Source organism: Odocoileus virginianus, chromosome 31 (genome assembly GCF_023699985.2).
Source record: "Odocoileus virginianus isolate 20LAN1187 ecotype Illinois chromosome 31, Ovbor_1.2, whole genome shotgun sequence".
In the NCBI taxonomy this organism is placed as follows: Eukaryota; Metazoa; Chordata; class Mammalia; order Artiodactyla; family Cervidae; genus Odocoileus; species Odocoileus virginianus.
In genome coordinates, this window is record NC_069704.1 from 25,654,072 (window position 1) to 25,715,019 (window position 60,948).

The window sequence follows — 60,948 nt, forward strand, 5'->3', positions numbered from 1 at the left end:
AAATGCCAAGACAATCAAACCCCAGAATGAATCAAATAATGGATTTATGACAAGAATTTTAAAGCAGGCATTATAAAAATACTTTAAGCAGCAAGTACAAAGTCTTTGAAACAAATGAAAAAATAGAAAATCTGAACAATGAGAAAAGTTGTTTTTAAAAAGCAAATGAAGTGCCTCCTTGTTCCTAAAGTCTTCTCACATCTCTGGCTGACTATCATCCCTGGTGCTGTGGGATACCACGGATCTACCAACCTAGACAGCATATTAAAAAGCAGAGACATTACTTTGCCAACAAATGTCCATCTGGTCAAAGCTATGGTCTTTCCGGTAGTCATGCATGGATGTGAGAGTTGGACTATAAAGAAAGCTGAGCAGCAAGGAATTGATGCTTTTGAACTGTGGTGTTGGAGAACACTCTTGAGAGTCCCCTGGACAGCAAAGATATCAAACCAGTCAATCCTAAAGGAAATCAGTCTTGAATATTTATTGGAAGGTCTGATGGTGAAGCTAAAGTTCTAATACTTTGGCGACCTGACGCGAAGAACTGGCTCACTGGAAAAGATCCGGATGCTGGGAAAGACTGAAGGCCAGAGGAGAAGGGAACAACAGAGGATGAGATGGTTGGATGGCATCACCAACTCAATGGACGAGTTTGAGCAAGTTCTGGGAGTTGGTGATGGACAGGGAGGCCTGGCGTGCTGCAGTCCATGGGGTCGCAAGGAGTTGGACAGGACTGAGCGACTGAACTGAACTGACCATCTCTGGTGTTTCCAAATCCCAAAGCATTGTAAGAGCCTTCTCTTCTGGAACTTTGGACTCTTGGAAGGTTGGTGCCTTTTCTCTCACTAGGATGATGAAGGCACTCCAGGGCCAGAAGCATTTAACTTCTGTGCCTTTGGTGCCAGCACAAGGCCTGGCCTGTGGGTGCTCAGGATGCTATTTGATAGCATAACCACGAGATGGCAGCATGGCTCTATTTCCTGGAGGTCACATCCCACTAGATCTGTCCTATCTAATATTAGGGTCCTTGAACTGTGGTTAGTCCTAATTAAGATTATTGTATATGTAAAATATACATGGGAGTTTGAAGACTTAGTATGAAAAAAGAACAACTTATTAATATATGTTTCTATATTGGTTACATGTTGAAACAATATTTTAGGTGCATGCTAAGTTGCTTCAGTCATGTCCAACTGACTCTGCAACTCCATGGACCGTAGCCCACCAAGCTCCTCTGACCATGGGATTCTTCAGGCAAGAATAGCAGAGTGGGTTGCCATTTCCTCCTCCAGGGCATCTTCCCAACTCAGGGATCGAATCTGTGTCTCTTAAGTCTCCTGTATACTAATTTAAACAAATACCTTAAAATTTTCCTATTTTTCATTCTTTTTAATGTGACTACTAGAAAATTTAAACTTACACATGATTTATATTTCTACTGGACAGTACTGTGCTAGACCCTCTGTAAAACCTCCCAACAGAACTGGCACAGAATCAAGATCCTAGTGCCTCTGCCTGTGCCCTAAGATGGAGAGACACATGGCATGTGGATATCACAGAACTGCTTTACCATCACAGAAGACTCGGTCCCAAAGGTCCAGGCCACAGTAAGGCCTTGAGAGCAACAAAGAGCTTCTATGACCATCCTGACTGCTCTCCCCTCCACTGGATCTTATAAGGAATCCATGTGGGAGAAGGCAACCCTCATCCAGCATTAGCAGTACTAAACAATACTCAGCCCTTCACCTGTATTCTCTCACTGACCCCTCATGTTAAACCAATTTCAATGAAGAAACAGGATCAGAGAAGTGGAGGGACCTGCTTGAATCCTGCAGCCGGTGACTCTTCAGAGTTGTAATCAGATGCAACAAGATGCAGACTCCTCTGAAGAAAAAAATGTCAACCCACTCCAGTATTCTTGCCTGGGAAATCTCATGAACAGAGGAGCCTGGCTTGCTACAGTTCATGGTGTCACAAAGAGTTGGAAACAACTGAGCAACTAACACTACACCACTACTATTAGATGCAGACTCTGTCTTTCTCTGCATCACACTGCCATGCTCATGATAGCACATTGAGGCCTCAAAGAAAAACGAACTACATGCTCACTACTGTACTGGAAATCTGGACTGCCAGTCATCTCTGTTCTGTTCATGGATTGCCGTAGTTTTTGTTATACATTGATATGAATTAGCCATGGATTTACATGTACTCCCCATCCCAGTCCCCCCTCCCACCTCCCTCTCCACCCGATCCCTCTGGGTCTTCCCAGTGCACCAGGCCCGAGCACTTGTCTCATGTACCCAACCTGAGCTGGTTATCCGTTTCACCCTAGATAATATACATGTTTCAATGCTGTTCTCCTGAAACATCCCACCCTCGCCTTCTCCCAGAGTCCACAAGTCTGTTCCATACATCTGAGTCTCTTTTTCTGTTTTGCATATAGGGTTATCGTTACCATCTTTCTAAAGTCCATATATATGTGTTAGTATACTGTAATGGTCTTTATCTTTCTGGCTTACTTCGCTCTGTATAATGGGCTCCAGTTTCATCCATCTCATTAGAACTGATTCAAATGAATTCTTTTTAATGGCTGAGTAATATTCCATGGTGTATATGTACCACAGCTTCCTCATCCATTCGTCTGCTGATGGGCATCTGGGTTGCTTCCATGTCCTGGCTATTATAAACAGTGCTGTGATGAATATTGGGGTGCATGTGTCTCTTTCAGATCTGGTTTCCTTGGTGTGTATGCCCAGAAGTGGGATTGCTGGGTCATATGGCAGTTCTATTTCCAGCTTTTTAAGAAATCTCCACACTGTTTTCCATAGTGGCTGTACTAATTTGCATTCCCACCAACATTGTAAGAGGGTTCCCTTTTCTCCACACCCTCTCCAGCATTTATTGCTTGTAGACTTTTGGATAGCAGCCATCCTGACTGGCGTATAATGGTACCTCATTGTGGTTTTGATTTGCATTTCTCTGATAATGAGTGATGTTGAGCATCTTTTCATGTGTTTTTTTGCAAACGAAGCAACAGACAAAGGATTAATCTCAAAAATATACAAGCAACTCCTCCAGCTCAACTCCAGAAAAATAAATGACCCAATCAAAAAATGGGCCAAAGAACTCAACAGACATTTCTCCAAGGAAGACATACAGATGCCTGTGTGTTCTTGAAGGCAAACATTGAGTGCCCTACCCCTCAGGTGATGCCCACACACTGGGCAAGTGAAAGACAGCTGGCTTGTGTCCTCAGACATACTATCTGTGAATGGTTAGTGCTAGAGGGAAGACTGTCCCAAGGGAAGACCAGGAAATAAGACTTTGTTGGGGGCTGCCTTCATGCCAGACCTTGTGCTATGATTATCTCACTTATTCCACATAATCCCCCTCCAATGTATGCGTGCCTGCTAAGTTGCTTCAGTCATGCCCAACTCTTTGTGACCCCATCAACTGCAGTCTATCAGTTTCCTCTGTCCATGGGATTCTCCAGGCAAGAATACTGGAGTGGGTTGCCATGCCCTCCTCCAGGGGTTTTTCCTGACTCAGGAATCGAACCCAAGTGTCTTATGTCTCCTGCATTGGCAGGCAGATTCTTTACCACTAGCACCAACTGGGAAGCCCAAGAGAGCTCTGGGACATTAAATGCACCATCACTTGCATTATAGGGGTTCCAGAATGAGGAGAGAAAGGACCAGAGAAAAAATATTTGAAGAGATAATAGCTGAAAACTTTCCTAACATGGGAAAAGAAATAGTCGACCAACTCCAAGCAAAGTGTCCCAGGCAGAATAAGCCCAAGGAGAAACACACCAAGACACATAATAAACTGACAACAATTAAAGACAAATATAAAATATTGAAAGCAACAAGGGAAAAATGACAACATAAAAGGGAACCCCCAGAAGGTTATCAGCTGATTTCTCAACAGAGACTCTATAAACCAAAAGGGAATGTGGCATGATATATTTAAAGTGATGAAAAGGAAGTGCCTACAACCAAGAATACTCTATGCAGCAAGACTCTCGTTCACATTTGACAGAGAAATCGAAAGCTTTCCAGACAAGCAAAAGTTAAGAGAATTCAGCACCATAAAACCAGCTTTACAAGAACTACTAAAGGAACTGCTCTACAAAGGAAACACAATAGAAGGAAAAGACCTACACAAAATAAACCCAAAACAATTAAGAAAATGGTAAGAAGATCATACATACTGATAATTACTTCAAATTTAAATGGATTAAACACACCAACCAAAAGACATAGACTGGCTGGGTGGATGAAGAAAATATGTGCATGTATGCACTTCCACTTACCATATCACTCTACTTAACCCCCAAACTGTATATAATTAATTTATATTGTTAGGTTAATGATGTTGCCATAGTGACTTGCAACTGTAATTATCTTTTATTTTTTTCTCTGGCTATTGATTGTGAAAACTGATAAACATCTTTTACTACTGTGATTATGTAACTATTATTCACTTAATACTACTGTATCATGATTGGTCAACAGAAAATAACACAATTCTATTTCACTAGAGCTACCATTTAATAGAAAAACATGTAATCAGTCTTTAAAATCAAGATGCATATAAGAATTATCTTGGAAATTTTTGAAGAATACAAATGCCCAACTATTGCTTTTTTCCTCCAAAGCTCCAGATGTGTTTCTAATGAGCAGCCATGTTTAGAAATGACTGGACTATATGATGATCTTTTACTTTTATCTAGTTTTTTCACTTTTTCTATTTCGTATTCAGTCCTCCCATTTCATTTATGTTTTCTAATTTTTCTCTTTTTTGTTGTTGTTCTTTTTCAGTACTTTATCAAGCAGAGTAGAAAATCTTTTTGTATACATATACGTAAATAATATGTATAATACATGCATTTCAGAAAACTTACAAAGTTTTGCCTGGTGGCTCAGATGATGAAGAATCTGCCTGCAATGCAGAACTGGGTTCAATCCCTGGGTCAGGAAGATCCCCTGGAGAAGGAAATGGCAACCCATTCCAATATTCTTGCCTGGAGAATTCCATGGACAGAGGAGCCTGGCAGGCTATACTGCCCATGGGGTCACAAAGACTGAGACATGACTAAGCGACTAACACTTTCCCTTTTTCACTTTTTTCCCATGAAATTTTGCCTAGCTAAAAAAAATTATGTCATTTTGATTCCACTTGTTTGACTTGGCCATAATAGAATGCTAGATTTCTAATTCATATTCACTCAAAACTTTCATAGAGTTCCATGTATTTCAGCATCTAGTACTACTGCTAAAAGTCAAGAAAATTTATAGTGATTTTTAAAATACTGAAGGAGGTTCGAAACTTCTAATCTCAATTCTGAGAACATAAAGAAATAACTATGTTGTAAAAAAAAAAACAAACAGGAAATTAACATGTGATACAGTATTATTAACTAAACTACAGATTCTGCTCAAATTTCACAGAACTTTGTGCTAGTGTCTATTATTTGTTCTTATACCTTAATGTTCCACATTGTATTTAGTTGCACTGAGAAGCTTCAGCTGCATGTGACAAATTCTGGTGAATCCTTTTTTCATTTTTATTCTGTTACAAATATTTTCTAATTTTCCACATTATGGCTTCTTAGACCCATCATTTAAAAGTGGGCATTTAATTTAAAATACATGTGGTTTCTTTTTAATATCTCTGATATTAACTTCTCATTTTGATATTAGTTTCTTATCTAAATGCTTTCTTCTCTGCAATCAACCTCTGCATTTTTTCAGTCTTCTAACTTTACTGAGGTTTTCAGTAGCTAAGACAAAGATCTCTCTTGGTAAATGCCACATTGCACTTGAAAATACATGGATTGTTTTCAAGTATCTTTTGATATTGATTTCTAACATAATTCCACACTGATAACAGACTTTGTATGATAAGAAAACAGATTTTGTATGATTTCAATACCTTTAGACCATGAAAATTTTGCACCTTGTTTTACATCCCTGGATATGTTCCAGTGTCTCTAAGTTCAGAGGAACTTGAATAGAATCTATATCTTACTGTCATGTAAAAGTTGTATAAATCTTAATTATGTTGAATTCGTTCATGGGGCTTTTTAGATATATTCAACTTTTCTATCTATTCATTCTATTAATTTTTGAGAGTTTGATATTAGAACCCTAATTAAAAATCTTAATTTAGCAATCTAAAAAATAATTGCAATATAGTGAAACTATATGTAACTTTGTTCTGTATTTTCCAAGTCTCCTATAAATGTGTTATTGATCCTTCTTAATTTAAAACATAAAGAAGAATGAGCAAAACAGCAGCAGCAACAACTAAAAAAATCCTGAAAGCAGTCCGAATTAAAGACAATGTATGTTGGAAATAGTGAAAAGAAAAATGACTGATGTAATCAAAAGATAACAGAACTACATCATTAAAGTGATGAAAGACAAAAATTGCCAAGTTAAAATTCTGTATCCAGTGAAAATAGCCTTCAAAAATGAAGGAAAAATAAAGAAGAGAAATGATAACATGAAGAAATTCAATTCTGCAGAAGAAAATCTAAAAACAGTAAAATCTTTTTGAAAGAGTGCTATGTCAGTTGGTTCTTTCAAGGAAGCAAATGATAAGATAGAGTTAAGAATGTGAGAGGTTTATCGAGGGTGTTGTCTATGGAAGACAAGACAAGGGGTCTGAATATTGCAGGGGAATCCTTCAGAGTACAGTGTAAATTGAACATCTGAGAAAGAAATGCGGAAGGAAGTAGGATTTGGCAGGGAGATATACTAAAACTTCAGACAATCCAACACAGAGCTCCATAGCAAAGAAAGCCTATTAGAAGAGCACTATTCGTGGTGAAATGGCCACACTCTGGCAAACCTGCCATTCTTATCATTTGCTGGGGACTGCCTGAGGACTCACCGTCCTCAGTTCTAACACTGTGGGAGATTCTGAAGGCGCTGTAACTGGAGGCTGTCAGGAAACTGTGCGCCTCATAACTAGTGAGCTTTTTTCTTAAAGGGAGCTCTGAGCAGTACACTTCCATGGGTGCCTCAAATGTTTAAAGTAAAAATTATAATACAATGTGGGGGGTTTAGCATACAGAAAAGTAAGATGCACTTCAACAGAGCACAGAGTACAGATAGCAATTGGAAGTACACTGCTGTAAAGTTCTTACGTTGCTCATGAACTATCTTAAAGGTAGACAATGATAAGTTACAGATGTGTATCTCTAGAGCTGCTGCTGTTGCTTAGTTGCCTCAATCCTGTCTGACTCTATGCAACCCTATGGAATGCATGCAACCTGCCAGGCTCCTCTGTGCATGGGATTCTCTAGGCAAGAGTACTCGAGTGGGTTGCTATAGCCTCCTCCAGGGGATCTTCCCAACCCAGGGATCAAACCCATCACAGGCAGATTCTTTACTGCAGAGTCACCAGGGAAACCCCTATCTCCAGAGCAGTGATTCCTAAGCGTTTAGATTTCAGGACTTCTTTAAACACTTTAAAAATATTGAAGACACCAACAAATTTCTATTTAGTGGGTTGAATGTATGAAAATTTATATTAGAAATTAAAACAGAAAAAAAGATTTATTTTAAAATAATAATCTTATGTTACGATAAATAGCCTTTTATAAAAACATAACTATTTTTCAAAACAAGAGAAATGGGGGAAAGAGTGGTATTGTTTTTATGTTTTTTGCAAATCTCTTTAATGTCTAACTTTTTAGAAGACAAATAGATTCTCCTACCTGGTCTACGGCCTTACCACCCTGAACGCGCCCGATCTCATCTCATTCAGTTTATGGTGATACACTTTTCCAGTCAAGGTGTATGAAGAAAGTCCAGCCTCGTATCAACACACAGGATCTACTTTGACACCACACCAAAATTCAACAACTGGTTGCTTCCTAAAGGTTATCTGCAATGTGGAATCTAAATACCTATCAATTTCTCATACCATTACATTAAAATCCTTACATACTGAATAAACCTTTTATCCATAGATTATGTATGTTACATCATGCATTTTGTCACTAGGAAAATACTGGTTCACTGAGATATGCAGGTCTTGCAAATAGTAACACTTCCCACTACATAGTATCAAAAATATCATTAATATCACCACTGATCCCATAAGAAAAATTTTAAATATTGGGAAACTCTCACTAGAATTTACAATTATAAATTCACTTAGAATTTTAAATTTTATCATTGGCCACAAACACTGTCACAAGTAGCTGGATCATTCGGTTTCTGAGAAAATGTCAGAATACCCAGGTCTGAATAGTTATAGTATCTATCAGTAGGGTTTTCAAGGAAAAGTGGTTTCCCATGAAAAAAATCAGCTACTTCAGGTCACAAATTCAAACAATTACTCAAATGCATTTGTATACTTCCTATTTCATCACACAAAATATGAAAGTCATTACTAAAAAGTCAAGATTTACATAAAATTAACAAAGTTTACTTCATCAAAGAGAATCTTAAGTGACATCGACTTTTTAAAAAACCTTTTGAGTGTGTGGCAGTAAAGAAACACTACCAGAACATTGGTGCCACTGCCTTAATTCATGCTAAATGGACAAATACTGCTTTTGCACCAAGAGGCTAATGGTCTCCTGTTCAATATTCAGACTTTCACCTAAGTTGACTGTTTTTATTCCAGCATATCATTCCCAGCTGGCACTTGTAAGTTATATCCCCTCTGCTTCAATTTCTCCGTAGAAGACACATTCCAGAAAATTTTACCTGCCTGCATGGGTGGAATAAAGGAACTCTAGGTTGGGCCATGCTGTGTTCGTATCTTTAAAATCTGTCCTCATTTCTCCCTTATATTTCATGGTGCTGGTATTTCCAATTCATCTACTTTTCTAGCCAACTCATATAATGAAAGGTCAGGGTACACATGAATTTTCTGGGGTCAAGGTCAGAACTGATACTCCATGTCTGACAACCTGTTGGCCAGCTTAAGAGCCACTGAAGGGCCATTATGTCCATATGGCCTGTACTCACACATAACCTTCCTCTGCTTTTTATGACTTCGGGTCTGAGGTGGATGCTATGGCACATCACTGAGATCCCTCATTAGGAAGGAAGAATCGTTATTCCGGCTGCTGGGAGTGTTGCTGGCAGGGAACACTCAGCTGTCAGCCCTGTTTGGTGATTGCCTCAGCTGTAGAGAGCCAGTTCACACGATACACTGCCTTCAGACAGTGAAAGCAACCAACAAATGCCCAATCAAGAAAAAGCAACATTCAAAGAAAAAGCAACATTCAAATAGTAGGAGAATTTGTAGACTTCTTATCCACACTCATCCCACTTTCTCCCAGGTGTGGCATGGCTGAAAGGAAGTAACCCAATTCCCAGTCTCTCACTCAGGCTAGTAGGACTAGTCTGTGGGATACCCAAGGAACTAATTTCTGTCTCAGCTGACTCAGCTCCAGTGGGGAACAACAGCACAGCTCAGATCTCAGATTGCCAGAAGTCACTGAAAAGAAGTGGAAGGCACAACAGTACATGAAACCTGCAGGGGAAATCATTGACCCATGGAGACCTGAGGCAAGAATTATAGGTGAAGGAATATAATAGAACATGAAAGGCCCTGAGAAGCAGGTGTTCAGAGAAGTTAACACATTTAACAGCAGGCATAAATTCTGGGGAAACTGGGGCAGGGGAAATGCACACATATGGCCCAAGTAAGATGATATCCAGGAAAAACCTAAGATGCTAGCTTCCTCCCAAGTAGATCCCAAGGCTGAGGACATACCTGGCCAATTACTGACGGTATTACACGCTTGTTTGCAAAGACAGGGGAGGTAGCTGTTTTCTCATGTTCCCAATTTTCAACAAAAGAGCATAAAGCAGACACAGAAACAAGAAAAAGGGTCTATTTGAAGGAACAAAATAAATTTCCAGACACCATCCTTGAATAAATACAAGCAGCAGACTTGCCATACAACATCTTTATTTTTTTTTTCCATTTATTTTTATTAGTTGGAGGCTAATTACTTTACATCATTACAGTAGTTTTTGTCATACATTGAAATGAATTAGCCATGGATTTACATGTATTCCCCATCCCAGTCCCCCCTCCCACCTCCCTCTCCACCCGATCCCTCTGGGTCTTCCCAGTGCACCAGGCCCGAGCACTTGTCTCATGCACCCAACCTGGGCTGGTGATCTGTTTCACCCTAGATAATATACATGTTTCAATGCTGTTCTCTTGAACATCTTTTTTTAAACATGTACTTCTGCTTTATTGACTATGCTAAAGCCTTTGACTTTGGCTACACACCTTTAAAACAATTTAAATATGCAAGAAAGCTAAAGGAAAACTTGGACAAAGAACTAAAGGAAATCAGGAAAATAACGTATGAGCAAAGCAAGAATATCAACAAAGAGAGATGGTGTAGAAAGGAGCCAAAAAATATTCTGGAGGTGACAATAAAATATCTGAATTGGAAAATTCACTGAAGGGATTCAATAGCAACCAAAGCAGCAGCATCAGTACACTTGAAGACAGGTCATTTCAAATTACTGAGTCTGAGAATCAAGAAGAAAAAAATGAAGGAAAGTGAATAGAATCCAAAGGATTTATAGATTATGCCATCTATAAATATATGAATATACCACCTAGAAATGCCATCAAAAGGAAAAATATGTATGAGTCCCAGAAGATGAGAGAGAAAAAAGGAAAGAAAGATTATTTGAAGAAATGATGCCTGAATACTTCTCAAATTTGAGGAAAGACAAAGATCTCTGAATTCAAGTTCAGCCAATTCCAAGCAGGATAAATCTAAAGAGACCCAAATCAAGATGTATAGTGAAAAAACCAAACGCAAAACAGAGAATCTTGGAAAAAAAAAAAGAGAGAACCTTGAAGGCAGCAAAAGACAAGCTACTCCTCATATGTAAGGGATCCCAGAAGGCAATGAAATTATACATTTAAAGAGCTGGGAAAAAAGCCTGTCAACTGAGAATTTAATATCTGGCAAAATTCTTCTTCAAGAATAAAGGAGAAATTAAGACATTTCCAGATAAAAAGCTGAGGGAGTTCATTACAACTAGATCTGCCCCATAAGAAATGTTCAAAGAAGTGCTTCAAGTTGAAATGGAGACTTGAAATTGTCAAATTCCTAGAATTAAACACAGGGGAAAATATCTCTGACATCAGTCTTTGCAATGATTTTCTTTTTGATATGATACCAAAAGCACAAGTAATGAAAACAAAAATCAACAAGTGGGACTACATACATCAAACTAGAAAGCTTATGCAAAAGAGACAATAACAAAATGAAAAGGTAACCTTCAGGATGGGGAAAAAAAATAAAAACAATTTTGCCAACCATCTATCTCATACCAGGTTATTGTTCAGTTGCTAAGTCATGTCTGACACTTTTTGAACCCATGAATTGCAGCATGTCAGACTTCCCTGTCCTTTGAGTTTGCTCAAACTCATGTCCATTGTCCCGATGATGCCATCCGACCATCTCATTCTCTGTCACCCCCTTCTCCTCCTGCCCTCAATCTTTCCCAACATCAGGGTCTTTTCCAATGAGTTGGCTCTTAACACCAGGTGGCCAAAGTATTGAAGCTTCAGCTTCAGTCTTTCCAATGGAAGATTCAGGACTGATTTCCTTTAGGACTGGTTTGATCTCCTTGCAGTCAAAGGGACTCTCAAGAGTTGTCTCCAGTGTCACAGTTCAAAAGCATCAATTCTTTGACGTTCAGCCTTTTTTATGGTCCAACTCTCACATCCATACAAGACTCCTGGAAAAACCATAGCTTTGACTATAAACACCTTTGTTGGCAAAGTAATGTCCCTGCTTTTTAATATGCTGTCTAGGTTTGTCATAGCTTTCCTGCCAAGGAGCAAGTGAGTTTTAATTTTGTGGCTGTAGTCACCATCCGCAGTGATTTTGGAGCCCAAGAAAATAAAATCTGTCACTGTTTCCACTATTTCCCAATCTATTTGCCATGAAGTGACGGGAGTAGATACCATGATCTTTGTTTTTTCAATGTTGAGTTTTAAGCCAGCTTTTTCACTCTCCTCTTTCACTAAGAGGCTCTTTAGTTTTTCAGTTTCTGTCATTAGAGTGGCATCATCTGCATATGTGAGACTGTTGATACTTCTGCTGGCACTCTTTGATTCCAGCTTGTGGTTCATCCAGCCTGACATTTAGCATGATTTACTCTGCATATAAGTTAAAGAACTGTGACAATATCCAGTCTTGACATACTCCCTTTCCAATTTTGAACCAGTCTGTCAAACTGAACCAGCAACAGTTCTAACTGTTGCTTCTTGTCCTGCATACTGGTTTCTCAGGAGACAGAAAAACCTAGCATTCTGGTATTCCCATCTGTTTAAGAATTTTTCAGTTTGTTATAACCCATTAAGGGGTTAATATTCAAAATATATACAGAACTCCTTCAACTCAACAGCAAAAAGCAAATAATTCTACTTAAAAATGGACAGAGAACTCCAACAGACATTCTTCTAAAGAAGACATACAAATGGCCAACAAGCACACCAACAGATGCTCCACATCCCTAATCATCAGGAAAATTTAGATTAAAACCACAATGAGATATCTCACACCTGTTAGGATGGTTACTATCAAAGTTAAAAATTAAAATATCAAGAGATAACAAAATGCTGATGAGAATGTTAGGTTGAAAATTTAGCTACTAATTATGTACCCATGGTATCTTAGAAAATATGCTCTGTAATCATTTCATTCATCAAACAATCTCTATGAAGTAGACTATTATTATTCCTATCAAATAGTTAGAGATGACAGACCATGCTAAGACTTAGCTTCAGTGACTACTTTTCTGAACCAACAGTCTCTTCTGGAAGATCATGATGACTGTATGTGATGTGCCCTAAAGCTGTGTGTGTGTGTGCCCCCTCAGCTGTGTGACCCCATGGACTGCAGCCTGCCAGTCTCCTCTGTCCATGGGATTTTTCAGGCAAGAATACAGGATTGGGTTGCCATGACTTCCTCCCAGGGATCTTCTCAACCCAGGGGTCAAACTAGCATCTCCGGCATTGACAGTCAAGATTCTTTACCACTGAGCCACCTGGGAAGCCCGTATATGTGCATTTAATTTAGGTGTGAGTTTGTGTGCTTTTACTTGAACTACTGACAAGTTATTCAGGATAGCTTTGGAGATTATATTGTTATATATATATTATAACACATATAAGAAATTTTCTTCTTGTCTAGTTGCTGTGGCTAAGGCTTCCAATACTATGTTGGAAGAGAACTGCTGTGACCATTCAAGACCATAAAATGTTAACAGATTTTTTTTTTCAATTTCTGAATGTCAAAATGCTCCCATTTCTAACAGAAAACTGTAATTATTTTTATTTAAAGCAGTTTTAAGTCTATCAAACTCAGGATTCTTCCCTGATCCATTTTCACTGAGGGTGATCTGTTTCCAAAGTGCTGACATCTCAGCACCAGCAAGTGGTTTCTGGTCCACATGTTGTCTTAACTTGGTCCTTGCACACTGCCACTTCTAAAATCTAGGTTTCTGAAACGTGGTCTTTGACATTATAGACTTTGCCCATAGCATGTCCGGAGAAGGCAATGGCACCCCACTCCAGTACTCTTGCCTGGAAAATCCCATGGATGTGGAGGAGCCTGGTAGGCTGCAGTCCATGGGGTCGCTAAGAGTCAGACACAACTGAGCGACTTCACTTTCACTTTCATGCACTGGAGAAGGCAATGGCAACCCACTCGTGTTCTTGCCTGGAGAATCCCAGGGACAGAGGAGCCTGGTGGGCTGCTATCTATGGGGTCGCACAGAGTTGGACATGACTGAAGTAAACTTAGCAGCAGCAGCAGCAGCATAACATGTCATGCTCCTGTTCAGGGTCCTACCATGGTCTCCAGATACCAGAGATCCAGTCTCTGCCATCCTTACCCAGCCACAAAGCTCCTTCCCAGTTGATGGTCTGGTTGAAAGAGGAGTGAACACCTTCACTCCTCTTTCAGACTGACACATACTTATGGGCTTTCCTTTGACTTCTCTGTAACAGCATGTTCACTCACTCACCGTGGGATAGTTCATTCTCACAGAACTAGAGGCATGGAAGGTGGGCAAATGAGGACACTGGCTCAACAGGCTCAAGGATGTAAGAATTTTGGGTTGGCAATGACCTCCCTCCTTCCCCGTCGTCTCAAGGTGTCTAGAGCTCTGGTCATCACACAATCACATTCAAACTTAAGCAGCAGGGTCCAATACAAGGCAGTTTCTCCTCCAGAAAAATTCCTCTTATGAAACCCGCTCCCCCTTCACCACCACTCCTTACATCTGATTGGTCAGCTCTGGTCAAAGTCTACCCCTACACCAAGAAGTAGGGCACCTTTCCTGAGAAAGAATCCATACTTCAGTAACTTCTGAGGTTCTCCTGCAAGTCATTTGGGTAAGTCTTCCACAGCACCCCTCCAACCCTTACTGATGAGGTTATCAGGCTGTAGAGTCTTCCTTACAGGTCTCCTAGTCACGCTGTGGGGAAAGGGAAATTTGCAACCTCCTGATCCTGGATCCCCACCCCAATCCACTTACAGAATTCCACCATACCCATCCCAGAGCACTAAGCTCCAGCACTCACCGAAGTCTGACTGCAGCCCCATTCCCTCCTTATTGTCTAGTTGCTAAGTCATGTCCTACTCTGCAAACCCGTGGACCGCAGCACACCAGGCTTTCCTTGGTTCACCATATCCTGGAGTCTGTTCAAACGCATATTCATTGAGTCGGTGATACTATCCATCCATCTCATCCTATCACCACTCCCTCCTTACCTGCTGGTAAACCTCTTTGGGTGGAAAGTTTATTACCCATTTTCTTCTGCTGTTGCCATTATGCAACTCATTTATCAGTCCTCCAGGTTTAGCTTTGGACAAGTTTATGCAAAATTACAAAGTCATTTCAAGTACCTGCTTCCAGCATTAAATTTCCCACAGGCAATTTTGGCACTCAAAGCCAAATTTGTCCCGTGGTCATTGCTGAGTTATGTACTTACCATGGTGCACTAACCTAAGCCTTTTAACCTAATTATAATGGTAGAAGAACTTCAAAGCCAACACAAAAACATGCATTATTAAAAGTACTGCTGGAGTCAGGATGTCAATAGTGGGCAAGTATGTGGTGGCAATAAGGGGACATAGGGCATTATGTGAATTCTACTTCCTGCTCAATTTTGCTGTGAACATAAAGCTACTTTAAATAAGTTAAAGGAAGAAAAAAACAAAAATTTTTATTAGTTCTAGTTTTGTACCAGGCCCAGTGGTACGAGTATATATAATGTAGGGTCCTTGCTGGTCCCTAACCAGCTCTCACCTGAAAGTCCCTTCTGACTGAACCTTTCCATTTCTACTGAAACTTCTCTTCAAAACTGTAAGTCAGAGGTGGAACAGAACCCATCAGTCTGTCAAGTTTTTTTCTAATTCCCTCTGCTGTACCTGCTCAGTCTGAAAATTGGCCTGTTAAGTCACTTTCCAGCCTTCCTTGCAACCAGAGTAGTGTATTGCAGCACCAACTGATGACTCACAAAGGAGTCACTACTTGGTGTCACTGGAACACTCTTCAAACAGGCTTGGTGGTTGAAATGTTCTTGCCCTTCCCCTTATGTCTTCCTGCCTGGAAGAGGGGTGATGGTGTTAATAAAAGTCATTGTGACAAAGAGGAGACCTTAAGAATGGAAACCATGTGTTAAGAGTTCAAACACATCTTTCCAGAAAAGCTAGAAAGAATCTAGGCAGCAATCATGAAGCTTCCATACTAGCACTGGGTAACCATCACACTTACTTGAAACGCAAATTTATCTAAGCTACTGATGGCAACAGCAGTTCAATTACTCCACCCATAGATTTTCTTACAGAAAAAATATCCTTACACCAAAATAAAATTTTAAGTTATGAATCCCAAGAAATACAGCAAATTTTTATATGAATCCCAACAAGTTAATACACCTGCTTCCCTCAGGTGGGCCAATAGCCAAACTTTTTTTAGTTGATTTTCAGTATTGTGTCAGCTTCAGGTATACACCAGTGATTTATGTATTTTTTCATGGGTTGTAAGATAGTGAATATAATTCCCTGCATTATACAGTAAACCCTTATTGCATATGTATTTTATGTATAGCTTGTATATTAATCCCATACTCCCTAAAGTATCTCTTTGCCACCATCCCCCAACTTCCTCTCTGGAATAATCTGTAATTAAAATTTCTGAGTGATGTTGACTCATTTGTATTATCTTTTAGTTTTCACATATATCAGTGGCATCCTATCCGACTTCACCTTAGCTCTCTATTCATGTTGCTGCACATGGCAACCTCAATTTTTAATGCTAAGTAATATTCCATTCTGTCTGCATACACACACCTTAAATCATGTCCTTGCTATTGTAAACTGCTGCTTTGAACACTATAGGGCTTGTACCTTTTTCAATTAGTTTTTCCTCCCCCAGATGTATGTCCAGGATCCATAAAGTAGCAGTTTTAGTTTAAGAACCTCCATACTGTTCTCCATAGAGGATGAAGCAATTAACATCACCACCACCAATGGAGGCTTCCCTTTTCTCCATAACTTCTCTACCATTTATTATTTGTAGACTTTTTGCTTATAGCCATTTTGACTTATGTGAGGGGATACCCAATTTTGGTTTTTAATTTCTCCATGTTGAACACTTTCCATGTGCCTTTTCAACCATCAAACTTTTCTGAAGGCACTACGTCCAATCCCCAGGAGCCCCCCACCCCCAACCCCAGCTCACCTCCCACCAAAATCCCAACCACAGAAGGCAAAATAGGAAGCACAAGAAAGAACAATCTGGAAAATCAAGTTGGATGGGATGGGGGAAAAATGAAGGTTGGCTGGTGTGGCCCAAACATTTTAATAATGAGATGGTTAAAGATCACTTAGAATACCTATAGCAAAACTAGGGAAATTGTGAAATATTAAAATCAATTTACAGAGGAAATTAAAGTCCCAATTGGTCAGAGGTGTGGAACATGCTTACACCTCCTGATCTTGCTTCCAATCTGTCATTCTCTTAAGAGTTGGAAAACAGGAATGGGAAACTTCACTGACCCTATAGTCTTTTAAACACTTCAAGTGTTCAAATCTCTTGAAAAAATTTTAAGCTGCTCCCCAGTATGGTAAGCGTTTGAACTAGGCTGGAGACATGAGGAGGGATAATGAGCAAGGTAGTGTCTACTTTAGAAGACTCACTAGAATGAGAATTATTTCAAGAAAGCAGAATGTCCTAAGCAGATGTAATTACTACAAAGACAAAAGCATTTCCAAAAATCAAAGAGTAGGGTACAGCAGATGACACCACCCTTATGGTAGAAAGTGAAGAGGAACTAAAAAGCCTCTTGACGAAAGTGAAAGAGGAGAGTGAAAAAGTTGGCTTAAAGCTCAACATTCAGAAAACTAAGATCATGGCATCTGGTCCCATCACCTCATGGGAAATAGATGGGGAGACAGTGGAAACAGTGTCAAGACTTTTATTTTTGGGGGCTCCAAAATCACTGCAGATGGTGACTGCAGCCATGAAATTAAAAGGCGCTTACTCCTTGGAAGTAAAGTTATGACCAACCTGGATAGCATATTAAAAAGCAGAGACATCACTTTGCCAACAAAGGTCCATCTGGTCAAGGCTATGGTTTTTCCAGTGGTCATGTATGGATGTGAGAGTTGGACTGTGAAGAAAGCTGAGTGCCGAAAAATTGATGCTTTTGAACTGCGGTGTTGAAGAAGACTCTTGAGAGTCCCTTGGACTGCAAGGAGATCCAACCAGTCCATCCTAAAGGAGATCAGTCCTGGGTGTTCATTGGAAGGACTGATGCTGAAGCTGAAACTCCAGTACTTTGGCCACCTCAAGTGATGAGTTGACTCACTGGAAAAGACCCTGATGCTAGGAGGGATTGGGGGCAGGAGAAGGGGACGACAGAGGATGAGATGGCTGGATGGCATCACCGACTCAATGGACATGAGTTTGAGTGAACTCCAGGAGTTGGTGATGGACAGGGAGGCATGGTGTGCTGCGAGTCATGGGCCTGCAAAGAGTCGGGACACGACTGAGCGACTAAACTCAACTGAACTGAGGGTACACCTGGAGTTAACTTCACTAATACACACATGTGAACAGCAGAATCAGCAAATTACTGCAAAGAAAAAAATTAAGTACTTTAACAGATCTTAAATCTAAATACAAATAAAAAATTGCATCTAATTCTGAAAGGATGATGATGGCTAAGAATGATTTAAAAGCACAAGTTTTAGAAGTATTATTTTTATTAGAAAGATATTTAATAAAATATGTATATAGCTTATAACCTTTCATTTTTGTTGACCTTCCAATCCTTGCACATATTAAACAGATTCAATCACAGGATTATATACCAGAATGGGTGCTCAAAGCAATGATGGATACCCACACTATGCAATAACATCCCTAAGAAGTGCTCCAAATTTGAAGTCCAGAAAACAAAAAAAAACTAGCAATGCATAAATACAGTGTAGGAAAAAGCAGAGTATTTCAAAAGTTTCATTAAATGCCTTCTGGATCAAGAGTTACAGAAGGGACTACAGCTGGCAGTGTCTTGAGCAGAAAAGGGAACATGACCAAAAACAAAACTATGCTTTCCCAAACTTTTCAGCAACCCCAAAGTGAGATTACATGAGCAACTATACTTCAGAAGTCTTAAATCCTCAGTAGTTGAAGTTGGTATAATGCTGCTGTTTATAAATCACTAAAGCAAGCACTGCTTCTGTGGTATGCCAGCAATGTTTTCATTTGTGAGAAACTCCAGAAAGAACTGTTTACACCAAAGCAAGGTACCAAGGAAACCGGTTACCGTGGTATAATAAGGCCCTAAGAAAGGCAGCAGGTCGTATAGTTACCTCCTTGTGGGCAAAATCCCTGCCCTAAAACTATGCAACCTACTACCTCTTCCTAGGAACCCATTTTTTTCTTGCTGGTCTTCTACTTAGTAGATGGACTTCAAATTAACCTGTTAAATTAGGCCATATTTGGGGGGGTTTATTTCAAATTAAAACCAGTTAAGACTTCATTCACTGATAGCTTTTAAAGTTACTGGCCAGAATTCCCTGGCAGTCCAGTAGTTACGACTCCATGCTTTCACTGTCGAAAGCCCAGGTTCAATCACTGGTAGGGAAACTAAAATCCCTCGGGCTATACAGCCAAAAAAAAAAAGTTGGCACCAGACTTTTCAAAACATTTAACAGAGTATTAAAATTTAAATATAATTTCATAAACTCTCCACCTCTTTTGATAAACTAGAAAATTAGATGATAGATGTATAAATCCTCCTCACCACTGTCAAGTGAAGCAAATTTACAGTCTGTCCCCTTTAGATGCTGTCTCCTAGTTACAACTAGTCACTTCTAGACCCAGGTTATTTGGGGTTTTGACCCTTGAGTAAACGGAAGCAAATTCTGATCATGGTTTTTGTCACCATCAAAAACAAGCTTTCAGAGATTGTCTCACTGTACCATAAGGTATTTTTAAATGTTTTAAAAAAACGTAGTACTCAACCATTTGATTTAATTGCTACGCTTGACTAAAAAGGGTATGAAATGTGTCCCTGAGTAATTAATAAAAGATATAAATTCATTTACCAGATGTTAGGTATTACTTAAATTTCCAATCACAAACTTGTGATGATATCCATTCTGGAGGCATATGTACTGGAAACCCACAAAAACAACTTGCCAAAAATTTCTGGAACATTCCCACTTTTCTACAGCACACTAAAAGGCAATGACTATAAAAGGCCCCCTACCCAACATGTCTATGTCTAATTTATAATGAAGATCAATTCCAGAACCATGCCAGTTTCCATCTATATGTATGCCAGGGATGAACTAAAAAAACATAAATCTGACCCAGGATAAATCACCTGGTTTGGACCCATCCAGGAGAGAATTTGATCTTTTCTCTCATGCAAAGTTCCTGCAGCCTAGAGCACTGTACACAATGATTACCTAAGATATTAAGATTCATGATAGATGGAAATTTGGGAAGAGGTGACCTCTCTCTCATCTACACTTTGCCCCTTTCTCTTCTCCCAAAATGAAACAAATGGCAAGCACTTAAAACAGGAAGCATTAGCTGATTATAAGGGCCCAAGGTAGCATTTCCTTGGAGAAGGAAATGGCAACCCACTCCAGTACTCTTGCCTGGAAAATTCCATGGAGAGAGGAGCCTGGTTGGCTACAGTCCATGGGATCATAAGAAGTTGGAGACAACTGAGCAACTTCACTCACTTTCAAGGTAGCGTATGACTTGGCCATTGGAAAAAAGCTGAAACATCAACTTCTAAAGAAAAGTCCTAAAGTTTCAAGATTAGAAAAAAAGTTAATCAAGGGTTTTAAAATTCAAACATCCCTTTCTAGCATTACCCTCACATTTTCTTTAGAACAACTATAGATTTCCTAAGCTGACAAGCTTCGGAGGACCTCCCTTTGTGAATGAAGGCCCATCTTAGGTTTTGGGGACCAGAGCAAAAATGACATCTTAAGGACTTAACAAGGGAACAAGAGCTGAACCCAAGAAACCATTTCTTCTTTTCCAGGCTAGAGAGTGAAAACGTCCAAATCAACATATCACTGCAACAGTAGTTACAATGCCTATGGTCACATAAACACCAAACTGGGGATTAAATCATAAACAACCTGATTTCAATTTAGCTCAGACAGTACTTTTTCAGTTTGTATTTACCTTTCCCACCTAGGATCTCACCTTGGACATCTACACCAGGGGCAGTTAATCTACTCACAATTACAAAAATGCATGGTCCCCTATTAAGATTTCTTGAACGTCTTATACTTTCTCCACTCTTTGAGATTTTTGCTCAATTTCAAATTTCTGAAATATAACATGTGAAAAATATAAAAAATGCTAGATCACTGTGTCTACTGTAGGTACACCATACTTGAACAGAGAATGTTATTAACAAGAACTTAAGTAAACTGTTAAGTACAAAGCAATGTCAAAATTAATTCTTCTGAGTTTTAATATCATCTAGACAAAAACAATGTGCAGCAAGTCTACTCCTCAGGGAAGGCAATAGATTGTATAGTTATCTCCTGAACAGGGTAAAATCACTACCCCACAACTATACAATCTACTACCTCACTCTGACAGAGCAATCTTTTCTTCTGAAATGAAGACTGCAATCTCTTTATGGTGCATTATCAACATCAATCAAAATAAAATATACACTTATTCCAACATGCAGAAATGAGAATCAAAAAGTATCCCAATCAGTCTAGTCTCTAAAATAAGCAGCAACTTGCACACTATTAAAAAATGCTGCACTACAGCATTTTTACACAAGTTAATCTTAAATGCTGTACAATTAGTTATCAACTTTGTGTGAGGCTGTCTGGATGCAGATTTTTCTATCACCTTAGGAAAGACAGTAGATTGTATAGTTATCTCCCAGTGGTGGGTGTGACCCTAAAACTATACAACCTACTACCTCATCCCACAGTGAAGAGAACGTCCAGGGAGAATGCTGAAACTGGACCAGAGTTGAGCACCACAGGAAAGCTCTCTCTCTCCTAGGTAATCCTGGTTCTCCTGTGTGATTAAAGGAGAAAAAAAGAAGTATTAGACTACTTTCATTCACTGAATGTGAACTAAGTTGAACTGAAACAAACCTTCCAAAAATCAGCAATTTAAACTGTAGCAATATTCATGATCTAAACAGTGCTTTTATTCCTTATATTTAATTAGCATTATTCTAAATTCTTAGCTATCTGAATCCATATATTTTTAAGATTCAGAAATCATGATTTTATTGCATCTTACTTATCAACTTTTGATATTTCTTAAGTTACCAGAACACTTATCCTTCCTTGAGAAACCCAAAGACTCCATTACAAAGTAGGAATAGAAGACCCTCTAAAACACAACAGTTCTGTACAGTATGCATAATCCATGATTAAAGGAACAGCAAAAAACATACAGAGATTCTAATTTTTAAATTAACCTACCCACGTATTCCATGTCAGCAAAGAAAGGCACTGTGAAGATCAAAGTGAGGAATCAAGCTATTTAACATTTTGGTACAATACTCTCTGAACTAAGCAATATGATCAGCTTAGTTTTATAATCAAAATCTTACAAAGCTAAATCATATTAAACTTCAGTCTTCAATTTACTGACTTCATACTTAACAGACAGCTATCACAAAGATTTCTTGATTTGTTAAGGAATACACACTTTGGAGAAGGAAATGGCAACCCACTCCAGTATTCTTGCCTGGAGAATCCCAGGGACGGGGGAGCCTCATGGGCTGACATTTATGCAGTCACACAGAGTCGGACACTACTGAAGTGACTTAGAAGCAGCAGCAGCATCAAATTTAATGTCAAGGAAAATTACTAAGTGGTGACTTAGTAACAATCAAAACCTATAATCAAAACCATTTTTATGACATACAGCTCCATGTTAATAGAACTGAAAGTTCAGAAGTAACCCCTATACATTGGGTTCAACCAATTTTCAACAAGAGTGCCACAACAATTCCAATGGAGAAAGAATAATTTTCAGCAAACACTGCTGGGACAGCTGAATACCCACACACAAGAGAATAAATCTGGGTACCTACTTTATTTAAGTAACTTAAAATGAATAACTTATTTTAAAGAAGGGTAAAGAATAGCCATTTCTCCAAAGATATGATTAACAAGCAAAGAATGGCCAAAAAGGACATAGACTTCAACATCATTTACTACTCATTAGAGAAACCTGAATCATAATGGGACAGCACTTTCAGATCCATTAGACCATAATCAAAAAGAGAACAAAAAGAAAGGAATTGTTTTTGAGAATATAGAGAAATTATATTCCCAACTATGGTTGGAATGTAAAATGGGCCAGGTGCTTTGCAAAGTTTAGCAGTTCATCAAAAAGTTAATTCCACTCATAGTTATATTCCTAAGAAAATTAGACACAAAACTTGTATATGAAAAATTCACAGCATTTGGAGTCAACAAAAGTAAAGATTCAAACCCTGGCCCGGCCTACTCACTGCCATTGAAACCATGTGCAAGTAACTTAAGCTTTTCTAAGGTCTCTGTAACATCAATTAACTGGACTAAATCATCGGCAAAGGTAAGGGAGAAAGATTTACCACATCCTCAACATACATATGGCCCAACAGTAAGCCCCTTCATGTGTGCCACCTTATTTATCAGTCATATCATCTGTTTTATATAGGTGGGAACTGGTGCCGAGAAGTTTAATAACCTGTTCCAAATTATTGAGACCTCCAAACTTACCATATCTGAGCCTATTTCAGATCTATAAGGCCAGATGATGATTCAGGTATGAACATGCAAAAAACTGTCCCTAAAAACTCAAGGCTTTACAAGCCACTATTTTTCTCCAGAACCAGCATGTGTTGCATTCAGTCGCTCAGTCATGTCTCACTCTTTGCGACCCCATGGACTGTAGCCCACCAGGCTCCTCTGTCCATGGGATTCTCCAGGCAAGAACACTGCAGTGGGTTGCCATTTTCTCCTCCAAGGGATCTTCCCAACCCAGGGAATGAACCCAAATACTGGTCCATGGGTTAACTTTGTTAACAGAACAGACAGAACAGTTTACATCTCCCACTCCATTCCATTTTTGGCAGAATATAACAAGTAATGGGCTTGAAAATGTGAGTACATATGAACTTTTTTTTTTTAAATGAACTGTTTTTTCTTATCTTTTAATAGTTTTCAAAATCCATGAATTTTGAATACATATTTTTAAAATTAAAAATTATTAACTTCAGAGGGGGTTAAAAAAAAAACACCCTGCATCAAGTTCTTCTACTCTTCAGCAGATCTCAGGTGCCAGTTTCCCATTTTCAGATGGCAGGTCTATTCTGAAAGAGCCAGTTTATACCTTAAAATCTACGTCCAAGTACACGTACACTCACATACACGGACTTACATAAAGACAACTTTCTGAAGCAAATTCATCTTCTCATTTTAAGTCTACTATGAAGGGTAATAACACAATATACAATGCCATATGTTAAATATAAGTATCAGTAAGTGAGAATACTGAATCAGCTAGTCCTTACTTATTTTAAAACTAGAGTAAAGCCAGCTGATACCTCTACCACAACCCTCAAGCTCAGCCCAGTTTTCTCATCTAAAATGTCTGAATCTTCATCAAACATAGGAATCTAAGATTAAATAAACACTGAATCTAAAAATGTATTCATTTTTCAACCTTGGCAAGCGTGGCCTGCTTATTTCATACTATTTAAGTTGGGAGTTCATGGGTGAGCAGCACAGGGAACAGATAACTACTACGTAGCAACACGATTCATAATTCACAAGAAAAATATTTGGTATTTTTAAATAGTATTCACACACACACACACACGTCTATACATATGTAACACTAAATACTAGTATTACAGTTGCTTTAGTCACCAAGTAATGTCTGACTCTTTGTGCTGTGCTCAGTCGTGTCCAACTCTCTGCAACACTTTGGACTCTGCTGTCCATGGGATTTTTCAGGCAAGAATACTGGAATGGGGTGCCATTTCTTCCTTCCCAATCCAGGGATTGAACCCATGTCTGCTGCACTGCCAGGTAGATTCTTTACCACTGAGCCACCAAGGAAGCCAAATACTAAACTCATATAGTAAGATACTAATACTCAATACTGTTCACAAATGAACCCTAACTACTTTTATTTTATACATTATTATACACATTATATTGACTTTATGACCCACTGATGGTTTTCAATCTTCCGTTTTTCAGATTAACTCTGATTACAGCAAATTTTGGAAACTAAAATCTAATAGCAAAGAGGAGGTAATGTTTAGGAAAGCAAAAGTTTTCAAAATACAATCCATAAACTAGAATTTAAGGATTGTATGAACCCATGGAAATGTTCACTAAGAAATAAGGTTAAGTAAAACTCTTAACATACACACTGACCACAACTATACAATCTTTTGCCGGAGAAAGAAGTTATGTAACTGACTAGTGTGTTTTCATCCCTTGAGATTTTCCCTCTAAAGCTTATTTCAGAATCAGAGATCCAATTTGAATCCCGGTTTCTCATTTATCTCGTCTTCAGACACATCAAGTAATAATCTCTCGGCTTTTGTTATTTCAACTCATAAAAATCAGACAAATGTTACAGGGATGTTAAGAGGGATTAGAAATAAAATACAAGTATACCAAGTGCTGAGTGGATGCTCAAAAACTTTCAGCTACAACCATCAGTATCAGACAATTCTAAAAACATTCTTAGACAAGACCATCAGCTAAAACTACCTGAATGTGACCTTTTACATATTTCCTTTTCTAGCAATAACACAACATCACATGCATTTTCTAGCCTGTTCACTTACTACCTCAATCTGCAGCTTGAACTTCTCCCCTCCCCATTAAATACCCTAGTGACCGAAAGTCTCAGCTCAACTTGCACAAAATGTTTCTGTGCAACATGGCAGTATAGGAAAGGAGTTTACAGGTCAAGCAACTACTTGGCAGCTATGTTCTTTTTCAAGTTAAATAACTTCCTTGAGGTTTAAGTTCTCACCTCCAGGTGGAATCTAACATCCACACCTCACAGAATTGTTCTGAGGATTAGGAACATATACAAATCATCTTAGTGATTCATCTTAATGACATCTTAGTTGACATACTCAACAAATGACAACCATTTTTCTTAATAAATTAAACCTATCTGAGAAACTAAAAAAACTAAGACTCCACCTGCAACACAGGAGATGCAAGTACAGTCCCCAGGTTGGGAGGATCCCCTGGCGGACAAAATGGCAACCCATGCCAATATTCTTACCTGAAAAATACCATGGACAGAGGAGCCTGGTGGGCTACAGTCCAAAGGGTCGCAAAGAGTTGGATACGAGTGAACACAGCACACAGCAAGACAGTTATTTTACCTTCCTAGGTATACTTGTGGACAGTCAAAAACACTTATCTTCAATTAAATCATGCTGCATCAATTTAAAATATGCTGTGAAAAGGCAATCTACTTATGTATAAGTTTATCTAAAGCTTGTTTATATTTATATCAGTTTCTAACACTTTTAATATCCACTTATATCTTAGTAAATCATAGTGTATGACATCATACAGTTTAATATACTTGTATAGTCAACTTTAGCCTGAGTTCTTAACCTGCATCCATAACCAGCTTCAGTAACCATCAGAAATTGTATATATAATTTCTCTGCAAGATTCCACAGCTTTTGCCACATCTGCAAGGAAGTCTATAACCAAAAGAATGTTAACTGCCATGGTATTAAAAACACATTTGAATATACACTCAAAGGCTACATATTAATTAAAATATATCAATACCACCTTTGCATTTATAAATTTTCCTATTTAGTTCAAACACAGGCATACCTTATCTTTTCTATTAAGTTTGATATTCAGAGCTAAAATGTTTTTTCCAGCAATCTAATATCCCGCCTTTTATATTTACATACTCCTATGAACAAAGTAACTCATGAAGTTCTACTTTTTTACATATCTCCATCTCCATTTACATGCCATCTTACAGGTGAATAAACTTCCTTTTTTTTTTGGATCAAACTTTTACACAAATACAAGTATTTCCTTTAGTCTCATCACCAAGTTTCACTTGATAAACACAAATCAAAATTAGAACACTGGCTACTTAACACAATTTCCTTCAAACAGTTGAATATTAATAAAATTATCTGATGATGATGGCTGAATATTTAAACATTATACAAATACAAAATACTTAAATACATATACAAATTCTCCAATTGTATTTTGACTCCCTTGACAGAATATAGGCATTATTTTTAGCCATGAATTGCTCCATCAAGGTTAAGTTGACATGTGAAATTGACAAGATTAAGTTTTTGGCTATAACTAAGTTTTGCTAACAAAATTAACCTACTTTTAATCTAAGATCTTAATTTCTTCTTTGGGAGGGGTTGAATTTTTTTTTAATGGAGGTAATATTGACATATACTATTGTATTAGTTCCAGGTGTACAATGCAATTCGTTATTGTAAACACTGTGAAAGGATCACCACAGTAAATCTAGCTACATCCACTAAATTTGTTATCCTACCAAATACTGCACTAAGCCTGAGACTCATGTTAAGTTTTAAAAGCTAAGTACTAGGTCATCTTTTCCAAAAGGACCATTTCCCTTCATTCATTTAGACATACAACATAAGGCATTCTAGATTAGATGAAATTATCTAAATTCTGAAATTTAACAAAATGTCAATTTAACTTCAATATTCCTTTGAAGATTCTGCAATGCAAACTGTTACTCTGGGGCCAACACCCCTGCTGTTAAGTGCATTCTAAGCTCCCTCCCTATATTCTGCTATATACCCTATAATGCACACAAATATTTAGGGTAAAACAGAGTACTCCACTTGGGTGACTTGTTTTGCTTAGTGGTCCTTATATATACACCATTATTTCTCAATCCTGTCATACGCGACCTTCCTATCCTTCATTATGCTGATATGCACCCAGGTTGAAAAGTCACTGTAATTTACACAATCCCCAAAGTCAAGAAAAGGTGGGTGCTTGTCATTAAATCCAGATTCCCCAGTTTACTATAATCAACTGCATCCTTAGTCTACAATGTGCAATAAAAATATTCTATAACTGACTAAAAAACTGGGGAGAAGGGAGGAGACCGCCAAGTGAACAAGTAGTATAACTTCATGATAATGAATACTGGCACAAAGCAGAAAAGGAAGATTAAAAGATCATCATTAATATCCATTATTTTAAAACAAATCATCCAAAATCTATTAAAACATTCCTAGAAAAGCAAAAAGTAATACTTGATGAAAGCATAGTTGTCAGCTGCCTGAGTCCTTAATCTTATACCTAGAAAGAGCCTAAGAAATCAACTGATGCAACTGCTTCACATTTGAGATGAGGCCATAGACAGAGGGGACATTTTCAGCTGATAATCTGAAACACAAACACTTAGCCAGAGAAAGCTAATTTTTGAAGAGCGGCTAAGCAATCCACTATCCATTTGGTAGTCATTAGCCACATGTCACTCTTGAGCACTAGAAATGTGACTAGCTCCAAATGAGATGTGCTGTTACCATAAAAGACACTCTAGATTTCAAAGACTTAATATAAAGCAAAAAAAAAAAAGCAGTGGCTCTCTTTCTATCCTAAGTGACTGTGCAATGTTTAGAACACCCAGTCAAAGATCATGCAGTGACCGAGCCTTCTTTACGCCACTCGAGGTCACATGAGGGCGATGCTGACAAATCGTTGGGGATCCACATTCTTCTACCCTCATCCTGTGCTGTGCCAAGTCGCTTCAGTCGTGTCTGCTTCTGTGCGACCCAATGAGCCCACCAGCCTCCTCAGTCCGTGGGTTCTCCAGGCAAGAACACTGGAGTGGGTTGCCATGCCCCACTCCAGGGGATCTTTCAGACCCAGGCATCGAACCCTGTCTCTTACTGTCTCCTGCATTGGCAGGCAGATTCTTTACCACTAGCGCCACCTGGGCATGTACACGGAAAAATCATTCATCAGTTAATATTCTGGGGGGAAGAGCCTTTACTATCTAAACAAAAGCTTCTCCAGACTTAAAAACATTAAGTGATTAAAATGCATGCTGGCCACTGATTGCTAGCTCCTGTAAACAAAAGTGAAAGGAACATGTCCCACCAAGCATAAATAATCAGGGCCACTTTTAGTACTCCTTGAAGACCAGTGATATAAATGAAAAGAAAAAGAAAAAAAAAAAAAAAAACCCATTAGAAGAAATGTTCTCCAAACTTTTTTGATACTCATCCTCAGAGAAGTATTTTTGAAGGAATAAACATTACACAACAGAATCATCAGTTTCATATAACAAACTATTGATACTATTTTCTGTTTTTAAAAAAATTCTGACCACGACCACCCACTGACGTGATTTCATCACGTCACCCAGTAAGTCAGGACCTACAGTCTGAAGAACCTGGTTTAAGATTCTTCATTCTGATCAATTTCCACTACAAACAAATCTATTATTATATTAGCTGTTGAAAGAAAAAGCACACAAATATCTATAGTGTGTTGTACTCTAAACCAAGAAATTCTAGTTAATGATAATCGCTCCACTCTTAAAGTTCACAAGTTTCACAATACAACGTTAACTGGGTATCAAACACCCTCAAAAAACCGCCGAAGTAACTTACAAAACATTACAGCAGAAAAACTTGGACAGAGGACAATTATTACATTTTCTGTACAACGTTTCAATTTAAAATTTAACGTTATTTTAAACTAGTGCATGATTTTCCGGCCATCAGAAATGAATGAGGACTGCTAAATGAGGTTTTTACTCTAGCAACTGAATGCCAAGAAAATAATCATCAGTAAAGTTACAAAAAAAAAACAAAAACCTCATCCAGTCTTCTGATTTAAAGAATTCAACACTCACTATCCCGAATGCCTCTTCCCATTTGCCAGCCCTCTCAAAATCGAGTCGTCTATTTTAAAAAGCTTTAGAGTTGACCTCTGACACAGAGGCAGGGGGGCCAGGCCATACTGTAAAAGTTGGAAAGACTGAAGGCCATTGCTAGCCAAGGACATAAAGGTTACGCATTCCTCACACCGGAATCCTCCCGGAACGTGTATCAGCTAACCTGCTTCCAGGGTGTGCAGCCCCCACGTCAGGACTGGGGCCGCTGGCCGGGGCCCAGGTCGCCATGCACGAGCCCGTCCCCCCGGGATCCCACTTCCTCCCGCCCGCCCTCTCCACTGCCAAGGACGGCCGCCGGGGTGGACCGGCTACACAGCTGCTCCAGGACCGGAGGCTGAGTTCGGCCAGCGGATTAGCAGCAGGGAGGTAGCCCAGGGCCTGCCCGCCCGCTTGTCCCGGTCCTCCCCCGCACTTCCTACCTTCCCTCTAGCATCCCAGCCCCCAAGGCCAAGGTCTCCCCTGCCCACAAACCTGATAGCGGAAGTGACGTCAGGGGACCTGGCGGCGTCCACAGCCAGTCACGCCATAGCGGGAGGGGACGCTGGCCAATGGGCAAGGCGCGGGGGCGGGACTTCCCCCGCCCAAGTTTGATTGAAGTTGGGGGAAGGGCGGGGTGAAGAATGTGAAGAATGACCCCTCCCCCTCGTCCGTGAGGCGCTGGGCGGGAAGCGGAGGGGGTTGGGACCGACCACGCCACGCGGCGCCCATCCCCCACCCGCACCACCACCTATTGCGGCCTCTGCTCTCAACCCGCCCGCCCAGCTCGCTGCAGCCCTTCAGGCCTCCACCAACCGGCTCGCAACACTCCCGTTTTCCCACCGCCGCCGGGGAGGTCCGAGAGAAGGAAAATGGCGGCCCCGCGCTCGCCGTCCCGCCTCTGTACCCACCTCAGGCTTGCGGAGGAGGCCGCCGCCTACCGCTGCCCTCCGCGGGGACAGCCCAGCCCTCGCGCCCGCCGCCCGCCGCCACCCGAGAGCTGCACACGAGGACCCGGATGGAGGAGGCGCGGGCGGGCGGGCCGCAGCAGCCAGAGGGAAGGCAGCGCGGGCGCCGGGAGGCCGAGGCATGGGCGGGCTCGAGAGCAGCGCACGAACTCATTGGCGGGACCGTTTGACTGACGTGTGTGTCGCCCTTTTGCCTCAGCCGAGTTGGGATGGTCGGACCCCACTGGAGGCGGCATCTGGGCCCGCCCCGCACTGGGCGGCCTTTGGAGGAGGGGCGGGTAGGACACGCCCACTTTGCCGCTCCCCGTTTCTTATTGGACGGCTGGGAGAGTGGTGGCGCAGAATCCTGCCCTCGGCTCGGGAAGGACCGGCGCCGTCACGTGGCCTTCGAAATCGCGCCGGCCTGCGGTGTGCCTCGCTCAGGCTTTAGGACAGTGTACCCCAAGCCTCACAAAGGACGGTCCCGCTCGCCGTCACCCCCTCCGCGCCTTTCCCCGAGGGCTTAGACCGGCCCGCTTTGCCTCAGTTTACCCACTAATAGGTGAAGCAGTCGTATCAGCCGGTTGCCCCAGGTGTTGAAGATTCTTGTTGTTTCAAAGTAATCTATAATTATCCTAACTTAATAATAGCTTAAAACATGGTTCCTCCATGCCGATTATAACTTTCCAAACTCCGGAAAGCACTGGTTGAGTACCCTTTCAGATCTCTTTATGGCTGAGAGTCCACCACCTGGACCTCACTGTTTCTCTTAACTCACTATTAGTTTGTGCACAAGATACTAAAAAAGAGAAAACGCATTCTCTTGGATAACAGAACTGTTTTTAACAGAACTAAAAATTTACCTGGTGCGTCTGTGTTTATGATCTCAGATGGCACTATGCTAGCATTCGTCTTAGTACATGCAAAAAATGCCAAAGGGCATTAGTTAATTTTGTGGGCTGAAATGAACAAGAAATGAGGAGGGGAAACTTGAAATCTGACCTGAAAGATGAGTATGATTTAGGACTTACAGAAATAAAATGTATTCAGAAAGAAGAGCATAGGCCCATTGAGCTGGCTGGAGTTACGCTGTGGAGAGATGGAGTCCTCAGCCGTGTTTGTCCCCAGTACCTAGCACAGTAGGAGTGTGGCAGTCGGAGTGTAAAAAATTATGTCAAATGGAACCAGTATCAGTGATGTAGGCTGAGATGGGAGGAAAATGCAGAAAGAAAACAGGTCAGGATGTTGTTCAGTTTTGAGATGAGAGGTGATGGGGTCTTCAACTACACAACAGCGATTCCACAGCACTACGAACTTTTCTGACGTTTTCTTCACATGTTCACCTACAAGTGGTTAGTAAGTTTGAAGAAGTGTATATAAATTATATTACCCTCTTCTTTCCAATCCGTGCTTCATTTTCTACCCTTGAAGGCCAACCACACAATACTGAACTCTATAAAGAAAGAAATTAATAGATTTGTCCGTATGAGTAAAAACCCAATTAAAAAAAAACCTTAAAAGACAAGTGACAAATTGGAAAAACAATTTTGTATAATATGTAGCAAACAAACATTAACTAGAGTGTCTAGTGGTCAGGAGCAGGGACCTGAAACCAGGCTGCTAAGTTTGAACCCTGATTCTACCTCTTCACAACTAGACAGCTATGGATTTACCAAATCACTTATTCTCTCTGTCTCAGGTTCTCATCTGTAAATTGGGGATGACAACATCAGTTACCTTATAGTATTCTAAGGATTAAATGAGCAAACTTTACACGTTTTTAGAACAATGCTAGATAATAAAAGCATTATATAAGTGTTTGTTAATGTTAATCTTTAAAATATAAAGTGGATTTTTTTAAAATCAGTAGTTAAAAGTGAAAGACCCATTAAAATATAAACAAAGGATATAAACTGTCAATTCAACTGTCAGTCTTATTAGCTATCAAATAAATACAAATCAAGTTGTCTCCCAGGTCATCATAGGTCATCTCTTAAGCATGCCGTGAATATATATGATGGTGATGTAAACTTAAATTTATCGATATAGGAAGACTATGAGAGTTACATTGTTACGAGAGAAATAAGGTGTATGATATGACCCCATGAATTTTAAACAACAGTTACCTCTGGGATTACTTGCAACCTTTATTGTCTTTACACCCTTCTTGGCAGTAAGTATGAATTGCTCTCATAATCAGGAAAAAAGTATAAAAGTTATCCAGAGACATTCAGTTGTTCCCCTATAACCCTTGTTATTAAACAGAAACCAGGTTCTTAGGTGACAACAGAACTAGAGTGCCCTAAGATGTAACCATCTGACTTAGTGCTGGCTTGAAATGTGAAGGAAGTTTCTGGCTTCTGCCCTCTAAAGGAGGGACTTGCTCTTTCTCTCCCCTTTTCTGATTTCCAGCTGCCTGAGTAGAATGGAATATAGTGGAGAACCTCATGAAGCAAATCCCGGCCCCCTGCTGATGTTATAAGGTGCTCTCCACTTAAGCTTGAATTTGAAAGAGATGTGACTTATTTAAGCCCCTAAAGTTTGGAGAAACTTTCATAGGAAGCCGGCCTGACCAGCTGGGCAAACTCATGCAGTGTGCTCTCATAGTGTGTATGGATTCTTAGGAGATGGAGAGGGCATATTGTGGGAAGAACATGAAGTTTTTGGAATAGAGCAAACTTGGATGAAAGGCCCAGCTCCTGTGTCCCAGGGGCACCCTTGGACAGAGACTGTGTGTTCAATTAAATCATAGTAGGGTGTGATTTGGAACTGCTGAATGATGAACAGAAGCTGGTTGTCTTCATAATTACTGTGAGAAAGGGTGGCACGAGTTGCATTTGAATCCTTGCTTGGGACCACTCCAGTATTCTTGGGCTTCCTCTACAGCTCAGCTGGTAAAGAATCTGCCTGAAATTCGGGAGACCTGGGTTCGATCCCTGGGTTGGGAAGGTCCCCTGGAGAAGGGAAAGGTTACCCACTCCAGTATTCTGGCTTGGAGAATTTCATGGAGAGTCCATGGAGTCACAAAGAGTCGGACATTACTGAGTGACTTTCACTTTCACACCAAGGGGATGACCTTGTTGGCAATGCAGATCACCCTGTCATAAGTCTTAGGTTCAAATTAAAGCTTGTCCCCATACTCCACCCTACCCTCAGCCTGGTCTCAACCTCCCTTTCCACTCCCAATGCTTGTGGGGGTCAAGCACCTACTGCTGCTCAGGCCTCCTGCAATGCTCATCCTTATCCTCACCTAGCCAGTTGTGGTCATCCAGATGGCACTCAAACATGGCCTGCTCAAAGCGATCTTTCCTGACCACCCAGGCTAACTCCTACGATCACTCTCTCATAACTCTGTTTTATAACACAGTCGGCATTTTAGCCCACTCTGAGCCCATCTTGCTTGTTTTCTTGTTCTCCCCACAAGAGAGCAAGAAGCTTGTCTGAATATTCACAGCTGTGTCCCCGTGTTCTAGAACAGGGCCCTATACACACAGTAGATGCTCTATTATCTCTTGAAGTGTAGAGTTACAAGCAAAGACTAGGGCAGTTCACAGTAGGGGCTGAGCTCAAAGGGTAGAAACTTTACCAGCAGGAGTCAGGAAGTGAGAGCCTTAACCAGTAGAGCATATGAAAAGCAGAGGGAGCAGCAGCCAGATGGGCCAGGAAAAGGAGGAGGTTTGGAGTCCTGAGAAGACCCACAGACTTCCATGGCTGGAGTTCCTGGAGTAGCCAACCCCAAACGACCAGAGACCTTGCCATCTCAGATCCCACTTCTTGTCTGCAAAAGTTGCTGTGGAGGCAACCTCAGGACAGAGTCCTCCCTCCACCTTTGTGTGTGTGTGTGTGTGTGTGTGTGTGTGTGTGTGTGTGTGTTAGTGGCTCAGTCATATCTGACTCTTTGCAACCCCATGAAGCCCACCAGGCTCCTCTGTCCATGGAATTCTCCAGGCAAGAATACTACAGTGGATAGCCATTCCCTTCTCCAGGGGATCTTCCTGACCCAGAGATGGAACCTGGATCTCCCACATTGCAGGCAGATTCTTTACCATCTGAGCCACCAGGGAAGACCCCACCTTTGTTTACCTGCCACTAAAACTACTGAAGTAAAGCAAACACATTCCAGGCAACACTCTCTGACCCTGCCCAACATCACCACCCTTCCCCAGGTGAGACTGGCGCTGTGTGTGCAGCTGCTTCCTTTGACCCCTCACTCAGCGTGCTGGGTCTAGATACTCAACTTGCCTTTTGGTTTCCCTGCTTTTTACAGCAGATTTCCTTATCTTTAATTTTGCTCTTAATCTCAGTGGACCCAGGTTTTAGCTTGGAGCCTGGGGGACATGACCTTTTGAACTGTGGTGTTGGAGAAGACTCTTGAGAGTCCCTTGGACCGCACGGAGAACAAACCAACCAATCCTAAAGGAAATCAGTCCTGAATGCTCATTGGAAGGACTGATGCTGAAGCTGAAGCTTCAATACTTTGGCTACCTGATGTGAAAAACTGACTCATTGGAAAAGACCTGATACTGGGAAAGATTGAAGGCAGGAGGAGAAGGGAATGACAGAATGAGATGGTTGGATGGCATCCCCAACTCAATGGACATGGGTTTGAGTAAGCGCCAGGTGTTGGTGATGGACAGGGAAGCCTGGCATGCTGCAGTCCATGCGTTTGCAAAGAGTCAGACACAACTGAGCCACTGAACTGAATGGGGGACTTGTTGATTTGGAGATTGATGTCTGGTCAGTGCCTCTGGAGATCTCACCGACTCTAACTGTCAATGGCTCCAAAGGCCTCCTGTTTTCCTATGTAAGTGCCAGAATTGCTGCCTAAGGGTCACAGTGGAAGGAGGGAGGCCCCAGGTTTGGCCTACACCCCCAGCATCCCTAGGGTGAAGTGGGCCGTTATATTGTTGTTTTAGTGTTCCCTATAGCCAGAGGTTGCAAACTGGTGATGGCCTGGAAGTCACATCTAGTTCACAGAAGTGCTTTGTGATGCCCCTGCAATGTTTTAAATCTATTTTTAATTAGCTGACAGCTTTCAAAATAATCAAGATATTTAATGCTAAAAAGTCTAAATTTCTTGCTCTTCTCAAAAAAACTGGAATCTCTGGCTACACTCAGCCTGCATTTCAACAGGACAATGTTTTCTTTATGCACAAAGTGGGATCTGCTATTCGTCACAGGCCCCACCCTTCCCCCCACCTTCAGCCTGCTTTGTTTTGTTACAAGCCTGGCTCCGGTGGTTATCTGAATTTGTGTCCTCGCTGCCTCCACCCAGGAATTGAATCCATGTCTCCCACATTGCAGGCGGATTCTTTACCAACTGAGCCACCAGGTAAGCCCAAGAATACTGGAGAGGGTAACCTATCCCTTCTCCAGGGGATCTTCCCGAACCAGGAATCAAACCAGGGTCTCCTGAATTGCAGACCTATTCTTTACCAGTTGAGCTACCCAGGAAACCCATCGTTTTCAGTTGTTTTGAGAATGAAATTAGCTCATTAACGTAAGAATGGCTAGTAGTGTTTGTGTCCTAAGCATTCAACAAATTGTATTTATTGTGATGGAAAAACAACAAAAGCCACAGTCCAGAGCTAGCCAAAGGTTTCATTTCTGGGGGAGTCATTGCTATTGTGCTTTCTACTATCTGAGGCTCAATTGAGCTAAAAGTGCACACTAAGTCATCAGAACACAAAGCTGTTCTGTTCAGTTGTGCCAAGAACTCACCTCCTGCACCACCCACCCCGACTGCCAAGCCAGCAGCCCCCGCGATTCAAACCCTCCTATGTAAGCTTCAAGCAAGTTGTTTTTAAAGCAGATTTCCATTAAAAGGGAAAGAAAGAAAAAAAGGCTTTGGATGATCAACACAAGACCAAAATCAAAAGAGAAACCACAATGTAGAATTTTTTAATTTTCTTTTTAAGAAGCAAAGTCTAGCAACTTTCAAGTTACAGACAAAATGATAAAAGTTGTTGACATTTTGAGACCAAAATAATACCTTACACGGTTGATTCTCTAGACCCAATCTCACTTCCTTGTACTGAGGACATGCTAGTGGAGAAAGGAGAGTAAGCATGAGATGGGTTCCTAGGAAGCTCTGCCTCTTGATTTGGTTTTGGCACTGAGCCCGACACTGCCTTGCACGAAGTATCCTCAAGCACTTGTTGCGACAGACCGCCCTGCATGGCACAGCCTGCCTGCCAGGCCTCTTGGAGCCCAGCCATGCTGGCCGGCACTTGGTCAGTTTCAGGCAGGGTAAAGGCAGTGATGTCTATTCCTCTAATGAGCTCTTGAAAATAGCGCCTGATGGAAATAGTGTCCTTGGTGGGGACTGGGGGGGACACGGTGCCCTCCAAGAGTCTCTCCATCTCCCCCTTGAGACTTTTATACTCACGGAGAAATTGCACTGCGTTAGCATGATGCTGCAGGAGCATCTTCATCTGCTGGTAAAGCTTTAGGGGGGCTTCAAGTTCCCGGGCAACCAGCTGTAACTTCTCCAGCTTGGAGCACTGCTCACTCTCCAGTTGCTTTTTCAAGGTGGCAATCCGACGTTTGATGCGACTGAGCAGGCTGTCTCCAATGGCGTCGATCATGGCCAGCGTGTCAGCGGCGCTGGTAGAGAGGTCTCTGATGAGCTTCTTCACGTCCTGTAGAGGCAGCATGAACATTTCTTAGGTAAGACCTTTAGCATTCAGGCCTGGGCACCTGGTTGATGGCATTGCCTCTTCTCCTCCACTGAACCAAGAACTCCTTAGGGGTGGTGCCCACTGCTAGCTGCTAGCCTACTACCCTTTTTTCAACTCTTTCCTACCAAAGAACCCTGATTCTTCCAGCCAGTGATGTGTGGGCAGCTAAAAATACTTACATTCATTTCCTGCTTTCCTTGTAGTTCGGGGTGACCAGGCATGCAACAGAAGCAGAAGTCTGAGTTATTGGGTGCGGCTTCTGGGAAAGCTGCCTAAAAGTAGACAGATGCTTCTGGGACAAGTCTTGATCCTTCCCCTTTCTCCTGCCAGGACCTGGGGTCAATGCCCCATGGAGTGGGCTCCTGGTAACCTCGTGCTGACAGGAGCACACACGGCAAAGCTGAGAGAAGAGGGCGGAGCATCATGGGGCCACTAAGTTGGCATTCTTGACTTCCTACCTATGGGCATTTCATTAAATTTAAAAAAAAAATAGTATCTCTAATTTTTTTAAAAAGCTACAGCTTGTGAATTTCTATTACAATCAAATGTACACCCTTACTAAAAGAATACCCAAATGGAAGGAGTTACCTGAATATTTGGAAGGGAATGAAATCACAAACCATCCATTGTGATTTTGCTAGAAAAAGTCAAGGTCTCTTACTCTGGACTCTCCATGACCTACAGGGCCCTTTCCCTGTCTGGTTGCCCTGTCCTGCAGCTCATCCTGTCAACCTCAGCTCTGCATCACCTCTGCGATCAGGTCTTCCCTCAGGGGAGAAAGCGTGTAGGGGAAACACTGTAGAGGCGCTCGGATGGTGAGGTCAGGCAGACCCTAGGTGTACCTGTAGCTCTTACATCTGAATAGTCCTGCATCTTGGATTCCTGCCTTGAGAAAAGGAGATCATGGGTGCTGAAGAGAACTAAATGAGATGATGGATATATAGTGCCTAACACCAGACCAGCATATAGTAAGCACTTAACCAATTCATCTTCCATAGGATGAAGAGATTCTTCCATTCTATTGATATATGCTTCTATAGGTCTCATATATGTCACCGTGGCTCACAATAGTACAATATAAAACAATGTGCTAACATTACACACAAGGTTTGAAATAATGTGACTCTCCACCAGCTGAAGATTCATCAAGAATCACCATTTCCAAAATCATATTTTTAAATTACCAATTTAGCTGGTAAATCCCATGGACAGAGGAGCCTGGCAGGCTACAGGCCATGGGGTCACAAAGACTTGGACACAACTGAGCAACTTCACTTAGCTCACTTAGTTTAGGTTAGCTTAGCTTAGCTTAATTTAACTGGTAAGTCAATTTGCCTGCAATCCTTTTTCATCATGAATTGCTTGCCTAGTGTGTGTTTAGATGTGTTGTTTGGCCCATTAGACTAGTCTTGAGGGCAGCAAAAACAGGCATAATAACTATACAATATAATCTCATGGTACTGGCAAGTGCTCTGAGGAAAGAAGGCAAGGAAGATAGGGCAGGAGCCGGGGCAATGACAGAGGGTTGAGGGAGAAGGTGGCTCTCGATTCGGGATGGTTTGCAAATACATCTTGGAGAAACTGACTTCTGAGGAGAGGACTGAATGATGGTCAAGCAATGGGCACTTCCGAGGGAAAGATTTTCCAGGCAGAAAGGCTGGAGATGGCACCACGGATATGTGAGGAGCAGCTGGGAGACTAGCTAGACTGAGAAATGGAGCCCTACTCTGAGTGGAGGGTGGAGAGGCAAGTGGGGGCAGGCAATGGATTTATTCGTAGTTTGATCGACCCATCGCTAGTTGGGGATTTTGAACAAAAGAATGGCATAATCTAAAACACTGAAGGATCCTTTTAGCTACTAGTGGAAACAGAGTGAACATGAGGAGACCATATGGGAACCACTGGAGTGTCCAGACCAGTAGTGATGAGAGAGGGCATGAGAGATGGGAGAGGTAGGCGATTTGGGGAAGTGGCATGGATTGTGGGTATGGGAGTAGACCTTGGGACAGATATCTGGGTTGGAGATAAAGCTGTGTGGTCATCAGCAATAAGGATTTTGAAAGCTGAGTGACTAGTGATGGGGAGAGATTATTTACAGAGGGCCAAGCTAAGCTGTAGGGCACCCCCGGATTTCTAGATCTGACAGAGTGGAGGAACATTGAGCAAGAGTGGCTGGATTAGTGTCACAAATTGGGGAAACCAGGAAAGGCTGGGGTCCCAGAGGTCAATTTACTCCAACCCAAAAAGTGTTACTGGCCTTGGGAATGAGTGCTTTCTGAGATGATGACTCAGACAAGAAAGGAAGAAGTGAATAAAGAGCAGGTCAGTGATTTCATTTGTATCCTTCACCCACTTGGGTCTTTTAAAATTTTAAATATTTCTTTGTATTTTCTTTGAGTTTTTTTTATTAATTTGGTTGTTCTTTAGCTCCCAAAAAATCTTATAGTTCTGTAACATACAGGGAATATTAAAATGCTACAAATTGTGGATTGATTTACTCCTGTCAAAAGATCTATTTTCTGATAGATAAATGTAAAATGATGTGCTTCCTGATGACTATTTTACCCTTTCTTTAGAGAACAGAGTCACAAATACCAAATAAATAAATAACAGATTTCTATACCTTATTCATTAGCTTGAGTGAATCATTTGAATTTGTCTTTATAAAAAGGAAAAGGTGATGAGTAAAAAAAATTTTTTTAGTATTTATTTGTTTATTTGGCTGCTCTGTGTTTTAGTTGCTGCGTGCAGTATTTTCAGTTGTAGCATGCAGGATCTAGTTCCTTGACCAAGTATAAAACCCTGGGCCACCTGCATTGGGAGTTTGGAGTCTTCCACTGGACCATCAGAGAAGTTCTGAGTAAAATTATTTTTTAAAGGGACAGCAAGTCCCAGAAAGTTCACAAAAAGAACAAGCTTGCTTCTTTCTCCCAACCCTGAATCTCATTTAAAATACACTTAGCTTCTCCAATCCGTGGAGAGGTGGTTTTCTCAAGTGAGCACAGAAATGAGATCAGGAAGGTAGCAGAGCCTTCCCACTCAGCTTCTATGATGGGGTCATCTCTCAAAACTATTTGAGTTCATTCTTCACCATTGAACTTCAGCAAAACATGATCCTATTCCTTTAACAGAACCTGGATACTAGTGACTAAGGTATCTGTTAGTCAAACCAAAGCATTTGTGAGCAACAGGAGCATAAATTCATTTTGAAGAGCCTTTGACCTGTTCACCATTGGACACCTGGTGTCTAGCACCCAAATGGCACCCAAGAGATATGAAGCCACAATGAATGAATGAGAATACTGTATACTTTCTCTACCAATAATGTTATATGCTTACTAGCATCCAATAAACCCAAATTTTCAAAATATCCTTTAAGTTCTTAAAACAGCTTTATTGGGTATAATTGACATGGCAAAATTATACAGTTCGATAACTTTTGAAACGTATTTAATGTTTTGAAGTCATCACTACAATCAAGATAGTGAATTTGTCCATCACCCCCAAAAGCTTCCTTGTGTCCCTTTATAATTTTCTCTTTCCCACCCCTCCTCAACCTCCCCTACTCAAACAATTATTGATTTTTTTTCTGTAAATGTATGTTAGTTTGCATTTTCTAGAATTTTATATAAATGGAATCATACCTTTTTGGGTCTGGTTTCTTTCAGACGTGAATTTTCAGATTCATTCATGGGTTATTGTAAGTATCAATTTTTCATCTTTTCACCTGTTTGGATCCTTTTCAGTTTTTGTCTATTATAACTATAGGTGCTGTGAACACTTGAGTACAAGTCTTTGTATGCATATATTAGGTTGATGAAAAACTAATTACAGTTTCATGTGAAATGCTGGGCTGGATGAAGCACAAGCTGGAATCAAGATTGTTGGGAGAAATATCAATAACCTCAGATATGCAGATGACACCACCCTAATGGCAGAAAGAGAAGAGGAATTAAAGAGCCTCTGGATGAAGGCTCTTTAAGGCTAATAAAATTAAGTAATGTCATTAGCAAAAAAACATAAACTGAGAGATCTGCATTCAGTTCAGTTCATTTCAGTTGCTCAGTTGTGTCTGACTCTTTGCAACCCCATGGACTGCAGCATGCCAAGCTTCCCTGTCCATCACCAACACCCGGCGCTTACTCAAACTCATGTCCATTGAGTTGGGGATGCCATCCAACCATCTCATCCTCTGTCATCCCCTTCTCCTCCTGCCTTCAATCTTTCCCAGTATCAGGTCTTTTCCAATGAGTTGGCTCTTCACATCAGGTGGCCAAAGTATTGGAGTTTCAGCTTCAGCATCAGTCCTTCCAATGAGCATTCAGGACTGATTTCCTTCAGGACTGGTTGGTTTGATCTCCTTGCGGTCCAGGGGACTCTCAAGAGTCTTCTCCAGCACCACAGTTCAAAAGCATCAATTCTTCAGCGCTCAGCTTTCTTTATACTCCAATTCTCACATCCATACATGACCACTGGAAAAACTATAGCTTTGACAAGATGGACCTTTGTTGGCAAAGTAATGTCTCTGCTTTTTAATATGCTATCTAGCATTGGTCATAGCTTTTCTTCCAAGGAACAAGTGTCTTTTAATTTCATGGCTACAGTCACCGTCTGCAGTGATTTTGGAGCCCCCAAAAATAAAGTCAGTCACTGTTCCCATTGTTTCCCCATCTATTTGCCACTAACTGATGAGACCAGATGCCATGATCTTAGTTTTCTGAATGTTGAGCTTTAAGCCAACTTTTTCACTCTCCTCTTTCACTTTCATCAAGAGGCTCTTTAGTTCTTCTTCACTTTCTGCCATAAGGGTGGTGTCATCTGCGTATCTGAGGTTATTGATATTTCTCCCAGCAATCTTGATTGCAGCTAGTGCTTCATTCACCCCAGCGTTTCTCATGATGTGCTCTGCATATAAGTTAAATAAGCAGGGTGACAATATACAGCCTTGATGTACTCTTTTCCTGATTTGGAACCAGTCTGTTGGTCCATGTCCAGTTCTAACTGTTGCTTTTTGACCTGCATACAGATTTCTCAGGAGGCAGGTCAGGTGGTCGTCTGGTATTCCCATTGCTTTAAGACTTTTCCAGTTTGTTGTGATCCACACAGTCAAAGGCTTTGACATAGTCAATAAAGCAGAAATAGATGTTTTTCTGGTATTCTCTTGCTTTTTCCGTGATCCAGTGGATGTTGGCAATTTGATCTCTGGTTCCTCTGCCTTTTCTAAATCCAGCTTAAACATCTGGAAGTTCACAGTTCACGTACTGTTGAAACCTGCCTTGGAGAATTTTGAGCATTACTTTGCTAGCGTGTGAGATGAGTGCAATTGTGCAGTAGTTTGAGCATTCTTTGGCATTGCCTTTCTTTGGGATTGGAATGAAAACTGACCTTTTCTAGTTCTGTGGCCACTGCTGAGTTTTTCAAATGTGCTGGCATATTGAGTGCAGCACTTTCACAGCATCATCTTTCAGGATTTGAAATAGCTCAACTCGAATTCCATCACCTCCACTAGCTTTGTGTGTAGTGATGCTTCCTAAAGCCCACTTGACTTCACACTCCAAGGTGTCTGGCTCTAGGTGGGTGATCACACCACTGTGGTTATCTGGGTCACGAAGGTCTTTTTTGTATAGTTCTTCTGTGTATTCTTGTCACCTCTTCTTAATATCTTCTGCTTCGTTAGGTCCATACCATTTCTGTGCTTTATTGTGCCCATATTTGCATGAAATGTTCCCTTGATATCTCTAATTTTCTTGAAGAGACCCTAGTCTTTCCCATTCTATTGTTTTCTTCTATTTCTTTCCATTGATTACTGAAGAATCAAATGGGTATATTTTTCATTTTCTCCTTTGCCTTTACCTTCTCTTGTCTTCTCAGCTATTTGTAAGGCCTCCTCAAACAACTATTTTGCCTTTTTGCATTTCTTTTTCTTGGGGATGGTCTTGATCACTGTATAATAGTAAGGGATTTTATTTAGGTCTGCATTAAAATGATGTATAAAATAACCACATTTATTTAAGAATGTATTCCAATATCAAATAGCAAATTTCAACAATGCAAAACTGAAATTACTTTAATGTATTTTCTTTTCTCTTGGGTTTTGGAACCTAGAAGTGGAAGAGCTGAACCAGTTATTTAACTTTTTAAAAAATTACCGAATTGATTTCCAAAATGTTTGTACTATTTTGCATTCCCAGCAGCAGTGTATAAGAGTTCCTTACCAAGAGTTCCCCTATATCCACACAAACACTTGGTTTGGTCTATCATTTCTCATAGGTGTGTAGCTGTATCTCATTGTGGTTTTCATTTGCATTTCCCTAATAACTGAGAATATTTTCATATACTGTTTGCCATCTGCATAGGTCATTTGGTGAAAAGTTTATGCAAATATTTTGCCTATTTTAATTGATTTGTTTGTTTTCTTATCTTTTCTTTTTTTGGCCACACTCTGAGGCATGCAGATCTTAATTCCCTGACCAGGGATCGAACATGTGCTCCCTGTATTGGGAACGTGGAGTCTTAACCCCTGGACTGCCAGGGAAGTCTCCAAGCTGTTTGTTTTCTTATTGTTGAGTTTTGAGAGCTCTTTATATATTCTTTATCTTTTATCAGATATATTTTTACAAAGACATTTTTCTCCTATGTTTTCTTCTACACATTGTGTGGTTGTAGTTGTTATATATAGGTCTACTGTCTATGTAGGATTAATTTTTGCATATAGTGTGAAGGATGGATGAAGTTTTGTTTTTCTTTTCCTTCCTTTTCTTTCTTTCTTTGTTGCTATTGCTGTATACAAATTTTCAATTGTTCCAGTACCATTTGTTGAAGAGGCTAGTCTTTCTCCACTGCATTGCTTTTGCAACTTTGTCAAAACTCAGATTCTATATATGTACAGATTTGTTTCTGGATACTTTATTTTGTTCCATTGTTTTATTTGTTTGTCTTTATGCCAATACCATGCTCTTTTGATTACCAGAGTTTTAGATTAATTGTTGAATTCAGGTAGAGTTAACCTTGCAACTTTATTTCAAATTGCTTTGGTTACTCTATAACCTTTGCTTTTCCACATGAACTTTAGAATCACCCAGTCATTAAAAAAAAAAAAAGTATGCTGGGATGTTAATTGTGATTGCATGAAATCTGGTGAAGTATTTGGGTAGAACTGACATCTCAATAACATTGAGTTTTGCTATGCATGAAGAGTATATATTCCTCCATTTGTTTACTAATAGATCCTCTTAATTTCTCTCAGCAATAGTTACATCATTTTGCTTCTTCCTTTCCTATCTGAATGCTTTTATTTTTCTTGTCTAGTTGTATTGGTTAGAACTCCAGTAGAATGTTAAATTGCAGTGATGAGAATAACATCATTGTCTTATTTCTGATCTTGTTGGGGGTGAATATTCAGTGTTTCAAGATTAAGCATGATGTTAGTTGCAGGTTTTTACAGATGCCTTTTATTATTTTCTATGTTGTGGTGTGATGGGAAATATGTGGCCTTTGTCCCTGGTTCCTGATACAGAGCTCCTAAAATTCTTGGAATTTCCTGAGTGATAGGTATAGATTTTGTTATTCATAATAAGCACTTTTCAGAAATATATGAGATTACTAATCAGGGGACTCTTGGTGGGTCCCTAGATAGCTTCAGGATGGATCCTGGTGGCCAGAAAGACCAACCATGACTAGAGAGTTGGAACTTTCAGCCCTACCCTCAGTCTCTGGGTTTTAGTCCTACCCTCAAACTCTGGGTTTCAGCCCTGCTCTCGACTCGGGGTATAAAACTCTGAGGAGAGTAGAGGAATTAGAGATTGAGTTCAATCACCAGTGGCCAATGATTTGATCAGTCATGCCCTACATAATTGGGGAAGGAAATGGCAACCCACTCCAGTATCCTTGCCTGGAGAACTCCATGGACAGAGGAGCCTGGTGGGCTGCTGTCCATGGGGTCGCACAGAGTCAGACACAACTGAAGCGACTTAGCATGCAATGCATGCATTGGAGAAGGAAATGGCAACCCACTCCAGTATTCTTGCCTGGAGAATTCCGTGGACAGAGGAGCCTGGTGGGCTGCCGTCTATGGGGTCGCACAGAGTCAGACACGACTGAAGCGACTTAGCAGCAGCAGCAGCCCTCCATAATGGAGTCTCCACAAAAACCCCTTTAGAAGGGGTTCAGGGAGCTTCCAGTGAACACACTGATATGCTGGGAGGACAGGACACACGAAGTCATGCAAGCTACCCCACAGCTCTTACCTTGCCCTGTGTGTCTTTTCTGTTTAGCTGTTGCTGAGTTATATCCCTGTAATAAAGAGGTAGAAGCAGTAAAGTGCTTTCCTGAGGTCTGTGAATCATTCTAATGAATCATCAACCTCAAGAAGGTGTTGTAGGAAACCCAAGTTTATAGCCAGTTAGTCAGAAGTACAGGTGGCAACTTCAGACTTGTGACTGGAGTCTGAAGTGAGGGCAGTCTTATAGAATAGCCCTTAACTTGTGAGGTCTGTATTAACTACAGATGGTTAGTGTCAGAACTAAATTAAGTTTTTGGACAATCAGTTTGGCCTCTGAGAACCAGAGAATCTGAGATATTACTAGATTGCTTAGTTTTATCAAATTAATATTGAATTCTTTCAAAGAAGTTTTCTGTCTACTGAAATCATATGATTTTTCTTTTGTTATTATAGTGAATTATATATTATGTTTTGAATGTTAGTAGTGTATTCTGGAGATAAAGCCCCTTTTGCTTGTAATGTGTTAGACCTCTCATATATTTTTGGATATGATCTACAAAATTTTTAAATGAATTATTACATCAGTGTTCATAAAAGATATTGGTTGTAATTTTCTTTGCCTGGTTCTGACTTCAGGATAACCCTGGTCCTATAGAAAAAGTTGGGACAAATTCCCATTTCTTTAATTTTCTGGAAATTTGTGTATATTTGTTATTGCTTCTTCCTTAAATGTTTGGTTGGAATCATCAGCAAACCTATATGGGCTTGGAGTTTTTACTGCAAGAAAGTTTTTAACTACAAATTTAACTTCTTATAGACAAATGGCTATTCTTATAACATTTCTTCTGGGAGAATTCTGATCATTTGTGTCTTTCACGGAATTTAATCTAAATTGTCAAATTTATTGCCATAAAATTGTTTGCAGTTGTCCCTTATTATCTGTTGGAGCCACTCCTCAGAAACGTGAAGAGTGATGATGTCACCACACAAAGAAAGATGTGATGAAAAGGGCTATTACATAATGAAGCTTTCTAGAGGAGAGCAGGGCAGCTTCCAACCAGGTCTGAAAATAGCCTTAGAGAGCAGAGAAAGCAGATTGGTTTGGAATTTTTATGGTGGTTATGAGCTGTGGAAGGTTCCCACAGCTAAGCTGGGCTTATGTGGTTTGAAATCCTCCAGGTGCCAAAGAAGGAAGCTCTTAGGTTTGCTTATCAGCTTTTCCAGATGTCAATCAGAAGGGGAAGAGGGAAAAGGAAGGCTTTAAAAGCTGTGGGCAGTTTAACATTAAACACAGAGTTTGACTATTGTTATTTTAAATACCTATAGAATTTGTAGTGAAGTTACCTCTCTCATTCCTGGTTTTGGCATAGAGTGTTCTCTCTCCTCTCGCCATCTCTATTTCCTTGAGTAGTCTGGCTAGAAGTCTAATTCTGTTGATCTTCTTGAAGAACTAGTTTTTGGTTTTATTTATTTTCTCATTGTTTTTGGCTTTCTAGCTCATTTTTTTCTGCTCTGTATTATTTCTTTTATGCTGTTTACTTGGATTACTCCACTCTTTCTTTTTGCACTTTCCTAAGGTGGGAGCTGAGATCAGTAATACCAGGTCTTATTATTTTCTAATTTAAACTTCCCACTAAGTGCTGCTTTAGTGGCACCCCATAATACTGATATGTTTTGCTTTCATTATTATCCAGTGCAAAATAACCTTAGTCTCCATTTTGGTTTTTCTTTAACCTATGAGTTAATCCATACATGTTCTTTAATTTCCAAATAATAGATTTTCCAAAAATCTTTATGTTATTTCTTTCTAATTTAATTCTGTTGTGGTCAGAGAAACTCAACATTTGAAAAGCTAAGATCATGGCATCCAATCCCATCATTTCACAGCAAATAGAAGGGGGGAAAGTGGAAACAGTAACAGATTTTATTTTCTTGGGCTCCAAAATCACTGCAGATGGTGACTGCAGTCATGAAATTAAGACACTTGCTTCTTGGAAGGAGAGCTATGACAAACCTTGACAGCGTATTAAAAAGCAGAGACAACTTTGCCAATGAAGGTCCATGTAGTCAAAGCTATGGTTTTTCCAGTAGTCATGTACAGATGTGAGAATTGAACCATAAAAAAGGCTAAATGCCAAAGAACTTGTACTTTTGAATTCTTCAGTGGTGCTGGAGAAGACTCTTGAGAGTCCCTTTGATAGCAAGGAGATCAAACCAATCAATCCTAAAGGAAATCCACTCTGAATATTCATTGGAAGGACTAATGCTGAAGCTGAAGCTCCAGTGCTTTAGCCACCTGATGAGGAGAGCCGATTCATTAGAAAAGACCCTGATTCTGGTAAAGATAGAAGGCAGAAGGAGAAGAGGGTTACAGAGGATGAGATGGTTGGATAGCATCACTGACTCAAAAGACATGAATTTGATCAGACTCTAGGAGATGGTGAAGAACTGGGAAGTCTGGTGCACTGCAGTTCGTGAGGTCTCAAAGAGTTGGGCATGACTTAGCAACTGAACAGAGAACGTACTTTATATAATTTGAATTTTTAAAAACATTTAAAAAATAATTTAATGTTTTTATTTATTGGCTGTGCAGACTTTTCTCTAGTTGCAGTGAGTGGTGGCTACTATTGATTGCAGTGCCCGGGTTTCTTATTGCAGTGGCTTCTCTTGTTGCAGAGCACAGGCTCTAGGGCATGCGGGCTTCAGTAGTTTCAGCTTGAGGGCTCAGGGGTTGTGGTTTCGAGTCTCTAGAATACAGGTTCAATAGCTGTGGCACACGGGCATAGTTGCTCCATGGCATGTGGGATCCTCCTGGACCAGAGATTGAACCCATGTCTCCTGTATTGGCAGGAGGATCCTTTATCATTGAGCTAACAGGAAAGCCCTAAATCCTTTTAAATTTGTTGATACTTGTTTTATGGTCTATCTTGGCGAGCTGTGTGAACTTGAGAATGTGTTCTGCTGTTGTTGGGGGGAATGTTCCATAAATGTTTGTCAGGCCTGATTAACAATGTTATTCAAGCTATATATTTGCAGAATTCCTGCATACCTGTTCTATCAGTTATCAAGAAAATGATATTGAAAATCATGGATTTGTCTATTTCTCCTGGTAGTTTTACTGGTTTTTGCTTTATATATTTTGAAGATTCCTTATTAGATGCATAAACATTTCAGACTGTTTTTATTCTCTTGATTAATTGATCCATTTACCAAAATGAAATTACCTTCTTTCTCCTTGGTATTAATAATATTATTTGGCCTGGAATCTTCTTTGCCCGATGTTAATAGAGCCACTCTGGCTTCTTTTGACTCATGTTAGCATGACATGTCTCTTTCCACTCTTTCACTTTGAATCTATTTGTGTCTTCATATAAAGCACATTTATCCGAGTTGGGTCTTGATTTTTTTTTCACTCTGATGAAAGCCTTTTTATTTGGAGTGTTTAGACCATTTTCAGTTGATGTGATTATTGATATGGCTAGATTTGAGTTTTATCATCTTGCTATTTGCTTCTATTTGCCCAATCTGGTTTTTGTTCCCTTCCTCCTCTCTACCTTCTTTAGGATTAATTGTGTATCTTTTATAATCCTATTTTATCTCCATTGCTGGCTTATTAGCAATAGCCCTATTATTTTAGTGGTTGCTTGAGGGCTTATGGACTTCCCTGGTGGCTCAAATGGTAAAGAATCTGCCTGCAATGCAGGAGACCTAGGTTTGACTCCTGGGTCGGAAAGATCCCCTGGAGAAGGGAATGGCTATCCACTCCAGTCTTCTTGCCTGGGAAATCCCATAGAGGAGCCTGGCACACTTAGTCCATGGGGTTGCAAAGAATCAAACACAACTGAGGGACTTTCACTTTCTTGAGGGCTTATAGCACACATCTTTAACTTATCACAGTCTACCTTCACCTCACTTCACATATAGTATAAAACCCTTATCCTACTGTACTTCCATGATGTCTCTCCTAGGTCCATGCTATTATTGTCATGTACTTTCCTTTTACATGTAATGAATGTCACATTACATTGTTATTTTAAAAACAGTGAGGTATGTTTTGAAAGACTTAAATAATATGAAAACAGTCTTACATAGTTACGGTTTTCGTTGCCATTTCTGGTGTTCTTTATTCCTTTTAGATTCAGATTTTCCTTCTGCCTGAAGGATTTTCTATAACATTTCTTATAGTGTGAATCTGCTGGTTATGAATTCTTTCAGCTTTTGCATGTCAGAAAGTGTTTTTATTTTGTCTTCATATTTGAAAGATATTTTAGCTAGATATAGAATTCTAGGTTGACATTTTAAAACTCATATTTTAAAGATTTTTCTCCACTTTCTTCATACTTGGATTGTTTCCAACAAGAAAGCAGATGTCATCCTTATTTTTATTCTTCTGTGTGAAATGTGTGTGTGTGTTTTTTCCTTTGGCTGTTAATATTTTCTCTTTATCACTGGCTTCAGCAGTTTGACTATGATGTACTTTGGTATAGTTTTAGCCATATTTATTTTTCTAGGTGTTTGTCAAATTTCTTGGATGTGGGTTGTTTTTTTTTTTTTTAATAGTTTTCATCAAGTTTGGTAAATATTTGACCATTATTTTTTAAAATATTTTTCCTGTCCTTCCCCAACCCTGTCATTTCCTTCAGAGACTTCAATTACTCAAATATTGGGACACAAAGCTGTTCCCCCTCTAAGTAATTCTGTTTTTAAAAAAATTCTCACCCCTCTCTGGGTTTCATTTTGAGTAATTTCTATTGCTATGTCTTCAATTTCACAAGGCTTTTCTTCTCAGTGACTAACCTGCTATTAATCCCACTTAGTGTATTTTTCATGACATTGTGGTTCTCATCTCCAGAAATTTGATTTGAATCTTTTCTATATCTTCTTTGTCTTTTAACTTTTTGAAATATGGACTACAATTACAATAATTATAAGTATAATTTAGCAACTGAAAAAAGCCAGCAAATTATTATTTTCATTATGGGTCATATTTTCCTGCTTCTTTGCTTGCCTGGTAATCTTTGAAGTCATACATTGTGATTTTTTTACCTTGTTTGACATTGTATATTTTTACATTCCTATGAATCTTAATATTTTGAGAGGATACAGTTAAGTTACTAGGAAAAAAAATGATCTTTTAGTGCTTGCTTCCCTGGTGGCTCAGATGGTAAAGAATCTGCCTGCCAGTGCAGGAGACCCGGGTTTGATCCCTGGGTTGGGGAGATCACCTGGAGAAGGGAGTAACTACCCACTCCAGTGGTCTTGCCTGGATAATCCCATGGACAGAGGAGCCTACAGTCCCCAGGGTGGTGAAGAATCAGACACGACTGAGTGACTAACACTTTCACTTTCACTTCATTAATTGTTAGGTGAGTCTGGAGCCATGCTCATTCTGGGACTAAGATTTCCTGAGGACTCACTTCAGTGTCTCATGATTTACAAGTTTTTCCAGTCTTGTTAGTGGGAGCAGGCTTTGTTCTGATTCTATTTGAGCTCCAACACTGCCCTCAATCTTTTCCTGTGGAGCCTTCCACGGCACGAGGGAATTTCCTCACAGACAAGAGCTGAGCTCTGTTGAACACTCCCGGGAGACTCTCCGCAGATCTCTGGTTTGTCTCTCTGTGCTGCGCTCTCTTCTCTGGACTCTGTCCTATGCACTTGAAATGTCTTGACCCCCCCAGAGGCTCAGTTCCATTTCCTAAACTCAAAGAATCTGCCAGGCTTTGCTTGGGTTCCCTCTTTCTGCCCTTTCAAGCTCTCTCAAGGCGGTAAATTGTGGCAACCGTAGAGCTAATCTTGTGTATATCCTGTCTCTCAGAGATTAGTATCTTTTATTGCCTGAGGTCCAGTGTCTTGAAAACTGTTGTTCCATATATTTTTGTTTATTTTGTTTTATTTTTCCAGAAGGGAGAATAAATTCAGACTTTGTTACTCTATGTGGGTCAGATGAGGAAATAATAAAATCCAATTTTAACCAATATTTGGTATTTAGAAGAAGATCTATAAAAGTCAGCCATGATAGACAGAGATATTCTGGCCCAATCCCCCTTTCCAGAGAGGACTTGCTGCCTGTCGAGGTATGACCAGCCTTCAGGTGTCAGATCCTTTGGCATTGCTGTGCCCTTCCCACATCAGCCTACATTTGGAGGCTGAGCAAAAGGACCTACAGTCGCCTGCCCATTGCAGCTCAACATAGGGTACTCTGATGGGCAGAGCTGGATCAGGCATTGCTTGTCAGGCCTGGGGTGTAGTTTGCCTTCTCCTATGTTTCATCTACCTCCTCCTACTCTTACAGATGGCAGTCTTGGATATCTCGTACCCCAAACTGTGTCTTAGCTTCTGCTTCCAGAGACGCAACCTGTGATACCAAATGTTAGGTGGCTAGTGTGGCCCAGTCCCCAGCAGCCTCTGCCTTGGCCACTCTGCAGATATCCCTTCTCTACAAAAGCCAAAATTTAGAACTTGTTTCTCAAAGACTATCTAGTCTTCAGTCTGTGTGTGTGTGTGTGTGTGACTTAGAAAAGTTTGTTCTCTTGACAAATGTATCCAGAGATTAATTCCTAATATCTAAGTTTCGGCAGGGCCGGGGGGGGGCGGGGGGGAGTCATAAAATAAGGAAAATAAACCATAGAAGCTAGGATGCATCTTACTTAGTCATCTTAAAAGAGTAAAGTGAAGTGGAAAGTCACTCAGTCATGTCTGACTCTTTGCGACCCCATGGACTATACTGTTCATGGACTTCTCCAGGCTCAAATATTAGTATGGGTAGCCATTCCCTTCTCCAGGGGATCTTCACAACCCAGAGATGGAACCCAGGTCTCTCACACTGTAGGCGGATTCTTTACCAGCTGAGCCACCAGGGAAACCCAAAAGAGTAAAATGGCCATTAAATGATCATTTTGGAATCCCTTTAAGCAAATAGAATTCAACCATTTCTCAACATGCACATTTCAAAACTTGACATATTTCAGAACACACTTAAGGAGACTCACTCTCTAGAGAATTTCTCCCTCTTAATTAAATACTGCTTTTGTTAATGTAGTGTCCTCAAGAGAACAGCAAATCATTTGAATGGAAGCCAAACATTGCCCTGCTGTTGGAGAAAAGACATGAGCCATATGAGGCATACCTGCACTGCCTGTGCTGTGCTCTCAGATTTCTTCAGCACCAACTGAATATCCATAGCAAAGTTCACTTTCCTCTCTGCATAGGCATCAGAAATCTTGGCTACTGGGTGAGACTTGTGGTCCCCAAAGAGCTTGCATATTCCACATATTGGTTCTTCATCACTTAGGCACATCTGATTGACAAAAGAAAAGTCAATGACACTTATTTCCCTTCTTGTTCCAGTCCTACACACTCAGAACCTTTTGTAACCTCAGGCTACTGACATTCTGAATGTGTTCTTAAGCAGATATCAAAAATCAATTGCACAGGAGGCTTGATGTATGGAAGGCAGAGGTGGTGGTGGTGCTAGGATGCTTGAATGGTAATTTAGTCAGCACATACCACACTTGGTATTTCTTGGACTCCTCATAATGACCCTTTGATTTGGATAGTATTGTGTCCATTTTACAGGCGAGAAAGCTGGTAAGTCTCCAAGTTGCTAAATGATTTGCCCAAGGACACACTGCCATGAAGGGATAGAACTGGGCTTAGAAGCAAAGTCCTTTCCACTTGCCCAAGCCAAGGGCTGTTATAAAGATTAAATATGATGCATGGAACATGCTTGGTATGCAATCTGGCACTCAGCAGACATTATACACATGGTAGCTACTGATAATATCATAAGGACCTCAATAAAGTTGACCCTGCTACAGGCTCAAGATAAACTGGCCTATTTTAGATGAAATGGATTGAGTAGGACCCTCACTGTCCTGCTGGCCCCTTCACTTGGCTAATGGGAGCCTTGGAATGAAACCTTACGAATGAAATGAAAACTTACTAGTGAAAACTTGGAATCTCAGAAAGGGAGGTTACTGCTGAGGGTGAGACAGAACCACTGAGAATTTGTGATGAATGAGACAGATTTTTAAAGGCAGAATTCAACAAGAACACCAAATCACATTGTATTCTCTTGAGTCCTCTTAGTGGCCTGAGCTAGCCTGTCCCAAACATGTCGTTTATGTCCTTGCATGAGGAGGGGTGGCTGGAAGAAGCAGAGCAGAAGCTGGTGGAGCTCAGAACAGCCCAGGAAACTGGCTGAGGGTGGCAACTCCCAAAGAAACCCTGCCCTCTGAGGACAGACCCTTGATATTCTGCCCTAAAGTTCTGGGGGCCCTGGAGCTATGAAGCCTTCTCTCAGAGCTACATCTATGCTTTAGGAGTTGTCTGCAGAGCTTCAAGCTAGAGCCAATTTATAAAGACTCAGGAAAACTTTTGACGTTCTCCAAGGAAATCACTTAGTTCATCCCTGACCATTATCAAAGCAACCTAAACCTGGTGGTTGGTGCTGCATAGTCTGTGAAACATGGAAACGGCCTCACTCTGTCCCTCCAGGGTTGGTGGGGAAATCAAACAGGCTCAAGGTTGTGTATGGGCTTTGTCAACTGTGAAGAATGAAAGCTAAAGTGGTGTTATGTCTGATTCATATCGGAGTTATATCTGACATGGAGATCATCCTAAAGTTATTACCAAAGGGGTAGATTACATGTGTCAAATTACCTGTGAAGATCTCTTAGCTGGGGAACATGGAATTAGAGTGGGGTACACATGGTTTTATTTAAATCACACTGTAGACATGTGTATATAAACATATAACATGTACAGCATCATAGAGAGTACAGTGAAGAGTTCATATGGCATTTTGTATCAAAAATTCATGCTTAAGATCAAACATCAGAGTCACACACAGCTCTCCAAATGGCATGTGGCCAAAAGGAGGAATGGCAGATTCCTGGTCCCATCTTACCCTACCTTCTATCTCTGCATGATCATGGGTAGCTAAATTCTTATAGATCTGACTGTCATGTAACTTCTTTGTAACTAAGTGAGCCTGTCTATCTGTGGTCCCTTAAAACTTGCTGCAGTTTACCTGACTGAATACCACACACACACACCAAACCCTGGGCTCCATCACTAAGAATGAAGGTAGCCTTGGTATGTGCATTTGCCTGGAAAGTAATCCTCTACTACACTCCTGAGCAAATATCTGATTTCAACAATAGGTTGCTGAGTAATTTGACAGATTGGGTAGCTAAGCAAGAATAAGATAAAATTAAAAGTGTGATTGAATACCAGATTCACAGTTTCTCCATGCTTTTCACATGTCTGAGCAAGTTGATTTTGCTCCTTGGTGCGAAGCGTCTCAAGTTCTTCCTTAAACTTCTCCAGTATGTTTTCAGCCAGGATGTTCCTCTGCAATCTGTCTGTTCCCCTTCCCCTCAAATAAATGACCTAAAACACAGAGCCGGCATGAGCTTGTGGCAAATTCCCATCATCAACTGTGACATCGTCATGGGGAAGGATGAGACACCGCCCTTCCTGCACATAAACATCAGTGAGCGGGAAGTCAGCCCAGGCCACCCCTTCAGGCTTTCAAAAGGAAATGACTGTGAAGACTCCTCATCCCTGTAGAATATCTCCTCCTGCTCCAAAGCACTCTCACTGGAGCAAGTATGTGCACTGTCTACAGAGACAATCATCACAGACTCCATCAGATGAAGCAGGAACCTGCTTTCTTTGACCCTGTGAGTCTTGGTTAGCACCTGCTCTGTCTCCTGGGAATGCTCAGGCCAGTGGGAAGACAGACCTTCATGAAGGACTGTGTGGTTGGATGTATAGGGGAGCAGAGAGAAGGAAGGATCTCCTTGGGGTGACAGAGGAGAGCGTGACTGGGGTCTTAAGAAGATGCCTAAATTAAGCATTGAAGACCAAAGCAGATTAGCCATATCTTGTATTTACTGTGTCCTGATGTTCTAGTATCTGGAACTTGGGATGACCTTTCCCATTGGCTAGCCAGTTCCTAGAGACAGTAAAGGATTCACTTGGGGGCATGCATTTTACATGTAAACTGACAAATCTGGGGTCCACACCCCAACCACCTCCTTTATATTTGCTGTTCCCCTACCCGCTCCCCTAGCCATCCGGGGCCAGATATACTAGACATCTAGAGGCAACCCTGTGTCCCAGAGGCCGCTGAAATTGTTCAAGCTGGCCAATCCTAAGCCTTCTCACCATACCTTACCTGTTTTCTTCCTGCAGAAACCCAAACAAAGGGCTTTCTTGTCCACATTTCCCCCACCCCCCTGTTTCCTGACTCACTCTGATTTCCACATGTGGCCCACTGTCTTGTGGTATGGCCCCTCCTCTTGGGGTCTATGAGTTACAAGCTATTTTTCAATGGCAGTCATCTCCTGATCTGTTCGTCTTGTCATACCCAAATAAGAGCAAGGGAAAAAAAGCCAAGGCTACATGCCACCCTGAGGTACCATCACAGTCCACTCATCTGTCAGTATCCTTAAATTCCACTGTTTAATAAACTTTCATTAAGCACCTACCATGCTGGGAATGTGATAGGAAACAGGACAATGCACCTGGCCCTACCCTCAGGGGTTTATATACTAGAGAGGGGGATAAATGCCAAACAACCAATGTGCTAGTTATATCCACTGATTTCCAACCAGACAATCTAAACCCTTCTTGGACCCAGTTGTCTCTTCCGCAAAACTAACCCATGGTAAAAGAAGTCTTAAAGTTTCTTGTGCATGTGTGTGTGTGGGAAGCACATGGGGTGAAGAAAATGTTCTAGATGTTGGTCCAGGTGGGGCTTATGTGGAAATATACATATGTGCTTTATTGGGATAAAGTGTACCTCAGATGTCCTCAATTTAGCAACTAAACAGTAACAACAAATACCTCAGATGTGAGCATCACACACTTTACTGTGTGTATTTTATACCTCGAGGGAAAAAAGAAGTGGGTGAACTTAAACACCATGACTTGAATTTTCAGCCTCAGTTTCATCATCTGCAAACAGAAATCCCAGCCCATTCTCTTTATACATGCTTAGATTCCTATTTGAGAATATGCGTTAAAGGAATTACTATCATTATTATTACAGTGAATTTTCAGTTACTTCTTTGAAAAAAAAAGTGCCTACTTAAGCTTGGGGAGGGAGTTCCATAAAGTGGGCAGTCTTAAATTTAGAGATTATCTTGCCCGTAATCCTGATATGGTAAATGTTAACATATTTTTTTTTCCAGATAGTCCCTCTCTCTCGACCGAGGAGCTGGGCTGCTCAGCCCTCCTCAGCCAGCATACCATTTCCAAAGGGATTACACCCTGCTCAGAATTTCCCTGGTCCCTCTGGGAAGAGAAAAAAAATTAATCTTTAAAGGAGCCAGTCCTGGGTTTAAACCCCAGGCTAGCCATCGCTGCAAAACGAAAAGCATAAGTAAATCTAAGCATCTGGTGTTCTTGAACTGCTGCCCCCACAGCTGTATACACACGCTCTCTCACACACAGCCTCCTCACTGGCACCCTAGCCCCCACATTCAGTTGATTATCAATGGAGAGCCAGCACCCATCTCTCCAGTCGGCCCGCCCTCTGTTCCTACTGACGTAGAACCCTACATGACTTCCCTCTTCCTGCAATCCATTCATTTTATATTTCCTTACTTCCTTCCACGCATACCCAAGGGACCTGCAGAAACACCAATCACAGTACTTACATGCCACCTGGGGAGAGAAACACCATACAAGTCACTGTCCAATAAGTTTCCATGAGAATACATACTGCAGGTAACAGTACAGTTTCAACACCAGTGCTATATGACCTTTTCCAGGTGAAACATTTCTCCTGGCCCCACTGCTTAGGGGACAGCATATAAAGAAAGCCTTTTGCATGACATGTAAGACCTCCTTCAACATGCCCTGACCTGCCCTCCTAATGGATGCCCTAAGTGCCCTGGCAGCTCCCACAACCCCACACCGAAGCCTTCTTATTTACTAACCAACTCTAAGCAACCTGGCTGCAGGCCCCCCTTCGGGCCCTTGGTATCTGCCATCCTCTCTTCATCTGCCCTGTAGTCTCTCCCCAGCTGTCAGCTCCTCTGCGATCTTCTGTGTCTCCACTGCAGGACCTCTCACTGTACAGAGAGCCACTGGCTCCTACAAGGACATGTCTTGTCATCTCTGTATCCCTGGGATCCTGGCACAGTGACAAGGCCCCTGGCAGGTGCTTGAAAATGTCCCCCTACCCCAACATATACTGAATAAGTGAAAGTTGGTGTATTGGATCTCTTGGTGGTTCTGTTAGAACCTTCTAACATTAAACCACAGTGCATATCTTCCTGTAGCTCCTATCCTGGGTTCCACCATGTCTTCTAAGCCTGCTCCCCCCAGAATCCACTGATATGCTTAGTCACTCAGTCATGTCCAACTCTTTGTGACCCCATGAACTGTAGCCCACCAGGCTTCTCTGTCCATGGGATTCTCCAGGCAAGAATACTGGAGTGGATTGCCATTTCCTTCTCCAGAAATCTGCTGATAACCCTTCACAGATGTGAGTTCTGGCCAGACAGTCTTCATTTTGCAGGCCAAATAACCTTAGCTCTTTTATCGCATAGATTCAAAGCTGTGTCGACCAGAAAGAAGTCTGCTATGTCAGCAGCAGAAGGGCCCCAAGCCTCTCTTACTTTCCTGCACACTGGGCAGCAGAACTGTCCGTTGACGTGGGTGCAGTTCTGGTTCACCAGGACCAGCTCCAGGCATTGTTTGCAGAAGTTGTGGGAGCAGGAGAGGAGCAGAACCGGGGGCGTAAACAGCTCCATGCACACGGGGCAGGACAGGACCGCACTCAGGGCCTCCATGGCGTCCACAGCTGTCTGCCTCTCCCCAGCGGCCAGCCCCTGCCAGGCTTCTAGAACAGGCGTGGAATGTGGTCACAATAGACACAGCCAGGCTTTCCTCAGCGGATGGAAGGAACAAGGGAAGCTCCTCCAGACACTCAGGGCCCCAGATGTATTAGCAGGGAGGTGACAGACCATGCCCTGCCATGGAAATCCAGCCCACAGCTTATTTTTGGTACAACTCACGAGCCACAAATATTTTTTACATTTTAAGGCATTGTAAACAACAAAAAACAAATCAAAAAAGCAAGAATATGTAATGTGCTTAGTCATTCAGTTGTGTCTGACTCTGTGCAATCCCATGTACTGTAGCCTGCCAGGCTCCTCTGTCCATGGGGATTCTCCAGGTAAGAATACTGGCCCTTCCTCCAGGGGATTTTCCTAACCCAGGGATCAAACCCAGGTCTCCTGCATTGCAGGCAGATTTTTTACCTTCTGAGTCACGAAAGAAGCCCAAGAATATGTAATAGAAGCCATGCTTGACCTACAAAGTCTTAAATATTTACTTTCCAGCTCTTTACTGAAAGAGTTTTCTGACTCTGCCTAATTTAGAAGATAAGCATAACTGGAATCCAGTCCACCTCATATGCACACTTTCAGCTTTAGGATTTGGTGGGATTGAATGAGGAACAGGAAGCCTGCTTCTATCTAGCTCACAGTCTATGAGCTGGTTGATTATGAGCAGTGACTACTAGCCTGTCTCCTGTTTGTTCACCCACAATATGTGGAACTGGGTCCTTGCTAATCCCTACCAGTCCTGTAAATCTGTGCATCTAGTCTCTGGCTTTCCTAACCTCCACTCCTGTCACAAAGAGGGCAATTTTAGAGGTCTTATCTGGCCTGTGGGTTCTTCAGAAGATAAACTAGTCTTAAAAAGAAGCATTGATTGGACTCCCAGAGTGGGCCAGGCAGTTGTCACATTGCATGAGTGCTCAGTAGCTCAGCCGTGTCTGACTCTGGGCGACCCCGTGAACTGTAGCCCACCGGGCTGCTATGTTCATGGGATTCTCCAGGCAATAATACTGGGTTGCCATGCCCTCCTCCAGGGGAATCTTCCTGACCCAGGGATTGAACTGTTAACCTGTCATTTAATCTTCACAACAGGAAGAGGCTCAAGTCATTAGCTTTCATCTGCATCATTGAAACTGAAGCCTGGAGAAGTCGAATAACCTGCCCGGGGCTTCAGTTCATGAAGGTGGCAGAGCTGGTGATATACACTTCCTTTGCTTCTGATGGGCTGTTGTTGCAGAGATGAGGTCCTCCTGCAGATGTTCCCAGTGAGATATACAGTTTCCCTACACTCCCTAGATGTGTTCATGAGACCATGGAGAGCAGGGAGAAAGGAGTGAAAACCCACCACGTGTGCTCTCAGCATCCGTTTGACAAACACAGATTGAGGACTGAACAAGTTTGAGACACATGATGGGTTGTGTACGGGCTTAACATGCTCATTATTCATGACAGTGACAGCCACTCTCCAGGCTCATTAGGACTGTGCTTTGCACATCCCACCCTGTTACTTACCACATGGCTCCTGTGTAACTGAGTCTAAGTCATGAACACAGACAAGGCAAATCCTTGCTTGTGGAGAGCTCACAGTCCAAAGGAGATGACAGGTACAGGAGGAGAGGTGTGGATGTCCCAGGTGGCCCACTGGCCATTCCTTCTCTGTCTTCCAGGACAGTGGCCAGAAATATCAACTCTGTCCCATCAAACTATCTGACATTGGGGGATGGTCATGTCAGAAGCTTTTGGCCAATGAGACTTGCATTGAAGTCTGCTGAAAGGATTTGGGAGAATCTTTCTTGCTTTCCTGATGAAAGATATTGATACAAATTTCAACACAGTTTCTTTCATCTTTCTGCCTTGTATGAAAATGTAGAACCTGGAGTTGCAGCAGCCACTTTGCAACCGTGAGGATCACAGATATGAAGCCCAACATCAGTGATTAGCAGCACTGATGCTGGTACTCACCTCCCTCCAGCTTACTGTACACGAGTAAGCAAAGACACCATGAAGCTGGTTTGCAATCCTAACTGATAAAGCAAAGCAGCAAGTATTACAAGCCATGGTGATAAGCTGGAAGCATTTTGAGAATACCATCTTACAACAGAAAGGACTGTGGACAGTGCTTGCTGCTTACTCTGCAGAGGCGTTGTCTTCTGTCTTGCTAACAGGTTCCCAGCTACACTCAAGACTCCAGAATGTTTGTAGGGAAAGAGCAAATTAGCCAAGATGGCATATTCAGGCTCTCACCCCACGTTTTGTAAATAATGACTGTGTAACTGCTGAGATCACTTATAGCACTACGCATGCCCTTCATGAAGTACTCGCTTGGTCACAGGTTGTGTGTGGCACTCAGATATGTGAGCTCCACCTAGAAAGCGTTTATTGCAGCCTCATGGCTGTGTCCGTTGGGTTAGCCACCAGAGGACAAAATATAGAGTGTCTACTGCTACGGCTGCTGCATCAGTCAGTTGAGAATAAACGTGTCTGCAGTTCCTACAGCTTCTCGAGTTTTCTTTCAACTTTCCCACTTGCACCTTATCTACCATAAGTTCAGCGAACAGTGTGAATAGCGAGACAATTAGCATCATGAACAGGATGAAGAACATTATGGTGCTTCATCCTGAGGTTTCCCTGACTGAGACAAGACCCCAAAAGCAATGTCATCTGCCTTCCCAGTCACTCAGATCTTTAGGCTAGCTTCATTACATGGCCCACTTGATTACATGGCCCACTTCTCTCCAGTGAGAC

General features: G+C 41.1%; 1 protein-coding gene and 1 long non-coding RNA gene across 2 annotated transcripts; one reads left to right on the forward strand and one right to left on the reverse strand.

Annotated features, from left to right (window-relative positions):
* Nucleotides 1-35,674: 35,674 nt before the first annotated feature.
* LOC139032426 (uncharacterized) lies at nucleotides 35,675-37,696 on the forward strand. Its single transcript, XR_011484968.1, has 3 exons — nucleotides 35,675-35,774; nucleotides 36,974-37,111; nucleotides 37,453-37,696. It is a non-coding gene; the product is annotated as an uncharacterized lncRNA (long non-coding RNA).
* Nucleotides 36,328-58,200, reverse strand: LOC110142670 (tripartite motif-containing protein 54). The gene is made up of 4 exons (XM_020901983.2): nucleotides 57,979-58,200; nucleotides 54,578-54,736; nucleotides 52,470-52,640; nucleotides 36,328-37,083 (listed from the first exon to the last, which is right to left on the reverse strand). Exons 1-4 carry the CDS (start codon nucleotides 58,150-58,152, stop codon nucleotides 36,436-36,438), a joined length of 1,152 nt encoding a protein of 383 aa, XP_020757642.2. The 5' UTR covers nucleotides 58,153-58,200; the 3' UTR covers nucleotides 36,328-36,435.
* Nucleotides 58,201-60,948: the final 2,748 nt, after the last annotated feature.

Excerpts from the sequence above, each read along its gene's own strand:
- LOC110142670 (XM_020901983.2), bottom strand. The coding sequence starts at position 58,152 with ATGGAGGCCCTGAGTGCGGTCCTGTCCTGCCCCGTGTGCATGGAGCTG. Across the intron at positions 52,641-54,577 it reads ATGGAGAAACTGTGAATCTG|ATGTGCCTAAGTGATGAAGA; the intron begins GTATTCAATCAC and ends TTTGTCAATCAG. Across the intron at positions 37,084-52,469 it reads GCACAGCACAGGCAGTGCAG|GACGTGAAGAAGCTCATCAG; the intron begins GTATGCCTCATA and ends CTGCCTCTACAG.